Below are 55,036 nucleotides of genomic sequence, written 5' to 3' on the forward strand. Positions count from 1 at the left end.
ATATAGTATAAGCTCTGGCGGACTTGGTTCTATGGTAAGTCTTAAAGGGTTAAAAGAGATTGGGTGGCCCAAGAATACTTTAGTGCATTTTCTGGTAGGAAAATAGGGGTGGTTATATTGATTAGAAGAAATTTGGATTTTCAGGTACAGGAGGGCAGATGGTTGGTCCTGGATGCATGTCTACAGGGGCAGCAAGTGACATTGGTTAATATATATGCCCCCAATTCTCCTCAACCACAATTTTTTCACAAAGTGTGTAGCACAGTGCGGAATATTAGAGACATTGTAATTGGGGGGGGGGGGGGGGGGGGGGGGGGGATTTTAACCAGGTCAGGGATGTGTTTTGTGTGTTTTTGGATAAATCCTCTTGTCCTAGACCATGTAAGGACCCTGTAAGTGCTTCCGTGGACGTTGTGTCAGAGGAGCTGAGCCTGGTGGATATATGGAGACTTCTCCATCCTCAAGAAAGAGACTAAACTTTCTCTTCCCATCCTCACTCTACCTACTCTAGGATAGATTATTTTCTGGTCTCTCACTCTCTGATGAGTCAAATTGTCGGATGCTCTATTGGTAATATTGCAGTAACTGATCATGTTCCCATTCTTTCTAGTAATGTCAAACCTTCACCTAGGTGGTGTCTAAACAACTCACTATTAAAGAATAAGGGCCATTGTGAATATATAAGAGAAATGATGAAGGAGTTTTGGGAGTGTAATGAGGGCTCTATTGATGATGTTGGATTGACCTGGGATGCTTTTAAGGCCTACCTGAGTGGGCGCATTATTCAATACAGTTCTTTGATTAAAAAAGCTCAGAGGGACGATCTATTGAAGCTGGAACAGGACATCAAAGAGCTTGAAAAACAGCACATGCTTCGCCCGGAGAGGGAATTATGGAACAAATTAATTAAACTTAAATTTGAAATGAATTGCATATTGCAGAAAAAAGCTGAATATGCAATGTCGTGCCTAAATCAAAAGTATTTCGAAGAAGGTGAGAGACCAGAGACCAAATGCTGGCACACAGGGTTAAGCAGATAAAATCTGGCAACCTTATACCATCTATTTTTGATAATAATAATAAGTTGACCACTAGTAAAAAGGAAATTAATGATGCTTTTACTAATTCTATAAAGAGCTGTACTCCTCTAATGGACTAGTAGACAGAAAAACCAAAGAAATGTAATAGAAGGTAAGGTCACCTTAGTTGAAGTTAAACAGGCAATTAGTGGTCTTATATTGGGCAAATCTCCAGGTAATGAAGGATTTTTATAAGATGTTTGCTGACGAATTAGCTCCAAGACTACTGTCGGTGTATCAAGATGCATTTCAGAGGGGGAGATTACCACCTGGTATGCGATCAGCAGCGATCACATTATTACACAAAAAATGGAAAGACCCACAGTATCGTGAAGACTACCGCCCAATTTCATTAATTAACGTGGATGAAAATATTATCTCAAAGATACTTGCTCTGAGGCTCGAGAAGGTACTTCCTTTCTTGGTGCACAGGGATCAGGTTGGTTTTGTGAAAAGTAGATAATTTACGTAGGATATTGCTTATATTCTGGAAGACCAGTGTGAGTACAAGAAAACATAATTAGCCTCTGGGTGGTCTTGGGTCGATTTGCGGCTGTTTTCATTTTTCGTTTACACGCCATTTGCACTGTGTTGAATGGAATATAGCGAAAGTCTGCAAAAAAAAGTTTGGTCCCATTTACTGTTAAAATTTCAGTATGACTTCCAGAAATTAGCTTCAGTGGCTAAGCTAGCGAAAAACTCACACTATTGGGCTTAGTGGTCGATTTGTGCCCCATTGAAACCCATTATAAACGCTATTTTTCACGGCAAAAAAATTACGGTCAAATCGATCGTGATCGGTAATGCTTCCGCTTCCGCTTGCAGTACTGGCCTTAGAGTTGTAATTTTTTTATTTGTCCACCGGGTGGCGCCCTTGCTCCACATTTGACCCGGGGCTGGAAAACAGCGGGCTGCTTAAAGAGACCTGCGGGGAATGAAGCGTCATTTCCAGCGTGCTGCAGCGGTTTCGCCCGCTGATCGTGCGGGACCATTTTTTGGTCCCTAGGACCATGAGAGGGTGCTTTTTTTTTTTTAGTCAACAGGAAATGACGTATTTGTTGTCACGTGGTATTGGACGTGTGGGCTGGAAAAAGCAGTCCCCGGTGATCGTGCCCCGGTGATCGTCGCGACTTACCCCGGCAACATGCACTTATTTCGGCCTAGAGGAGGAGCATTTGCCGCCTGGAGACCATTTTCTGGTCCTGAAAAAAAAAAAAAAAGGTGATCGAAATGACTGTTTGTGCCAATCTTTAGTCCATCTAAAGGCCTAATTATAATAACAATCAAATATTACTTCAAATGTTTTTTTGGGAAAATATTTAGTTTTTTAGTTTTTTTTTTAGTTTTTTTGTAATTTAAAGGGTTAAAACAACGAAAATATAATTAAAACTTTATATGAATATTTCAGGGAGAAGTAGTTTTAAAAGACTGACCAATTTAAAGTGAAAAAAAAAATTAATATTTAATATTTTTATTGCACTTTTTGGGCGTGGTCGATAGTGTGCATTTTATGAAATGCGCTCCTGGAAAAAAAATAAAAGGCGATCGAAATGACTCTTGGTGCCAATCTTTAGTCCATCCAAAGGCCTAATTATAATAACAATTGAATATTACCTCAAATGTTTTTTTTGGAAAATATTCAAGTTTTTTGTTTTTTGGGGCAAAAAAAGCAGTGCGCTCATGTGACGAAACCGGGATATAAAGGGTTAAAATCCGCGAAATGTAATTAAAACTTGACATGAATATTTCAAGGAGAAGTAGGTCTAAAAGATTGGCTAATTTAAAGTGGAAAAAAATATTAATATATAAATTTTTTATAGCACTTTTTTGGGCGTGGTCGATTTGTGGCTCTAAGACCAATAGTGTATGCATTTTTCTAGGACCCCCCAGAGGTTAGAATACAATGTGCTTAAGTTTGCTTAGATGAGAGGGTTCAGCTGTAGATCAGAGGAATATGAAAGGATTTGTGAATGTCTGTGTGTTTTAGTTTTATTTAGCTATAGGCCTGAGAGTGTGTGCAATTGTGTAGAGAGGAATTTATTGACACTGGGGGTCTGCCTGTCATAAAAGGATGCAGGAAGCTACAGTTGGGGGATGCTAGGACTGTATGGAACAGATAGGAAAGAGAGGAGAAGTCTGTCACCCATTGTCCCTGAATGTAATTCAATTCAATTCAATTCAGTTTTATTTATATAGCGCCAAATCAAAACACAAGTCGCCTCAAGGCGCTTCATAGATACAGAGAAAAACCCAACAATCATATGACCCCCTATGAGCAAGCACTTTGGCAACAGTGGGAAGTGAAAACTCCCTTTTAACAGGAAGAAACCTCCGGCAGAACCAGGCTCAGGGAGGGGCGGCCATCTGCTGCGACCGGTTGGGGTGAGAGAAGGAAGACAGGATAAAAGACATGCTGTGGAAGAGAGACAGAGGTTAATAACAGATATGATTCAATGCAGAGAGGTCTATTAATACATAGTGAGTGAGAAAGGTGACTGGAAAGGAAAAACTCAATGCATCATGGGAATCCCCCGGCAGCCTATGTTATTGCAGCATAACTAAGGGAGGATTCAGGGTCACCTGGTCCAGCTCTAACTATATGCTTTAGCAAAAAGGAAAGTTTTAAGCCTAATCTTAAAAGTAGAGATAGTGTCTGTCTCCCGAATCCAAACTGGAAGCTGGTTCCATAGAAGAGGGGCCTGAAAACTGAAGGCTCTCCCTCCCATTCTACTTTTAAATACTCTAGGAACAACAAGTAGGCCTGCAGAGCGAGAGCGAAGTGCTCTAATAGGGTGATATGGTACTACAAGGTCATTAAGATAAGATGGGGCCTGATTATTTAAGACCTTGTATGTGAGGAGCAGGATTTTGAATTCAATTCTGGATTTAACAGGAAGCCAATGAAGGGAAGCCAAAACAGGAGAAATATGCTCTCTCTTTCTAGTCCCTGTCAGGACTCTTGCTGCAGCATTTTGGATTAGCTGAAGGCTTTTCAGTGAGTTTTTTGGACATCCTGATAATAATGAATTACAGTAGTCCAGCCTGGAAGTAATAAATGCATGAACTAGTTTTTCAGCGTCACTCTGAGACAGGATATTTCTAATTTTAGAGATGTTGTGCAAATGGAAGAACGCAGTCTTACATATTTGTTTAATATGTGCGGTGAAGGACATATCCTGGTCAAAAATGACTCCAAGGTTCCTCACCGCGTTACTGGAGGCCAAGGTAATGCCATCCAGAGTAAGAATCTGGTTAGATACCATATTTCTAAGATTTTCAGGGCCGAGTACAATAACCTCAGTTTTCTCTGAATTAAGAAGCAGAAAGTTAGCGGCCATCCAGGTCTTTATGTCTTTAAGACATTCCTGCAGTTTAACTAATTGGTGTGTGTTATCTGGCTTCATGGACAGATAGAGCTGGGTGTCATCTGCATAGCAGTGAAAATGTATGCTATGTCTTCTAATGATGCTACCTAGGGGAAGCATGTATAATGTAAACAGAATTGGTACTAGCACTGAACCCTGTGGAACTCCATAATTGACCTCAGTGTGTGAAGAGGACTCTCCATTTACATGCACAAACTGGAGTCTATTAGATAGATATGATGCAAACCACTGCAGTGCAGTACCTGTAATACCTACGGCATGTTCTAATCGCTCTAATAGGATATTATGGTCTACAGTATCGAATGCTGCACTAAGGTCTAGCAGGACAAGCACAGAGACGAGTCCACTGTCAGAGGCCATAAGAAGATCATTTGTAACCTTCACTAAAGCTGTTTCTGTGCTGTGCTGAGCTCTGAAACCTGACTGAAACTTTTCAAATAAACCATTCCTCTGCAGATGATCTGTTAGCTGTTTGACAACTACTCTTTCAAGGATTTTTGATATGAAAGGAAGGTTGGAGATTGGCCTATAATTAGCTAAGACTGCTGGGTCTAGAGATGGCTTTTTGAGTAAAGGTTTAACTACAGCTAGCTTGAAGGCCTGTGGTACATAGCCGATCATTAGATTTTAGGTTGATCATATTTAAGATCGAAGAATTAATTAATGGCAGAACTTCTTTGAGCAGTTTTGTAGGAATGGGGTCTAAAAGACACGTTGATGGCTTGGAGGAAGTAATTATTGAAGTTAACTCAGAAAGATCAATTAGAGAAAAATAGTCTAACTTAACATCAATGGTACTAAGAGTAGCTGTAGATAATATTACATCTGCGGGATGATTGTTGGTAATTTTTTCTCTAATGATAAAAATTTTATTTGTGAAGAAGTTCATGAAGTCATTACTAGTTAACGTTAAAGGGATTGTTGGCTCAAAAGAGCTCTGACTTTTTGTCAGCCTGGCTACAGTGCTGAAGAGAAACCTGGGGTTGTTCTTATTTTCTTCAATCAGTGACGAATAGTAAGATGTTCTGGCTTTGCGGAGGGCTTTCTTATAAAGCAGCAAACTATTTCTCCAGGCTAAATGATGATCCTCTAAATTTGTGACACGCCATTTCCTCTCCAGATTACGAGTCATCTGCTTTAGGGTACGTGTTTGAGAATTATACCACGGAGTCAGGTACTTCTGATTAGAGACCTTAGTTTTCACTGGAGCTACAGTATCCAGAGTCGTACGTAGTGAGGAGGTGAAATTATTAACAAGATGATCGACCTCTGTTGGAGTAGCATTCAGATAGCTGCTCTGCTCTATGTTGGTACAGGGCATTGAAGATGATAGCAGTGGGTAGATTATATTCTTAAACTTAGTTACAGCGCTTTCAGAAAGACATCTACTTTGATAAAGTCTACTCTCCACCGCTGTGTAATCAATTATTGTAAATGTAAATGTTATCAGGAAATGATCAGACAGGAGAGGGTTTTCAGGAAACACTGTTAAATGTTCAGGTTCGATGCCATATGTTAAAACAAGATCTAGAGTGTGATTAAAGTGGTGGGTGGGTTCTTTTACATTTTGAGAGAAACCAATTGAGTCTAATAACAGATTAAATGCCATGTTGAGGCTGTCATTTTTAGCATCTACATGGATGTTAAAATCACCCACAATAATTATTTTATCTGAGCTCAGAACTAAATTAGATATAAAGTCTGAGAAATCAGACAGAAACTCTGTGTAAGGCCCAGGTGGACGATAGATGATAACAAGTAAGACTGGTTTCTGAGTTTCACAGCTGGGGTGGACAATGTTAAGCATCAGGCTTTCAAATGAATTAAAAGTCTGTCTTGGTCTTTCATTAATTAATTGGCTGGTGTGAAAAATTGCTGAAACACCGCCCCCTCGGCCTGTGCTTCGAGAATTCTGGTAGTTAGAATGACTCGGGGGTGTTGATTCATTTAAACTAATCATCCTGCTGCAACCAGGTTTCTGTAAGGCAGAGTAAATCAATTTGTTGATCAATTATTAAGTCATGTACTAACAGAGACTTGGAGGAGAGAGAGACCTAATATTTAATAATCCACATTTCACTGTTTTACTCTTTGGTTCAGATGTGGATACTGTATTGTTCTTTCTTTGTAATTGTTTATGTTTAAGTTGTTTGTTGCTGGTTTTTAGTTTGTTTTTTGTCTGTTTGGGAGCTGACACAGTCTCTATGGAGATGGGTTTTTGGGGGAGTAGCAGGAGGAGAGAAGCTGCAGAGAGGCGTGTAAGACTTCAACTCTGCTTCCTGGTCCCAACTCTGGATAGTCATATTTTGGGGGGTTTAATAAATTTGTCCATATTTCTAGAAATGAGAGCTGCTCCATCCAAAGTGGGATGGATGCCGTCTCTCCTAACAAGACCAGGTTTCCTCCAGAAGGTTTGCCAATTATCTATGAAGCCCACATCGTTTCTGGGACACCACTCAGACAGCCAGCAATTTAAGGAGAACATGCGGCTAAACATGTCACTCCTGGTCTGATTGGGGAGGGGACCAGAGAAAACTACAGAGTCCGACATTGTTTTGGCAAAGTTGCACACCGATTCAATATTGATTTTAGTGACCTCCGATTGGGATAACCGGGTGTCATTACTGCCGATGTGAATTATGATCTTACTGAATTTACGTTTACCCTTAGCCAGCAGTTTTAAATTTCCTTCAATGTCGCCTGCTCTGGCCTCTGGAAGATAATTGACTATGGTTGCCGGTGTCTCTAGCTTCACATGTCTGAGAACAGAATCACCAATTACCAGAGTTTGACCCCCGGCGGGTGTGTCGCCGAGTGGGGAAAAACGGTTAGACACATGAACGGGTTGGTGGTGTACCTGGGGCTTCTGTTTAGGACTATGCTTCCTCCTCACCGTCACCCAGCCGCCCTCTTTCACCAGCTGCTTGGGGTCTGCCGGGGAACAGCTAGCGGGGCCTACGCTATCTTCGGCTGCACCAGCTACAGGGGCCTGGCTAGCTATGGGTGAATGAAGGGTGCGAAACAGAGTCTCCAATTCAGTAATCCTGGCTTCCAGAGCTGCAAATATGCTACATTTGTTACAGATATCATTATTGTTAAAGGAGGCCGAGGAGTAACTAAACATCTGACACAATGAGCAAGAAAGTGCAGGAGGGACAGGTGAAGTAGCCATGGTGCTAACGAGTCGGCTACGAGCTAAGCTAAGCTAGCGAAACAGTACAGAGACAGTGAGTGAATACTTTGGCTATAAATTAGGTAGTGAGTACACAGAAAGTGTGCATGGGGTGAAGCACGTGAAGATTATACTATGAAAAAGAATGTATTTAAAAGTTGTTAATTAAATTGCTAAGCAAATAAGCTACTCAGAAACACCACTGTGTTTGAGCAGGAACAGGAAGTGATACTCTACCGCAGAGCGAGCGAACACCAAGTGACAGCGCCACTAACTGCTGCATCTGTAACAAAACACACTGAAACCGCACACAGCACCTGAGAGATTAACCCTCTCAGGCACAAATTAAGTTTTTTGTTGCTAATGGACAACCAAGTCCTGCAGTGGTACTTCTGAGTAAAAAAAACCTCATAAAATATGGGGTAATCAGGTTGTTAGGTCTTAACTGTTGCAAATCTGCAACGTCTGCCTGGAGAGGGTTAAACAAAAGTAGATACACAAATGAGCATTACAATTGCATTGTGTGTGTGTGTGTGTGTTACTTGAAAATAAGGATGAGATACTGCAACACTGTTGTGAGACGTAATGATTAAAATGTAATCAAAAGGGGGGGGGGGGCACCCTACATGTGTGACTGATGTGTTGTCAGAGGAAGTGAGGGGAGGAGGAGGCTTAAAGTGATGTTTTAAATGCAGCCTGTTGACAGGCTGTGTTCTGGACATTTCATTTTGAAATATCTTCACAGACTGAGGTTCAGTCATTTAATGTGAAGCAACATTTTGCAATATACGGTCCCTCAAATTCAGAGTCTGAGTATGGACATATTATCCACCGAAAATCATCTAAATCACTTAGTTGATCAACCCGAAGGGATCATAGGCTCTGTAACCAATCAGCAAACTGTGTCTGAGTCACTTACATTGCAAGACGCATCCAAAACTGATCACATTTTAGATCTCAGAGTCAGATTGAGCAAGTTTATGATCTGTAATTTCTTATTTAAAATGTATTGTTCATTCAAAACTATCCAAAATCTGTGAAAACTGAGACATTTGCAACATGCTTGCCGTTTATAATAAAACTTTACGTTGATTAAGAGCAAATTTTTCCAATCCTCTAGGTTGTGGCAGTAACTTTTAAGCATCCAGCAGGTTGACAGTGACCTAGTTAGGTTTATGTACCCATTTATATAGAATTTTCAGTCAAATGGAAACCCTATGACAGATTGAGTTGAAGGGAAAAATATTCTATTTTTTCAAACTAATGTTCAGCATGTTGTTAGAGTGAATATTTAAATGTTGTCATTTTTATGCTTGCCAACTCTGATGAAAGGAACTCCACTTTCCTTCCCCCCCGATTCTCGAGGTTCTGGGAGGGGGGGGGGCTGTAATGGAAGATCTGCTTCTTTTGATGTAAGCTTCCTGCGTTTACGACCCTTTGGTCAGCAGGAGGTAACACACACACATTCTCACATAACACACACACTCACACACACACACACATTCTTACAGAAGTTCACACATATACATACAATGCCCTTGTCTTAGAACCAAGGGGGCTTTGTTCTGACGTGTTTTGTGTGAACTGTGTCTCAATAAAAGGGCAGCAAGGGAGGTCGTCGTCGAGGTAATTTTCGTGGTGGACACAGGCCTCCCTTGCGCGAGTGATTGATCGATCGACTGTCTTGTTTTCTTCATGATGAAAAAGTCTCTAGAATTAGCGGGGCTTGTGGAAACACAGACCCACATGTGCCTAAAATGCAGCCTAAGTAGTGACCTGGTGAATGTGAAACTAGAAATATATAAAGCAGCTACTCTGCTGTGAGACTCACTTTTACCAGTAGATGGCAGAAGACTGTAAATATGATTCATGCTCATTTCAAGCTGAGCAGTTAAACAGGAGCCACTGTGCTTTTTCGGGAGATATAATACAGATGAAAGTACATTCTGAGTCACTTTTTCATGAGTTTGTGGTTTATCGCTAACAGTTCAGCTTTGTGTTTTCATCTGAAACCATTGAGTGTGAGAGTATGAATGTTTTCCACGGCAAGGAGCAGTAAAAACAATATGTTAAAAATTAGCTGTAAAATAATGAGAGAACAAGGTTTACTCTAATCTTTTAATAATTAATTTAATTTAGAGCAACTTAAAATTTCACATATTGTGAAATGTCTTTGATTATTCAGTCAAGTTTAATTTTAAATTCGTATAAATTTATAGATAGACATTTAAAGGATTAATAGAAGCTTCCTCTTTTAATTTTTTTTTTCCAATAGCAAGGGATGCAGTTTTGAGGTTGGGTTCATTATAACAAATGAGAAAAGTCCAACTTTAACATATCAGTGTTCTCTTTCTGTCAACTCTGGTCTGAGATGCTGGGGGGGACCAGAAGGACCTGCAGTGGTTGGACTGGTGGACAACATCTGGCTCTGTTTGAAAACAAACACACACATTTAGTTCAAACAACAGGAAAGATTATAAGCTTTGTAGTTCAATCAACACTTTCAATATCAACAGATCAGACACAAATCAGAGTGCTGACATCTGGAGCCCTTAGACCTGAAGAGTTTAGCTTAGTTTTATGTAATTACATTTAAAAGTCAAAGATTTGCTGTTCCTAGCTTCTCTCTCTCTTCTGTCCTCCCTGACAGAAGGTTTTTCAGACAGGCTGAGCAATCAGACTTAAAAAGAGGAACAATGATCACTTTTAGGTTTTAAACACAATCTCATAATTAATATGGGGCTGGGGTGGTAGAGTGCAGTGGTTAGCATGGTTGTCTTACTGCAACAAGGTTCTGGGTAGCAATCTGCCAGATAGGGTGTTTTTGTGTGAGATTCCTCTGAGCACTCTGGCTTCCCCCAAAAGTCCAAAAACATGCATGTTTGATTAATTGGTGATTCCTAATTGAATTTTTTGGTATGTTAACTCTATGACAGCTTTGATGGAGACTAAATTGAATAACCAGTGCTCTGGAGAAAAGAGGAAAGAGGTCAGTAGAAGCAAGACAGAATATATGTGTATATGAGAGAGAGGTGGACAGGTGAACATGTATGGAGTAAAAAATTTAAATATCAGGGGGCTAACAGGAAGAGAGAAGCTGCAGAGAGGAGTGTAAGACTGCAACTCTGCTTCCTGGTCCCAACTCTGGATTGTCATATTTTGGGGGGTTTAACAAATTTGGCCAGATTTCTAGAAATGAGGGCTGCTCCATCCAAGTTAGATGTATGGCATTTAGTAACTGTTAAAATAATGTATGTTTCCTGAGCAGAATATTTATACTAAATCTCAAGACAACATACCTGTGGTAACTCCTCAAATAGTACCCCTAATCTGTTTATTCCAGGCTCAATATATTTAGCTTTAAAATCCGCTTTTTGCATTTCAAAATAATCCTTCTTTATTTTACCCTGGGCCTTGGTGGTGACCCTTAATTCAAACAACCTTCTTCTAATTGGTTTCCGATGGCCAACAGAAGGTTTGAACAAAAACCTTGGTGGGGCATGAGACGTGAAATGTCTTAGAATAAAGAGTGGAAGAAAAAGTAAATATTGCATGGTGAGCAGCTAGCTAGATTCTTTCCAAAGTTATAACTAAAGAGCAGCTGTACCTCTGGTCCTCTTTGCTCTGATGGTTATCTGTCCGGAAATGATGTCTTCTGTTCTCACTGCTGAGTATGTTGTAACTTTATTGCAGTTTATTGTTTGATAAAAGCATTTTGGTTATTTTGTAAGTGATTTAAATGTTAGTCACATGTTTAGTGAGAGCTGTTATTTATAGATTTAATTTTCATTTAACAGGTATTTTTATTAGAAAACTGCATTTCCCAGAATCCTTTGTGGTAGACGAAAGTTACTCTGGGGTTTTTTTCAGCTAGCAAAGAAAGTTTCGGGAAGCCATTATGTGTTGCTCTGATGTCAAGAAGTTTATTTGTTGTACATTCCCCTTTTTTGAAGCCTCATATAAAGACTATCGTTTCTACAACTGATGTCCGATCCATTTTTTGATGGATTCGCCATAACAGAGTAGACTGCAGCTGGATCACTCCCTATAAAATGAATTCAAATTACTGCAGATATACTGCAGATATAACAAACATTACAGCACTCTTATATTTAAAAAGAAAATACACGAGCACTGCTGGTACAGTTCTCTTGGATGTTTTATGCCATGTTTGATCGCTATGAAAAGACTGACCATATGGAACTGTTTGTGTGCAAAATGAAGGTAGAAAACCACAGAGCTGCCAGAAGCTATTAATATAGACTGACACACCTCACCACAGAGCACAAAGCAAACTGTTGCTTTGCAACATGAATGCTATTATTAACCAAATGAAAAATTCTCATTAGCTTCAGAACACAAAAACAGGATGCTGCGTCTGTGGTTACAAACCGAACGTTGGCTGTACCTGAAAGCATGCAGTTAGTCATCTTTGTTCTGTTTAATCTGTCTCTTTATACATCTTGCTAACAGCTTGTGTGTGAACAAAACCCAAATAGCAGAGACATGGGCACCTCTTCTGAGCTGCTTTGGGCAATTGTTGCTCAATTGCAAAACTGCTGAATGGTCTGTTGCCCAAAAGTTGACAGAAAGTCACAACAACATTATACTGTATATTAATTATTACCAATAACAGATCAACAGTCTAGATTAACTGCAATCAGTCCCATTGGGCTCATGACTGACCTAAAATAATAACAGAATACCTCAAAACAAGATAATTAGCTTTTTCATAATGTCCAGGATTCTGGTGAGCTACTTAAAAGTAACCAATCCTGCGAAACTCAGAATACGCCTGGTAGCCTGGTGTTACTTACCAGATGTCACTAGTTACTAAGATGGAGATCATTATAAAAATTAAACAATTTAATGTATTGTTAGGATTTTAATGTTAACATTTAGATTAAAACAAAGCATCAGTTCTTGAGTGTAGAAGTGAACCAGGAGACAAAGAAGAACAGATGTACCTCTCATCTTTGATTTATTTTTCTTGTCTCTTATGATGATTTCTCCGTAAGTGACTGCTGAGTAGACTGTGGCTGGATCACCCTCTGCACAATAAACAATAATTATAAACACACAATAATACACACACAGAGGACATTACTGCAGATCATGCAGAGTTGCTGATATTGATATTGATATTGATACTGCTCCTGCAGAAAGATTTTTGAATCTTTTCATTTACTATTCATATTGTTATATCGGTCTAAAATAAATTAACATAAACGCTCCTTTACAGATAAATCCAGGATCAGGATGAGGCCCCTTTTTCAGGTTCATGGCCCACTTTTTTTTGTGATGCACGATATAGGCTGTCTGTCTTGATAGACTAAAATAAATTATTCTACCTACCATCATGCAGACAAAAACTAATTTAAACATTTTCACATCTATTCTCTGCATGTTATTTTATTGTTATATTTATATTTACACATACATAGTTTAAATAACTTAACTCTGTTAAAACTATTCCCCTCAGTGATGGCGGCTTCATGGTTATAGGCGTCAGCAGCATCAGATGGGCTTATCTGCTGCTTCAATGCTACAAAAACATTCGTTTCAAGAATTATTTAATATTACACAGATCATCCTGGAACCTATAAATTGTGTTCATTTTCATCTTAAAACTAAGGATTGTCGTGAATTATCCTCCACTTATTGGGTTCTAATAAGCTAATGACCAGTGTTGGTAAAGTTACTTGAAAAAAGTAATTGGTTTACAGTAACGCGTTACTGCCCATCTCTGCTAATGACCTTGGTCATATTAATTTGTTTTATAACAGAGGTTGTGCTGACCTTACTGGCCATGCTGAAAATACAGAATTTGATCTGTACCTGCGCCTGTGGTCTGTAAACAGGTTAGTTAACACAGCATATTTTTCAGTATCTTCCTCCAACGTCTTTCTTTTTTTGAGCTTAGCCTTTTCAATTCCTCGTGGCCTCGTGCTGCCCTCTATAATCACAGACTGATGCTTAACAGTGTTCCTGTCACATGCTTCACCAAGTTTGATCTCATACCCTCTGGCAGATAGAAGCTCAGAGATATACAGATATATGGAGGGAGATGTTGCAACAGTTTTGAAAATACAACATGCAAAACATTGCAAAACGTTCCATGGTCCATGGTCGGAATTCACATTTGTGTCTGTGTGTGCCTGTTTGTCTGTGTCTATATGTCAGGTCGAGTATCAGACTCCACCTCTCTGGGAACATCTCAGGCCTTCCCAAGTATGGAGGCCTATCTCCCCCCACCACACTCCCTGCCGGTGGCTGATGCCCTCAGCAATCGGTGCATTGGTGGTTCTTGGTGTCTGGGGCTGGGAGCTCAGGTATGTACCGGCTCACTCCCGGTGGCTGCTTGGCGGGGCCTGGTGCCCGTTGCTCGGCTGGGTCCTCTTCCGGGGGGTAGGAGCCGTCAGGCCTCTGGGCCTGGCGCTCAGTTCACAAAGCAAAAGCTTGGCAGGGACTCTCAACCATTTTTTTTCTACTGAACCTTTTCTTCTGTTCTTCTTCTTTTTGTTCCAACAAAATAAAAACAAAAGAAGAAGCCTACAAACTTTTTTTCGCTCATGATGAACAGGAAAGTGGACGACAGCGGAGCTGTTTTTTTTTATTTTTTGTTAACCACAAAGAGTAAATCCAGTGCGCAAACAACACTCAGCAGTGAGATTTTAAAGATGAGTACATTTGAAAAAAGCTTCAATACAAACAATGGGAAAATGAAAACTTTGTACCAATATTGATTTAAAGTGTAAAAATATGGACTGTAATTTAAAGTTATAAGTCTAGCATTAAATCAATAAAATACATATTTTTATTTAAAAACGACACTTATTTTCACAATTCTAATAATCTCAACATAGAAAAGGTTCTTTTTGTAGTTTGTTTTCCTATTTTTTATTCTTCTTTACTCTATAATAAAACCAGATCTTAATTATTTATGAATTTGAAGATCAGAGAAAAAGTCCTTCTGGATAAAACTATGATCATAATGCACATGTGGACATTTTTACTATTTTAAGTTTAAATGTAATTTTGAAAAAAAAACCTAAAAAAATGAGTGACATCCTTTTAAATTGTTGCATTTTATTTTCTGTTTTTATTTTATTTTATCTTTTCTTTATTAGTGAATAGTAGTGTTCTCCCTGCTGAACAGAGTGCAGCTGGATCACTCTCTGCACAATATAAAACACATGCAGAGGACAGAGTTGGTGCCTTTTTAAATGTATGTGTCTGAAAAATACTATGGCTGACTGTGCAGGTAATAGTACTATTTAAATGTTTTTAGTGCAAATTAACAGGTGTCTGTGTGATGCATTAGTGCAATGGATGTAGCTTGTAAACAATTCAGTACCGTATTTTCACGACCATAAGGCGCACTTAAAAGTCTTAGATTTTCTTCAAAAAGTACGGCGCGCCCTATAGCGCAGTTTGTGTTGTAAGGAGGACGTAGTAGAGAACACCATGAGAACGCTAAAGGGTGAAGTGTGTGCGTTGACTTTATCGCACATACCTGTATAAAAGAACAGGTATGTGCGTTATGCAGGACATCGTTGTTTTAACAACCCTGAAAATGGCAAAGAGACACGCTTACGAAGCACAGTTTAAACTGAAGGCCATCAGCTACGCGGAGGAACATGGAAATCGAGCAGCGGCGAGAGAATTTAAGATTAATGAATCGATGGTTCGCAAGTGGAGGAAGCTGGAAAACAAGCTCCGACAGGTCAAGAATATGCAGCTGAGTTTCCGCGGACATAAGGCGATCATCGAGCAAAGAACGAGCGGGAGAAGCGTTTCGACGGTCACCATTCGGCTAAAAGCAGTTTCACTTTCACTTTTTATGAAACGGTGCCATTTTTCCATCCGGACCAGGACTACGGTAGCGCAGCAACTTCCAGCGGATTATAAGGAAAAGCTGGCCATCTTCCGCTCCTACTGCAGCAAAGACATCAGCGACAAACACATCCAGCGATGGATGACCGATGGAGACCACAGTTTCACCAAGAGTGGAAGGCAGCGCCGGGCGAGTTACGCCACAATTTGCCAATGGATTGTAGATGCTTGGGCTAACATGGCTGCTGGCACTGTTGTTCGAGCTTTCGCAAAAGCCGGCATCATTTCCGAGGAGCCGCACGGCACGGAAAGTGACTCTGACAGTGAAGAAAGTGAACCTGGCATGTTTGATGGAGATTTAGCGCAGCTGTTCAATTCAGACACAGAGGATGAGGACTTCGATGGGTTTGATTGATGATAAAAATGTGAGTACCAAACTTTGTTTTGCTCCTGCTTTATTTTTAAATACGCACACTTGTATGCTTGTGTGTTGTTGATGATGACGATTACTGGTAATAAAAATGTGAGTAAGGTACCGAACTCAGGTTTGCTCCCGCTTTATTTTTAAATACGCATACGGTACTTGTATGCGCCCTATAATCAGGTGCGCCTTATGTGTGTGTTAAATACAGTAATGGCACACATAACTGAGACTGCGCCTTTCAGCACAGTGCGTCTTATGGTCGTGAAAATACGGTACATTATTGTCTCATCCAAATATAGTTACTTCTAGCTAAAAAGAAAAAAAAGACAATATGGTATGCTTGCATCCCATAATCTTTGGTCCTAACTCTCTACAAACCCTGAAACATAAAAATGCCCAGTGTTCTCAACACTTTATAAATACCACAAACGTGCAACCCCACCCCCCAACCCAGCAAAATACAATATTACCTCTTTGTCTGGCTGGCTGTAGTTGGTGAGTTGATATTTTGATGTCACTGTACATGATGTCATTTGTGATCATAATGAGTGTATACTTTACTTTGTTCTCAAAGGAGCTTGCAAAGAAAAGCGTCTGGACTTCTTTAAGTTGCTTGAAGACGAGAGAGTTGGTGTCGAAAACCCCCGCCTCTGTTCAAAGATGGTCGCTCACAGTGGACATAGATGGCTTCTTTCACTCCTCTTTCAAACCATCTGTCCTCTCTGTCCAAAATGTGAACATTGGCATCCTCGAAAGAGTGTCCTTTATCCTTAAGATGCAGATGGACTGCTGAGTCTTGTCCTGTGGAGGTGGCTCTTCTATGTTGTGCCATGCGCTTGTGAAATGGCTGTTTGGTCTCTCCAATGTAGAGGTCTGAGCATTCCTCGCTGCACTGTACAGCATACACCACATTGTTAAGTCTGTGTTTTGGCGTTTTGTCTTTCGGGTGAACCAGTTTCTGTCTGAGTGTGTTGCTGGGTCTGAAATACACTGGGATGTCATGCTTGGAGAAAACTCTCCTGAGTTTGGGCCATCTGACCTCAGGAATTCGCATGACAAGGTGGGGCCAGGTTTCACAATGAACACACCCGAAACTCTGGCTGATTGGGTCCCACACCCAATTTCACACCTTGGCTCAGGTGATTAGAGGATCATCAGGGGGTCCTTTTGTCCCTCTGTGGGGGTCACTCCCACTAGGTTTATATCTGGGACTCTCCACCATTTGACCTTAGAACTGAAGAAGCTTCTCGGATGAGAGGTGAAATGTCTTCAAGTAACTTAAAGAAGTCCAGACGCTTTTCTTTGCAAGCTCCTTTGACTACGATGACCTGGATGACTGAGAACCTTCACAGACATTTTACTTTGTTCTACAAAACAAACCTGGACACGCATAGTCTACAAGTCTGAGTCTCACCTTCAGGTTTCCTGTGAACAAGTCGTCTAATCAGCAGAACCACAACACAGACTGATGCAGCAATCAACACAGGGAGGATGATATGGACATGTGACACATGTTTATTATCAGGAGGAGGTGTGGATGTAGGTGGAGGTGTGGTGGTGTTTCTCTCTAAAATAAAGCAAACACAGTCATTAAGTTGTCGTCACATTGTGAATGTTGAAACCTGCAGAAACACAGAGTGTGTCACCTGTGACAGTGATCCAGCTGGATGGAGACTCTCCATGACCGCTGATGTCACACTTGTAGAGGCCTTCATCAGACCTGAAAACATGCTGGATGGTCATGTGACCTGTAGGCTCCTCCCTGATGAGGGAGCCATCTTTATAGAAAGCAGCTGGGAGGTTGGAGGGAGTGGTCTTTGTTTTACAGAGCAGAGTGATGTCATCTCCCTCCATCACAGGGAGGACAGGACTCTGCAGGATCACTGATCCACCTCAACACAGAGACAAACTACAGCATTTCATCCATTTACACACAGCTTCATCAACACTCCTTGCCTTGAGGCGACTTTTGTTGTGATTTGGCGCTATATAAATAAAAATATATAAATAAAATTGAATTGAATTGAATTGAATTGAACACTAACTCCACACACTCAGCTTACCAGTGACTGTCAGCTTAACCATGTTACTGATGGGACCCTCTCTGGACTCACACCAGTAAACTCCACTGTCCAGTGTGTCAATATAACTGATGTTACAGGAAGAACCAGCTGGTTTTCCAAATCCATCTCCACACTTTGCTCTGGTGTCTGTTGTTGTGTTTCTCCTCAGAGTCCATCCAGCAGAGCTGTCGTCCTCCTCACAGCTCAGAGACACAAAGTCATCCTTAAACAACTGAGAGCTGCTGGGACTCACAGTCAGACGAGCTGTGAGGGTTACAATGAAAAACTGATGATCTTTTTACTTTACACTCTGAAACATGAACCCAATCAGGTCATATCACTGAGCATTTATCAGGTTTAAACCTGGACAGAAGAAGGTTACTGACCTTGGTTTGTTGTGCAGCTCAGCAGTGAGATCAGAACTAAAGAGAAATGACAGTCAGGTTGGTTTGAGCTGAACATAAAGAACAACTCCACACAAACAGCTAACAAATCTATTTCTCTGCTTTTATTCAATCTGATGTCAGCAACACCTTTCAATAACATTTGGGCAACAAACACAGTAATCAGTAATCATACTACCAAATATACAAATATCCAGACAATTTGGATTCTTCAATCCCCTCTGTCTCAGTTTTGATCTGGGAAACAGCTCTTGAGGTTATCGTTGTGATTGTATTTATATAATCATAAATCATAAATACACTGTGAGAAAATACAAAATATCCACTACTTTGAAATAACACAATAGACTAATGTGTCCACTGTGTTGATATAATGAGTGAATGATTTGATCTTTTCACTGCCTGCTGTGTTTCCTTGACTCCTGAGCAAAGATAAAGAGTCAGTTCAGACCTGCAGTTGGTCCTTGTGGTGTTTTGAACTTGAATTCAGCCTGATTTGTTTTTCATGTCTTCTCCTCCATCATCAGTTATCAGGAGAGCAGACAGTCAAAGTACAAGAATTCAAACAAACACAGAGATTCTACTTACAGAGCACACACAGCACAGATGTTTCCTTCATCGTCCTTCTCACTCATTTGAGCTTTTTTTCATTTCTGTCACTGACACCAAGGAAAGCCCGCCCTCTTCCTCTGAGCACCAGCTTTCTATTGGTTCAAACATAGAATTGGGGAACTCAGTTTTTTTTTTTTGAGTAAAATGATAAAACTATTTTTAAAAAATATAACTAGAAAAACATTATAAGATCTTTTGTCTTAAAAAGTTGAAGCTGTAATGCCCACAGACATTTGTCTGTTCACTGAAAAGACATTTGAAAAACTCACTATCTTTTGATGCTAGTGATCTGTAGTTTGGTTGATGAACAAATCCATGTCCATGTAGTGGACGTCCCCCTCAGTGAGAGAGGCAGATATGAGCTGAAACACAGGAATCAAACCAGGGACGCTGCTGTTATGGAGCTGAACTGGAACCATTCAGACACTGAGGCCCTCTGAACACATTTTAATTACAGCTGTGCAGAGACACACTGATGACTGACTGGAACACTATGATTCACATTTTACATTAACACCATCCTCACACATGGTTCATATATGACCACTAGAGGGAGACATTGCACTTTACATACTAACATGGATGCCAGCTAATTAGCAATGCTGTCTCCCCCTTTATTATGCAGACTTACACAGAGCATCATGTATCCCAATTTCTTGAGTGGAGAATAATATTAGTCACATCAATATAGTGGCAGTCATCCTGTTCAGCCATGCTTATAGTGATATGAATCCTGTGAAATGCTGCCATTCATATCAATGTGCTCTGCTCCTCCATTCTTCCATCTTTCTGTCCTCTCTTTCCATCCTCCTCATTCAACTACAAACTAATGACAGAAATATAGTCTTACAATAATTATTATTAAGATCAAGTGATCATAATTGATAACAGGACAGCTCACTGCTTAGCTATGTGAAATCCTCATCAATTAGTGTGAGTAAAACAGAAGCAACAGCTTTATAATCTTGATGAATTTGATTACATGACCTCTCTTTCTCTTTGCTATCTATATCCTCCACTCTACCTCTCTCAGTCTTTGTGCCGTCACCCAAAAGTTAAATGTTGCAGTGAATAAAAGACCATACCACTGATCCATATCAGTTTACAACAATATTCAGACTGAATACAGGCTGCTGCTGAACATTGACAGGTAATGTCACCTTGACTTGCTGTCACTGAGATCTGGAGCTGTACTGTAAACAAACACTGAAGCCCAATTCGACCAGAAAAGGAATTGAAATTTTTAATGAACTAAAATAATAAAGTACACCAGCTGACAGGTCATCAGATCAGAAGGTTAAAATTAGTTAATTAATTAATTATTTAAAAAATTAATTAATTAAAATTTATTATTTTCTCATCAAAACTTTATTGAAACATGTTGCTGATGACAAATTGAGGTGAAAGAAAACACCCAAAACAAGTTAAGTCTGTTTACTGATCTGAAACATGTAAGTGTGACAAAAACCTAAGAAATTAGGAAGGGACCCACGAGTTCAGATATCTGAAGTTGTCCCAAATGAAGACTAAACAGATTACAAAATAGATTCCTCATATTTTAAAAACAGATAGTCAGCCACAAGTGTTTGGACTTCAGTCCCAATAGCATAAGAAACATTTTGGGCTTTTTAAGTTAAGCTTTCCTGCACATCAAGGCAAAGTCAGATCGTCCATATTTTCAACCAAAGTTCAGTGTAGCTTCTGTCTGTTGAGAAAACAACAGTATGTGAAACATGAGTGGGTCAATGTATCCAAGAGTAACTTGGATACAGTTACTCTTCAGTAACTGTATCCAAGACATTTTCTCTCTGCAGATCCCTGTCTGAGCAACGTGGCCGTTTGTTTCTTATCATTAATAGAGAGCTTGGCAAAGACATAATGAAACACAATCAGAGATGGTGCTTAATCGCACATAGCAAAACTGGCCCACTCAATGTGCTTACACATGGCCCACATACCACAAAGAATGACGGCCCTTTGGTGGCCCAGATCTGGGCCAGCACCAGGCCAGTTGCAGACACACTTCTTTTGATCAGTAGCTGACTTGCTGTACCCCTGAGCTACAGCCACGCAGTGGTAAACATGAGTAAACCGTCACTAGGATTTGGATGATGTGTACATTTAAAAACGTTGGCTACCATAGCAGTATAGTATTGCAACATGGCATTTGGGTTTTCTAACTAAAATAGGAAAATAGGAACATAAATAGTGTCATCATTGCCAGACCTGGCAACAATCTGGTTGATATACACCGAGCCATGACACCAGTCAGTCAGACGTGCCAGCTTGATGCCGGATCCAGGCCAGACAGTTTTCTATGAGCCTGGGCCACATAAACCAAATCATAATCGGTCCAGATGTGGCATGCCATCACATAAACGTGCCATTTACATCAGGTCTGGCCCACATCTGAATGACAGACCACTGATCACGCCAGAAGTCAGCCATCCCAGGCTGCCTCCTGGCTGCATGCCAAATATCCTTGGGCAAGATGCTAACCCCATGTTTGCCCCGGCTCAGACAGTGTCGGTCGTTGTGTCCTTGGGCAAGACACTTCACCCGTTGCCTACTGGCGGTGGTCAGAGGGCCCGGTGGCGCCAGTGTCCGGCAGCCTCGCCTCTGTCAGTACGCCCCAGGGTGGCTGTGGCTACAATGTAGCTTGCTATCGCCTGTGGGTGAATGACTGAATGTAGTGTAAAGCGCTTTGGGGTCCGTAAGGACTAGAAAAGCGCTATACAAATGCAGGCCATTTACCATATACCCATCAGGTAAAACATCGGCGATGTTTGCTTTACCTTGTTGCCCATATTAGATTCTTGATGAATGTGTGTTGTTGTTATTCAGCCTGGTTCAATGTGCCCCTTTTTAACTTTGAGCACCCGCCCCTTTAAATCTCTCTGGACGGCCCTGACATTGAGTTGTTGTAGTAGTAGTAGTTCATGTCTGTTGCTGTAACAGTAGTTCATGTTTAGAATAGAAAATCTCAGTTCACTGATTTGATCGGGGCAATAGTGCCTAAACTGTTGCATAATTTTGCTGAGAGATCTTTTACTTTGTGGTCATCTTAGATGAGTAGTTTTATGGACAAAAACCACCAGATTATCCCTTAGCCAATGTGTCAGGGATGTTGGTGTACTGTAACTGAAGTAATGTTGTTAAGTCTGTGAGTGCAAGAAAACAATTATTAGAATATAAAATGTTAAATTTGCTTAGATGAGAGCGTCCAGCAGTAGATCAGATGAATAGGAAAGGATTTGTCTGTGTGTTTCAGTTTGGTTTAGCTGTAGGCTTGAGTGTGTGTAATTGTTGAGAGAGATGGACACTGGGGGTCTGCTGTCATAAAAGGAGACAGGAAGCTACAATTGGGGGTTGCTGATGCTTGTACCTTTTAATAAAACTCATAATTGTTATAAACTTAGAAGTAGGTTTATAGGAGACTCTCCGCCTTATCTGTAAATGTAAGACAACAAGAGGCCAATGGCCCAGTGGATGCAGAGTGGGAGTCTCAGTGTTTGTAATACGTTAACTGTGTTTTCTATGTTGTGTAGAGGAATTTGGTGTAGCTTGGGTGAGATTACTTTTATATCCAGCAGGTCCCCAGTTAGAACTGGTAAGAAAATAAATATGTTGCAGAATGTGATAACTTGTTGAATAAAATTTGGGTGTGAAGGTGTAGAAATGTGTAGTTTGATATTTACACAAATATACTGAGAAGAGCAAACTTCTCTCTATCTATCTTTTACTGCTTACAACCACAGCTCTGTATGAAAGAGTATTAGGGCCACATTAAAAAAATATGTTACTGATCATTTTGAGAATAAAGTCGAAATTTCAGGCTTAAAGTAAAAGTAAAAAAAATATATTTTGGGAAGAAAAAGTCAAAATACTTTTTTTTTTTTTTTTGAGAAAAAGCTCTTAATGTTATTTTGAGAATTAAGCCCAAATGTGGAAATTACAGTTGTTTCCAGACAAACAGCTTCCACAGCTGTTATACCCTCTACAAAATGCCAAAATTTAAGAGTTGGTGAAATCGTACTTCAGAATCCGAGTTAACTTATTACTTCCTCCAAACCATCAACGTGTCTTTTAGACCTCATTCTTACAAACTGCTCAAAAATCCTTGAAAGAGTAGTTGTCCAACAGCTGACACATCATTTGCAGAAGAATAGTTTATATAAAGAGTTTCAGTCAGGTTTCAGAGCTTATCACAGCACAGAAACAGCTTTAGTGAAGGTTACAAATGATCTTCTTATGGCCTCTGACAGTGGACTCATCTCTGTGCTTGTCCTCAGTGCAGCGTTCGATACTGTTGACCATAATATTCTATTAGCACGATTAGAGCACGCTGTAGGTATTAAGGGTCCCGTGGCACAGTGGTTTGAATCATATCTATCTAATGGATATGATTAAACACAAAAGGACTAAATCATATACAAAAAAATTCTGTCCATAGTCATGGTACATGAAGCGGTGAGAAAACACAGTTTCTACGCAGCACCTTCACTGTCTGCAATGACAAGTAGTGATTAAACCACTGAATTGCTATCAATACATTAATTGTTGCTTTCTGATACAATAAAATAACACAAAACAAAATGAACAAAATAACTATAACAGCAAACTCTATATTCCTAATTTGAATTTTTGCATTTTCATGATTTTTTTTTTAATCTATTTTTTCTCAGTTGTGAATAAAAAAAAAACGAGTGGTTAATATTGTTTTCTTTCTGGAAATCCCTTTTTAAATTTAAAAATATTTTTTTCGGGTTAATAATTCATTTTGATTTATTATACTTCTTTTGTCATTATCCATTAACTTATCAAATTACTAACTTAATTGTGGTCTAGAAAAGAATAAATTAATGAGTGGATAATTTTGATAGTACATATTTTTATTGTAAAATTAATAAATTCGTGGAAACATGCTTTTATTTTGATGGAGACGTGTTTCCGGGTTTTCCATACGCTGGTTCATGTAAACCACGTGACTTCTTCTTTTACATATCAGTCATAATTCGTCCTTTACGAAAAGCGAAACTACATGACAAAACTTTCTTAGATAAAGCTGCTACTTTAAAACAAGCTCTGATGTTTGACCAAGAAACTGCCAACAAGTGAATCTTAGTAGAAAAGAAAGTGACAGATGTTAAAATCAGCGTTATTTGTGTTTCTCTTCTCCAGTTTTCTGGGACGTCTGGACTGTGCAGGTAAGCCTTTTGTACCTGTGGGAATAAATCTGTCTGATCATCGAGATGAGGGGCATAGAAATGCTCAAAGGAAGTGATTTTGCGGGTTTATGAAATGAATTTACTTATAACTCAGATTTCGCGTTAAGTTATCTGTTTGTTTTTCTAGTTGTTTGAGTCAGTGTATCAATGCAGAGTAAATGTACGTGAGCAGGTAATGACGGGAGAGGAACTTACAATTAAAAAAAATGTATGTTAGTTCGCTATAAGAAGAGTCACGATCAAAGTTTAGTTTCATTTTAACTTCGTGTAATGACGGAGTCGATGAGGAAGTTTCACCTGATTCTCTGTAAGATCAGTTGCGCCGCTGGTGTGCGCGAGTAAAATTTAAGATTAAGCTTTAACAAACTCAAGCCTCAAGACCAGCACAGACGTGTTTATAAAACAATTAAGTTTCATATGTAACGGATGTGGGAGGCTGATTTTATTTCCATAGTATTTTTTTTTTTTGATTAAAGGAAGGAAACCTTCCTCCAAACGGACAGAGCAGTGGAGCCGCCAAGGGAAAGCACACGATTAAAAAACTGTATGATTAAAATATAATTTATTATATTTAAATAGTTAAAAATGTAAAATAAATTAAAACAACCTTGGCCAAGGGGTAACACAATAAAAATCAATAAAACACAACATTAAAAGTCCAGTGGCCTGCGCCACGACCTAAAAGTCCCAGGGAGTTAAGAAATCCAGCGAAGTAAAAGGGAAACCCAGCGGAGTCCTCGCCTTCCTCCCCGCATTCCGCGTCCCGGTGTTGTGCCAAAAAGTGATTGTCTGCCAGAAACTGATTGCCGTCCGCGGGAGCGCGCGCAGCTGCTTAAAGCTGCAGCGCCCGGATTACTTGCGTTGCCAGCTACTTCCGTGCAACTGATATAACGTGGGGGGGGGAAACCCAAACACATTTATGCCTTTGTTATTAGGCAAAGGTATGCATTCATGGAGCTTTAACGTTTCTTGTAACCGAATTATGACGCTTATCAGAAGGTTGCTTTCAGTGTGTAGCGCAGTCACGAATGACTACACGCATCACGATGGAATAATTAATGCCCACAGGTTTAGTATGTCTACTCTCGTTGTTCATATTTGTTATAAGACTGTCGATTAACATAGTTAAAACAATAAAGACCTATTGTGCCAGTATCACCATGACTCTTTCTTGTTTGTTCAGAATAACGACTGAGAACATGGCATTTTAGCGCTACCAAAAAGTGATTGTGGCCTATAACTTGTCACTGAAACAATATTTCGGCTTCAAACTTGTTGGATATATTCCAGAAGGGTTACATGTGATATATTATATCCCAAAAACTCTCCAAGAACTGCTGAATAACTTGTACAGGAACAATAACACTGACAATATGCCATTTTCAAGCTGCCAAAAAGTGATTGTGGCCTATAACTTGTCACTGAAACAATATTTCTGCTTCAAACTTGGCAGATGTCATTTAGAAGGGTCATATGTAAAATATTACATCTCAAACAGTCCCTTAGAACTGCTGGATAACCTGTAAAGGAACATTAACATTGATAATATGCCATTTTCAGCCTGCCAAAAAGTGATTGTGGCCTATATCTTGTCACTGAAACAATATTTCTGCTTCAAACTTGGCGGATGTCATTTAGAAGGGTCATATGTCAAATATTACATCTCAAACAGTCCCTTAGAACTGCTGGATAACCTGTAAAGGAACATTAACATTGATAATATGCCATTTTCAGCCTGCCAAAAAGTGATTGTGGCCTATAACTTGTCACTGAAACAATATTTCTGCTTTAAAATTGGTGGATGTCATTCAGAAGGGTCCTATGTGACATATTATATCTCAAACACTCTCCAAGAACTGCTGAAAAACTTTTAAAATAACATTAATACCGATAATATGTCATTTTCAACCTGCCAAAAAGTGATTGTGGCCTATATCTTGTTAATGAAATACTATTTCTGCTTCAAACTTGCTGCATGTCATTCTGAAGGGTCCTATGTGACACGTTATATCTCAAACAGTCCCTTAGAACTGCTGAATAACCATTAAGGGAACGATAAAACTGATAATATGCAATTTCCAACCTGCCAAAAAGTGATTGCCGCCTATATCTTTTCACTGAAACAATATTTCTGCTTCAAAATTGTTGGATATCCTCCAGAAGGGTTACATGTGATATATTATATCCCAAACACTCTCCAAGAACTGCTGAATAACTTTTAAAAGAACATTAATACTGATAAGATGCCATTTTCGACCTGCCAAAAAGTGATTGTGGACTATATCTTGTCTCTGAAACAATATTTCTGCTTCAAACGTGTTGGGTATCATCCAAAAGGATGATATGTGGCTCATCATATCCCAAACAGTCTCTAAGAAATGCTGAATAACTTTTAAAGGATCATTAATACCCATAATATGCCATTTTAAGCCTGCCAAAAAGTGATTGCCACCTAAATCTTGTCACTGAAACAATGTTTCTGCTTCAAAATTTTTGGATATCATCCAGAAGGGTTACATGTGACATATTATATCCCAAACACTCTCCAAGAGCTGCTGAATAACTTTTAAAAGAACATTAATACCAATAATATGTCATTTTCAACCTGTGCATAAAACGTCAAATTTCAAAAATGTTGTAATTCAAAAATAATACAAAAAAAGGATAATGGCCCAGTGGAAACAGGTGGAAGGAGATCTGCTTAAACACATTAGGAACACCAAGTAATAGGAAAGACAAAACAAACGGTAATAAAAATGTCATTCCAATACAGCACTTATTAATTGAAACGAAAACCAAAAACAAATAACAGAGGGTCGCTGTCAATTTTTCAATGTTTTTGAAATGTTTCTTGCTTTGTATCGTCGTCTCCTATAATATTTATTGGTTGTTTATTTGTTTATTAATTCATTAATTTATGTTCGTGTTGCTGTGTGTTTCTGTGTTGTTCACAACATTAGAGTTCAGCTTTGATTGCAATTTGTTTGTGGGATGATTCAATTATTTTGTGTTTCCTAACATGTTACCATAGTTACTGTATGCAAAGAATTAATATAAATGTTGTTCCATGGTTTACTGGTGTTGAGCTTCCGCTATACACCCTGTTTCTGGTCTATTTGTTAGTTTATTTTAACTGGTGGTTTCTTCTTTAATTGGATGTAATTGTTATTTGTTTTTGGTAATCACTTTTTGGCAGGCTTAAAATGGCATATTATGGGTATTAATGATCCTTTAAAAGTTATTCAGCATTTCTTAGAGACTGTTTGGGATATGATGAGCCACATATTTTAGCCACAGCTTTTAGATACATCCTTGTTCCCACACACCTGAATCAAATGAATGGCTTGTTATCAGGCCTTTGCCAAACATGATGGCATGCTGAAGAGATCAAACCATTTGATTCAGCTGTGTTGGAGTAGGGATGCATCTAAAAGCTGCAGGATAGTAGCTCTCGAGGACCGGGATTGGGCACCCCTGCTCTAGCCTTTGAGCGCAACCCCTCAAAGCAAAGCTTTTTCCTCTCGTCTGCCATGCCCTCTTATTGGCCTCTCTGGGATCTCTCGCAGGTGTGATCAGTTTATTATCAGGTAGGGGCGGAGTCTTTCCAGGTTCAATTAAATAAGATAAAACATGCAATAGAACTCATACAAACAAACCCAATATACAATATTAAAATATTAAACAGATAAAACATCGCAAAATATGCACAGTAAAAAACTCTAAATAACTTGTCCCGTTTCACCCCGTGACACATACATTAGCACATTTTTTACTCCCTGGTTCCAAAGTCAATAATCAACAGATTTTCACGGGATTATCACTTCACACTGACGATACACTATTTCTGTGTGGAAAGCTGGAGGAGGCTGTCAGTACATTTAAAAGAATATACTTCATATGCTGTATAAGACAGGAAACGCAAAAGAGTATGTTGTAATGTGGTGCAATTTTGTTGGCATTGACCCACAAATTGAAAACAATACCGTGCATGTCAAAATAATGGGCAGGCCAGTGTTTAAGGTTTGAAAGATGATAAAGATGGAGTGTCTGGACTGACACTTGGAGATGACTTCAGGTTTTGAACTTGCATGTTTCCACCTGTATTGGCTTTGAATGCTGGGAACATTTCAGTCATTTGATGATCATTATATGTTTTTATCTGGGAACAGATTCCGATTGACCATGTGTGAAGTGACATCATAATTATCATGTAGAAATAAAATATGTATATCTTATCCATGTAAGATTCCAAACAGGCAGGTGTTTGAGCACCATCTGGGGTCTGTCTGTGCATCCATGCTATAAAGGTGATGTGTATCTCTGTTCATGCTCCAGCATAAATTTGTATACATTTTAGTGAAAATCAGGATCACATCATTTTACTGCTTTATATAAATCAGCTAATTAGAACTTTAACTATCAAAATAAGCAAATTCATGGAAAAAAAAATTAACAAGCAAAGAGAATAGAGAGAAATAAAAACAGCTTTAATTACTGAACTTCCAAATATTCAGACTGTCACGATTTGCGTCTGCATTATTTTAGTAATCCTTCCAGAAACAAAGGGAAGTTTGTGATTTTTGTGTAGTATAATTTATTATTATTAAAAAAAAATCCTAATTTGTGGAACTTTAACAAACACAGAACTGAAGTGACCAAAGGGTTGATTCCTTACATCTTGTTATGGATGCTTCATTGTATCATAACTTGCACACAGTCAGAGTTAACAATGGGATGTGTGTAATGATAATAATAATGGTAAATTTAAACAGAAAATGTAAAAAAGGAAGTTAGAAGAATTAGAATTGATACAGTTTTAAAATGATCTTTAATAAATAGTATCTGCGCAAAATGTGTGCAAATGCTTAACATAGGAAATGATTACAAGACTTATTTTATTCAGTCAGACTTAAAACATGCATAATATTATTAGCCTATAGAGTTATGTGCCATCTGAGCACAGTATTATGCAAATGGTCTTACTTTGTGTATTTGAACAAACAGTATCTTTCATAAAACATTTCTGGCAGTGTTTCTCTGACATCCACTTTCACTTCAAGGTGGGAATTGTGACACTGTGGCCATCTCTCCCAAGATGAATCCCTGAGTAGTGACAGAGCATATCATTTTTTAACATGGCTCTCTCTTCCTTGTAGGCTGCTGCGCTTTTTAAAAAAAATTGAAATTGCACAACATGCGCATGTATCCTCTGGTATGTCACGTGCTTTTCCATATTGTAATGATAATCCTGGTGGACTGCCATAAACCAAAATGCCAGGGTCATTTTTTGAGACACGCTGACAGTAACAGTAGAAAATGAACAAGAACGTTTGGTAACAAAATGAATGCCAAATCAGAAAGTGCTTTATTTTAAAGCATGTGTCTCCTCTGGTCTCCTGTGGGGTTTTTCCACAAAGCATATGAAGAAATTGTAACCAGTTCAGCTCTATTTACAAAACACATCATCACTTATACAGACATAAAAAGATCTATAAACAGGGTTTAGTATGTTGAAGTTCATAGTTTAACATACAGTACTAGATGTGTTTAAAAAAATAATGTGAATATATCATCAGGATCCTTTTTTTTTCTCTCAGCATCAGCTCATCTGTCATGTGTTCTGAGTTTACAGTGAACATGCTGTTTGAGTTGAAGGTAGAAATGAAGGTATTTTCAAAAAACTATAACACTATATCGATCTTTAGTTTCATTTTCCTGTCTTTTTTTTTTCTTCATCTCATCCAGATGTTCCAGTCAAACGAGGAGAAGATATTATTATGGAGTGTTATGGTCCCAAAAATGCTACCACCAGACTATTAAGGTGGGAAGAATCTGACGTGAAGTCAGGCTTTTATGTTTTCTACTTCAGAGATGGCAAGTCTTATGAAAACTATCAGGATCCACATTTTAAAGATCGAGTGAAGCTGAAAGATCCAGAGATGAAGAATGGAGACTTTTCTGTGATTCTCAAAAAGGTCACCATGAACGACACTGGAAGATATGAATGTTATGCTGGATACAACGATGATGTGAAGCTCTTGAGCACAGTAAACCTGACAGTTGTTGTTCCTCCAGGTGAGTGAGTAGAGTTGAGTGTGTGTGTGATCAGAGGTGAAGCTGCTTCCTGGTTGTTGATGTTTGTTTGTAAAGATGTTGTTGATGAGACTTTGTAGAAAGCAGCTGGTCTGAGTGATGTGATCAGAGTGCAGTAGATAATGTCTGACAGCAGTTTGAAGAGGAAATGGATTCTGTTCTGTTCTTCACTCATCACCTACCTGACAGCTGACACCTCACACCTGTTTCTCACCTGCAGATCAACCAGGAGGACAAAGTGGAGATGGAGGGAAGGAGGATGGATCTGTTGGACTGATAGTTGGTCTGTCAGTTCTTGCTGTGCTTGTTGTTGTTGTTGGTGTTGTTGGTGTTTTTATCTACAGAACATATAGACGTAGACAAAATCCAGATTACCGTCCCCCTGTGGATCAGGGGCTTTGAAATTCCATCAGTGGCTTCTGTTGAAAACACGCAGTTCTTTGAATCTTTGGGCTGAAGGAAGGACAATACTCGGCGTATCAATGCTCAATCAACAATCATTTATTTCCATACAATTCAACAATAAGAGCATTACAACGTCCGGACGGGAGAGATGCTACCAGAGGGTCAGGCACATGTCTCAAAATGGTGACGGGTTGCTCAGCTTTTTATAGTCTCTAGTGGCCCCCAGCTAGTCGTAAAAGCCAAAACATCACATTTTTCTCTGTTACAGCGCCTAAGTTATGACCTCGGCAGTTGTTTCTCTGCTTTCTGTAAGGTGGGGGTGTGGAATGTGGTCTGTCTATCTCCCCTGTCTTTAGACACAGAGTCTCCTGCTTACAACCTTCTCTTCATGATTCAACAATTAAGCATGTCAAGAAAACAGTGTAACACATTCCCAGCAGATCAAGGATACAGAGTGATGCACATTTATCTAATGAACTAATATGTGAATATGTTCTGTTAACTCAAAAGTATAATGAGAACTAAACTACATACAGCTCACACACTCTATATTAAAGGGTATAATGTGATCTACAGCAGTATTCTAATTCAACTACTTTGATTACATATATAAGGTAACATATAATAACAGAATAATTTAATAATTCCCCCTTTTGATCTCTGAAAGAGATCACTTACAACATGCACTCCAGGGTCGCAAGGTCCAAGTTTTCTTGATCCTGAGGCCCTCTGTCCCCCTTTAACGGGTGGACCATATGTGGGATGACCTCTGTGTTCACGCAGTTCAGATGCAAGCAAAGTTAGATTTACAACCATAACAGCAGTTACAGATGACTCTCCCATCACTCCCCAATTCTCCCACAGCTTTATTTTGGTGCTCCAGTTTTCCACTCCCATTTTAATGCCCCCTTATACCTTTCAAATGTACTTAGACTAGAACCTCTGTCTAAGGAGCTTTTAACCTTTATTTTTATTGCTGCAGCTACCAGTGTCTTCCAGTTGGGTGATTCTCAGCTTCTTTCTTCGACCTCCGGGGTTAGACCACCCTTTAGTCATTGCACAGTTCTGGGGATTATTCTGCCCCGATTTCAAACAAGGATCTGTGTGTTTTGGGTTCATCGGCGTGTCCCCCTTTTTGCCAAGAGCCTCTCGAACCTCGTTGGTCTGGTGTTCCTGGTTTTCGCCAACCCCTTCATGGTTATTGCTGTGTTTGTGGGATCCATCTTCTCCAGGAGCCCAAACGTCATGACACTTGACCCCAGTTGCTGTCTCGGCAGTCCCTACATCTGTCTCTGCTGTGAAGGGTCCTCACATCTCCGGGTCCCCGTCTGGTGTCTGTTCCTTTCTCTGCAAGAGACAGAAAACCAAAACACCTCTCTCCCTAGCCTTGATAATCTAATATTGTTATCCATTGTTCTTCTAATGATTCAAATTTGGTTTAAAATATTATGTTCAGGACTTATTCTAATCATAATCTATGTGTGTGTAAAAGAAATAAAAAATTAGTGAACCCTTTCTAAGTCTAACACATTATAAGCTTAAGTTTTACCATCGCTAATTTATTAAACACACAAATAAAGTCATAAAATGTTCATAACACCATTGTTTGATGTTCGGACTCAACTCCCCCTTTTTGACACACTCCCATGTGTCAATTCATTGGAGCTAGACACTTAAAAGAGAAGGTTAGTGACATCATATCTGGTAACTGGTCCATCCAGAGCTGTAACATTTTGAAATGTACATACAACAAGCCAAACCACACCTTGGTCACACCAACCCTTTTCTGCCCCGAAGATGTCCAATGCCACCCTAGTATGGACTGTCAAAAGTGGCTTTAACGCTGACTATCCTGACAATCCATTTTATAACGTTTCCTGGTCAGATTTGCCAATCTCTGCACCAGGGTTTTAAACTTTTCGCCATTTCCATTAGTTGTTATTTTTATTTAGTTTCGACTCCAGATTTTCAATTTTTATTCTTTTTGCAAGTACCCCTCCTCGGTGGCGAGAAACTGTTGGTGTGGTCAAGTGGGTGCTCTGGAAACAAACGCTCAGGACAGAACAGTTATCAGTCATGTACTTCCTACAAATTTTGCATATGTTTTATTCCATATTGATCCTCTGAGTGTAATGGTACATTTTAATTTGAATTTATCCAAACTAAACACAATATTTTCTTTATTTACTTTGCTCTTGTTCTTTTGCAGTACCACATCCTATCAAATGTCCCTGTCGATTATATTCTACATTTAATAACTTACTATTTCAAGTGAGAACCTAAATCATGTGGACCAATGTTTATTATTGCATATCTCTATTCTGAATGTGGCCAGTCATTCATAGGTATTGTTCAATTTTGGCGATTTTCCTCTATAAAATTTAATTGACTTTTTACAGTGGCCTGCTATGGTTAATAATAACATATTCCAGTCATGAGTGATATCAATAGTTATCTCCACTGTAGCATTTGGCATTCCCAATAATATAACATGATACCTTAATCAAAACACAGCTAATATAGCACAGTTTTCTTAATGCAAACATCAGTAACTCAAAATCAGCAACCACAGTGTTAAGTCTGCAGTTCATACTTATGTGAAGCTAGAGTCTCCTCCTCCAGTCTCTCTTATCCTCCTGCTCCTGAAAAAACAAAACAAAACAAAGCGAAGCATCCACCCTTCTCTTGTCGGCTGGGTGAATTGTTTATTGGCATTTACTAATCCTAAAGTGGGTGCAGTCATTGTCTCAGTATCAAGTCAGTCAAAGCTTTTAGTCGTCAGTCCATCACAGTCCATTCACATGCATACCTCCATACACATTCATACCAGATGTTGCTGATAATGGAGTCTCACGCGCAACCTATTCGAGCCTCCATCACCAGCAAGATGACGTCATCATTTTAAAGGAAAACAATTCCTTGTTGTTTTTTGGGCCGGATTGACTCGGTGCAATCCTTTTAGACTCAGAACTTCTCAGTGTTCCCTATAAGTGAATTTCTCCCAAGCCAATTACAATCATGGAGAAGCACACTTTGCAACTATTTACAGTAATAATATTTTATAGCGCTTTAAATTTCAATCTTTCAGGCCTGGTTTAAAGAGCTGATTGTTAAATCATAAACTCACAAAATATCAACATATCACCACCGGTGGATCACACCTCTCAGATGTTTTTTCTCCAGTGCACTGTAACAAACACGAAAACAGACATAACCAACAAAATACTACTAAAATAACACAAACTAGGGCCCGTTGCAGACATGTCCAAGCATAAAACTATCCCTCTCTCGCTTACGAGAAAGAACACAAGCCAAAGCTCACTGATAAAATCAAGCTAGCGCTAAACAAAACCAAACAATCAACCAGAAATTCACAGGAACATTTTGCTTCCTGCCGGGACAATATTGTGTGGGAATGAGAACCTCAGGTGCCGTAACACCTTTTGTTCCTCCTTGAATTAAAACTCAATCACAGAAAATGCCGTACTCCAACCTAAACTTACACTATTAATTCATCATTTTCACTCTGTGCCACTGTTCCTCATCAGGGCTGTGTGAAGCACAGCAAAGAATTCATTCAAGGCCTTGAGCCATAAACAGACATCACGCACAGACATTGTTTTCATAACCAAACTTTTTTAGACCTTATTCCTAAAATCTACATAAATGCCCTCTGGGTGACATATAACACATTCTAAGTATTTAATGGTAATCAATGGAAATCAATGGCTCCTCATAAAAATTATGCATTGGGATGTTTGTGTGCAGCATTTTGCATATCAGCATAAGCAAAGCATTCTTCATTGCATCAGCGTGTATGTGTGTGTGCGTGTGGATCACTCTTCATTGCACAAGCGTGTGCATGTGTATGTGTGCATCACTTCTCAGTGAATCAGCATTCCAATGTGTGTGTGTGTGTGTGTGTATGTGTGTGTGTCATTTCTCACTCAACGAGTGCACGTGTTCATGTGTGTATTTCACTTCATTCTGAATCTGTGTGTTTGGAGACGTGTGTGTGTGTGTGTGTGTGTGTGTGTGTGTGTGTGTGTGTGTGTGTGTGTGTGTGTGTTTGTTCATCACTTTCCTGTTCTGGTGTTCTGGGTAAACCACTGCCTGAAGCATGGCCTGGGGTCCTGCCCCCCTCCTTTTCAGTTTGTTTGCGACCATTGCTGCTGCTGCTGCTGCTCAAAATTCAGTCCGTCCTGGTTCTGACCCCAATTGGGGGAGTCCTTTCTCCAGTGTCGATGTTCACCGCAGGTGAAACCTGCATCTTCTTCTGTGTTTTTGTCCATTCTGAGGTGCCTTCTGTCCTCAGTTACTCCTCTTGTCTCGGTCACGCCCTTTTTCGCCACCCGATCATCCGTGTTGGTCCATCACTGTCCTGCACAGTGTGAATGCAAAGTTATCAAGGTCAGCATTCTTTCGCTCGGCCTTACTTTTCATTCGGGCTTGGCGGGCGTCTCTTTACAGCTCTGTCAGCTGACGCAGTCTGGGAATTTTCCCCCGTGTAGTGAAACGGGCCTTAGGTTTAGTGCTCTCCGTCTCGGCTGCATGAGATCACATTCCTGCAGGTCTGTTGACATTCTCAGGTCGTTGTTGTGGGTCCAGCTGTTGCAGCATTTGGTCAGTGTCACGTATGGGGGAGAGCAGGAGTCCAGTCAGCCTCGGCTTTCAGGGCCGGCAAAGCAGCCTGTAATTAAATATGTATAGAAAAAACAAAAACAAAACAAAACAAAAACAAACGAACAGGAAAATGATGTTGTGTTGGCTGTGTTATTCAGAGGGGAGGCAATGGGGCCAGGCCCTGTGTCAGCCTTCTCTCCCCCTTTTTTTTTGTTTTTTCTCTCCCGATATAATCAACTCCTAACCCACCAAGTTGACAGGACAACACAAGTACATATTAAAATTCTTAAGATCATGTTTAAAAACCCAAAAAAGGAATTTTCTTTCATTCAGTAATCACTTTTATTAATCAATCAACAGAAAACATGTCACAATTTGACTCTTTTTACCACTAAATTTGTTGCGTCTTGCCTGGTTGGTTAGACCAGTGTTCCTTTTTTTTTTTTTTTTTTGTTAAATTGTTGTCCTGCAACCCAGAGGGTTTCTTTGTCAGTAATGTATAGACTTCATCATTTAAGTATGTTAATTTTTCTTTAACCTTGCTGGAAAATCTTCACGTGTTCATGAGTGTAAGCTGTTTCTTCATTGCGTGTATGTGCATTTGTATAAAAGCAGGTTAATTTTATCTTTTCTCCAACTAGGCGTTACCTTAAAAGGAGCCTTTCTCTCAGATTTCTCTGCTTGTGTGTGTTTTTGTTTCACCTTTTTGTTGTGATGCTCCGGACGCCTTCCCAACCTCCACAAGTCCGTTGGCCCCAATTTTATGTGTTAAAACTTCTCTTAATTTCTCCTCTAATTCTCTCCTCGCTGCTGTCTTTTTCACAGCTGCTGATTCGTGCTGGGTGTGGTTCCCATTACCTATAATTTTGCTTCGGCCGCTGTGCTTGTGGGGGCAGTTTGTCCAGGTCCGCAGCTTCCTGTATTAACACACTAAGAGATTTATTTAATTTCATTTTCATCACTTTTAAACAGATAAGCAGGCAACACGCCTACCTTGACAGCGTAAACTGTACGCCAGTCTCCCAACACATACCTCTCTGTACTCCTCCATAATTCTCCACTGCACACCTCTTACTATCTCTCCTTTTTATTTTTATTACACCACAGAGTAATACACCCAATTATGCCCGTCTATCTCTATGTGGCTCCAAATTCCCTCTTTATTTTAATTTCACACTCGTCAGGGGACAGGCACACAACAATTTCAACCACTGAAACGAGGAATTCAACCTTTTTATATTTCTTTACTAATCTAGACTCAACGTTTGTTCGCAAAATGTGTCTTGTTCTAGTCCGGAATAAATGTGAACCCGTGATTACACGGCCGTTCCAGTGTTATTTCCGTACCTATGCGGGGGCCCTCACCTCCCCAAGTCACCACCTCGGCACCCGGACGACGCCGGTCCTGGCCACGCGTCCACGGACAGGAGGGTCGCCACTCCTAGGGCAAATGTTCCACAGGTACACTAGGCATCAACCTTTGATCCTAAAATGTGTATTTGCTCTAATGTCCTCCTAATCAAACACATCAACCGTCACTGTCACTGTGTTCACGCTTCACACTCCACACAAAAAACACACTCAGAGCGCGCCTCACTCACACTCTCACTCAGTGCGCGCTTTACCCACAAGACAGCACCCAGAGCGCGCTTCGCAGCTTCACACTCTCTCTCACCCAGAGCGCGCTTCACACTCACACACAACACTTTTCCTCAGCGGGAATTTTACACAGAAACCTCTGAGCTCAACTATTAGATCTTCTTAAAGCACACTGCACCATAGACCAAAATACCCCTTTCTCTGCGCTTATGACCGCCACCACGGGGCAAAGTCGCATCATAAAAGTGATGCTTGCATCCCCGAAGTTATACCTGACATCATAAACCAGGTGTTGCTATGTACTTAAATTTTACTTTGTATTATGACCGCAGCCCTTAAAGCTCGACTGACGCCACAAACCACCGTCAAAACCTCTATCCAATGTACTAAAACTAGCACCAACCACTACTGCACTTCACGGCCGCACCACCGGAACACGCCGTATCATAAACCAAACCTACGGACGTGTTTCGCTCTCGCGTTGCCAGCGTTCAACTGCACCGTGAAGCCAGCATCTGCTTTTCCTTAAATCAACTTCTATTTCATAGCCGGCAAAAGCCAGGACGTCACTGACACCATAAACAAAATAAACAAACCTCGACTTCAATGTACTGGACTAATGGCCGCGTCTTCAGAATAAATTCTAATGTATTATTGCTACAGAAGCCAGTATTAGACAAAATTAAATGTGGAAGGTAAAGTGGCTGCAACTAGTCCAACGTAGTATGTTATTAGTATCTCGGTAGAAGCAGTTTATTTAACACACTGGAATTCAGCCTCAACTTATGTTGTTAGTATCTTGCGCCAAAAACCAGACACCGACAAATTTACTGTGAAAATACATGTGACTCAGCGAACAGATTAATTTGGAAAGCCCAATATGCACATTTGGTATTTATAATACAACAGGCTGTGCTTACCTTTCTGTTTTAGGCCGGCCTTCTGTTCACTTTGCCCCACGATCTCACCAAAGGCCAAATCTACACCTCCTCAGCACACCAAAGATCCGGGTCACACGGCACCAAGTTGTTGAAATCTCCCAATTCTTTGAATCTTTGGGCTGAAGGAGGGACAATACTCGGTGTATCAATGCTCAATCAACAATCATTTATTTCCATACAATTCAACAGTCAGAGCATTACAACGTCCGGACGGGAGAGATGCTACCAGAGGGTCAGGCACATGTCTCAAAATGGTGACGGGTTGCTCAGCTTTTTATAGTCTCTAGTGGCCCCCAGCTAGTCGTAAAAGCCAAAACATCACATTTTTTTCTCTGTTACAGCGCCTAAGTTATGACCTCGGCAGTTGTTTCTCTGCTTTCTGTAAGGTGGGGGTGTGGAATGTGGTCTATCTATCTCCCCTGTCTTTAGACACAGAGTCTCCTGCTTACAACCTTCTCTTCATGATTCAACAATTAAGCATGTCAAGAAAACAGTGTAACACATTCCCAGCAGATCAAGGATACAGAGTGATGCACATTTATCTAATGAACTAATATGTGAATATGTTCTGTTAACTCAAAAGTATAATGAGAACTACACTACATACAGCTCACACACTCTATATTAAAGGGTATAATGTGATCTACAGCAGTATTCTAATTCAACTACTTTGATTACATATATAAGGTAACATATAATAACAGAATAATCTAATAGTAACAATAACTGTTCAGACAGATCCATTTATGCCTTAATAATTTTCAAAATTGAAAGTCTGTCACTTAATTTAAATTTGCATTGAAGCACTGCAAGATATATTTGTAGTCTCCATGTATCATGTGACAGCTCCAATTCTGAAGCCCTGCTGATGTGACTTTGGCTCCGAGAAAGAAGAGCGATGGGCCAAACCAGCAGAAACATTTCAGATTCTAATAAACTACTAAACTACTAAACATCTTTATATAGTTTACTTAGAATTTGTGAACATTGAAGACACAGATAATCCAAATGTTGGTGTTAAAAAGTGAAGGAAAAACGGCACTGGAAGTTCTTATTTCAAATCGTAATTTAAAAAAAAATCTGAATATTTGCTAACTTTTATTAACAATTTTGAATTCATGACAGTGTGCACAGTTTATCAATAAGTTATAGATATTCCTTTTTAGAAAAAAACAAATACAAAATAAAAACAAAAAGAAGAAGCCTACAAACTTTTTTTCGCTAATGATAAACAGGAAAGTGGACGACAACGGAGCTGTTTTTTTATTTTTTGTTAACCACAAAGAGTAAATCCAGTGCGCAAACAACACTCAACAGTGAGATTTTAAAGATGAGTACATTTGAAAAAAACTTCAATAGAAACAATGGGAAAATGAAAACTTTGTACCGATATTGGTTTGAAGTGTAAAAATATGGACTGTAATTTAAGATTATAAGTCAAGCATGAAATCAATAAAATACTTTTTTTTAATTTAAAAACAACACTTATTTTCACAATTCGAATAATCTCAACATAGAAAAGGTTCTTTTTGTAGTTTGTTTTCCTAATTTTTATTCTTCTTTACTCTATTATAAAACCAGATCTTAATTATTTATGAAGATCAGAGAAAAAGTCCTCCTGGATAAAACTATGATCATAATACACATGTGGACATTTTTACTATTTTAAGTTTAAATGTAATTTTGAAAAAAACTAAAAAAATGAGTGACATCCTTTTAAATTGTTGCATTTTATTTTCTGTTTTTATTTTATTTTATCTTTTCTTTATTAGTGAATAGTAGTATTCTCCCTGCTGAACAGAGTGCAGCTGGATCACTCTCTGCACAATATAAAACACATGCAGAGGACAGAGTTGGTGCCCTTTTAAATGTATGTGTCCTTTCGAAGGACACCAGGAAAAGTATTGTAGACCTGCACCAGATTGGGAAGAGTGAATCTACAATAGGCAAGCAGCTTGGTGTGAAAAAATCAACTGTGGGAGCAATCATCAGAAAATGGAAGACATACAAGACCACTGATGATCTCTCACGATCTGGGGCTCCACGCAAGATCTCATCCCGTGGGGTCAAAATGATCATGAGAACAGTGAGCAAAGATCCCAGAACCACACGGGGGGACCTGGTGAATGACCTGCAGAGAGCTGGGACCAAAGTAATAAAGGTCACCATCAGTAACACACTACAACGGCAGGGAATCAAATCCCGCAGTGCCAGACGTGTTCCGCTGCTGAAGCCAGTGCATGTCCAGGCCCGTCTGAAGTTTGCCAGAGAGCACATGGATGATACAGCAGAGGATTGGGAGAATGTCATGTGGTCAGATGAAACCAAAGTAGAACTTTTTGGTATAAACTCAACTCGTCGTGTTTGGAGGAAGAAGAATACTGAGTTGCATCCCAAGAACACCATACCTACTGTGAAGCATGGGGGTGGAAACATCATGCTATGGGGCTGTTTTTCTGCCAAGGGGACAGGACGACTGATCCGTGTTAAGGACAGAATGAATGGGGCCATGTATCGTGAGATTTTGAGCCAAAACCTCCTTCCATCAGTGAGAACTTTGAAGATGAAACGAGGCTGGGTCTTCCAACATGACAATGATCCAAAACACACCGCCCGGGCAACAAAGGAGTGGCTCCGTAAGAAGCATTTGAAAGTCCTGGAGTGGCCTAGCCAGTCTCCAGACCTCAACCCCATAGAAAATCTGTGGCGGGAGTTGAAAGTCCGTGTTGCTCGGCGACAGCCCCAAAACATCACTGCTCTCGAGAAGATCTGCATGGAGGAATGGGCCAAAATACCAGCTACTGTGTGTGCAAACCTGGTAAAGACTAGAGATGGACCGATCCGATATTACGTATCGGTATCGGTCCGATACTGACCTAAATTACTGGATCGGATATTGGCGAGAAATAAAAAATGTAATCCGATCCATTAAATATCAAAAAAGCACCTCACAAAACTTGCGACATGGCGTAACTCGTCTCATAACCGTAGCACGTCGGAGCAGTGTGGTCACGTGATACAGCGGCTGTGTGTATTTGTAGTCTCGCTACCAAACCAGCATTTCATCTCCGAGGAAGTTATCCCAGAGAGAAGTAAAGCAAGTGTGTAAGTTCCTCTCTGAATGTTTGTAAAGCATTCCCACGTTAAGCTTAACAACTGATATATGGAGCAAGTGCCTCTCTCTCTCTCTCTCTCTCTCTCTCTCTCTCTGCCGCTGCTTCATGAAACTGCTTAATGATCAGCTGATCGGCTTTTCTGTCGCGACTCCGTCTCTCTTGTTTGTTTTTGGCCCACTTTGCACCAGAAAGAGGAAACCAGCGGCTGAACAACAGCAGCACGTTTAAGCTTGATAAGCTGTTGTTAGAATTCATTTAATATTACTTTCTACACCAGGATCTTTTTCTAGCAGCTGACGGCTGGTAACTGTGCAGGGGCGGATCTAGCAAAGTTTAGCCAAGGGGGCCGATAGGGCATTAACAGGGAAAAGGGGGCACAAAGACATACTTTTCTTTCTTATTCTCATTTAAAATGTCTAGCTTTTAATAAATAATTATCTGAATCTTACACCCAAAGTTTTAATCTGATGTAAAATGTATAGTTTTGTAGAGTTTTTGTTCTTCTGGTGGCCGTGGAACTGTTACTTTTATCATGGAACGGGACCGCGGCACATCTCCTACACGCACGGACTGTTTACTCCAGAGATCAGCTGATCGCCCTGATGCCGGCTGGCTCGCTGGCCAGGCCCGCAGAAGTGCCCGCAGAAGTACCAGCTGAAATTTGGAGGAAAACACATCGGGGATGCAGAGGTCAAGGACAGAAGAGAAGAAAAAAGGTGACGGTGAGACAGCGGAGGCTCGAAGCGAGGAGGAGGTTTAAACCGTGTCTGCCGTCTATCGTGATGGGAAATGTGCGATCGTTGGCAAGTAAAATCGACGAGCTCTCAGCACTGGTACGGAGTCAGAGGGAATACCGAGAGTGTAGCCTGATGTGTTTCACCGAATCATGGCTGCACCAGGTCATTCCCGATGAGAATGCTTCCGTGGAAGGCTTCCACACTGTTCGGGCGGACAGGGACAGCATCGCTAGCGGTAAGCGTAAAGGAGGTGGGCTTGCTGTTTTAGTTAACAACCGGTGGTGTAACCCTGCCAACATAACAATCAAAGAAAGGATTTGTTGCCCGGACACTGAACTGTGTGCTGTTGGACTCAGGCCGTATTATTTACCCAGGGAATTCTCTCACGTCATCTTGGTGGCTGTTTATGTTCCCCCCTCTGCTAACCCCACAGCTGCATGTGACACTATCCACTCTGCCATAGCTCGGCTACAGACTCAGCACCCGAGTGCCTTTATTGTGATCTCGGGTGACTTCAACCATGTATCACTGGACAATACACTACCAACATTCAAACAATATGTGGACTGTCCCACCAGGGGAGAGAAAACTTTAGACTTACTGTATGCTAACGTCAAGGATGCATACAGCTCCTCCTCCCTCCCCCCACTTGGTAGGTCAGATCATAACCTGATTCACCTCACCCCCCGCTATGTGCCAATTGTGAGGAGGGAACCTGTGACCACCAGGACTGTTAGGAGGTGGTCAGAGGAGGCAATAGCGGAACTACAGGGCTGTTTCGAGGTGACCGACTGGGAAACACTCTGTGAGCCTCACGCCGAGGACATCAATGGGCTTACTGAGTGTATCACAGACTACATAACTTTCTGCACCGACTCCATTGTTCCAGCTCAGACTGTTCATTGTTACCCAAATAACAAGCCGTGGGTGACTAAGGACATCAAAGCCCTCCTCAACAACAAGAAGAGGGCTTTCAGAGGGGGCAACAAAGAGGAGGTGAGGAAGGTCCAGGTGTTACTAAAGGACAAGATCAGAGAGGCTAAGGACAATTACAGGAGGAAGCTGGAGTGGAAACTCCAGCAGAACAGCATGAGAGAGGTGTGGAGGGGCATGAAGACCATCACTGGATTCAGGCCAACCAACAGCAGGGGAGCTGAGGGAGGTGAGAATAGAGCCAATGAGTTGAATCTGTTTTTCAATAGATTCGACACCACAGTGTCTGCTCCCACCCCCACAACCTCACCTGCAGTCAGCCTGGAATCCAGAGCCACACCACTGTGCCAGCCTCTCTCTTCACATGTTGCCTCCTGTGAGATTCCTGACACCCCTCCCCCACCCATCACCTTCACTCAATACCAGGTTGAGATGCAAATGAGGAGACTTCACTCAGGCAAGTCTGCTGGACCAGACGGAGTGAGTCCCCTTGTCCTCAAGGCCTGTGCCCCCCAGCTGTGTGGAGTCTTTCATAAACTGTTTATGCTGAGTCTGAGTCTGCAGAGGGTCCCGGTGATGTGGAAGACATCATGCCTCGTCCCTGTACCAAAGACGCCTCGTCCCAGTGGCCCCCAGGATTACAGGCCCGTGGCACTGACCTCCCACATCATGAAGACCCTGGAAAGGCTCATCCTGGACCAGCTGCGACCCATAGTAAGACCACATCTGGATCCCCTTCAGTTCGCTTATCAGCCTCGTCTCGGAACAGAGGACGCCATCATCTACCTGCTCAATCGTGTCTACACCCATCTGGACCAGCCGGCGAGCACTGTGAGGGTCATGTTTTTTGACTTTTCCAGTGCTTTCAACACCATCAGGCCGACCCTCCTGGGTGATAAGTTAGCAGCGATGCAGGTGGATGCTTCTCTGGTGTCCTGGATTGTTGATTACCTGACAGGAAGACCACAATATGTACGTCTCCCACAGTGTGTGTCTGACAAGGTGATCAGCAACACAGGGGCACCACAGGGGACTGTCCTCTCCCCCTTCCTCTTCACCCTCTACACCACAGACTTCAGCCACTGCACAGAGACCTGCCATCTTCAGAAGTTTTCTGATGACTCTGCGGTGGTTGGATGCATCAGCAGGGATGATGAGACAGAGTACCGGGCTGTGGTCGACTCCTTTGTCACGTGGTGTGAGCAGAATCATCTGCAGCTCAACGTGGCAAAGACCAAGGAACTGATCGTGGACTTCAGGAAGACCAGGAAACACTTGACCCCTGTTTCAATCCAGGGGGTCAGTGTTGACATTGTGGAGGACTATAAATACCTTGGAGTACACATTGACAATAAACTGGACTGGGCTAAAAACACCACAGCACTTTACAGGAAGGGCCAGAGTCGTCTCTATTTTTTGAGGCGACTGAGGTCCTTCAACATCTGCCAGAAAATGCTCAGGATTTTCTATGAGTCTGTTGTGGCCAGTGCGATCCTCTATGCTGTTGCATGCTGGGGGAGCAGGCTGAGGGTCGCAGATGCCAACAGACTTAATAAACTGATCCGTAAGGCCAGCAATGTTGTGGGGATGGAGCTGGACTCCCTCAAGGTGGTGTCGGAGAGGCGGATGCTGTCCAAGATAAAGACAATGTTGGATAACACCTCCCACCCACTCCATGACATGTTGGTCAGTCACAGGAGCTCGTTCAGTGAGAGACTGAGATTACCGAAAAGCACCACTGAACGACACAGGAAATCATTCCTGCCTGTGGCCATCTCCCTGTACAACGCATCCACTTAACACACTGTTTGCTGCTACAACTACACATGTTTCTTTTCCAACTATTTATTTATAAGTGACTTATGTATGTATGTATGTATGTATGTATATATATGTATATATTGTACTATTCTTAGTTAGCATATTGTCTGTCTTGTCTTAATGTTGGTTTAAAATGGAGCACTGTAACAAAAAATAATTTCCCCCAGGGATCAATAAAGTATTCTGATTCTGATTCTGATTCTGATTCTGTATAGAAGTCCATTACTGTATATAGTAACTGTTAAGTCTAATATACCCTAGTAAGCTATAGTACTTTTTCCTTTGGGAAAGTACCATCTGTGCAGTCTGCAATTCTGTTGAAGAAAGATGTTGAATCTATTTAATTATTCTTGAAAAAATAATTTATTTCTGTGCATTTTTTTTTTCATACTGCATCAAATTAAAGTTGATTACATCGATTAAGCATCACAAAGTGGAGGGTGGAGGGTGGTTCCCTATTTTTTATTTTTTTTTGCTGGTAGTTTGCAACCCTATTAGTTAGGTTGCTTAATATTTCTGCTAAGTACTCTTTAAAATACCAGAATAGGAAGGATGGAGCAGGTTTAAGTTTATTAGATTGATCAGTGTTGCTGAACTATGAAATATTTTGGGCGCAGTGTACTTTTTACACACAGGTATAACAGAATAGCTTTAGTGCTGTTGTTTATTTAAACTTGACTATGAACTTATACAAAATGCAGCAAGATATTAAAAAACAGTTTTATTGATTAAAAAACACACTATATCGGATTCATATCGGTATCGGCAGATATCCAAATTCATGATATCGGTATCGGTATCGGACATAAAAAAGTGGTATCGTGCCATCTCTAGTAAAGACCTATGGTAAACGTTTGACCTCTGTTATTGCCAACAAAGGTTATGTTACAAAGTATTGAGTTGTATTTTTGTTATTGACCAAATACTTATTTTCCACCCTGATTTACGAATAAATTCTTTACAAATCCTACCATGTGGATTCATGGATTTTTTTTTTTTCACATTCTGTCTCTCACAGTTGAAGTGTACCTCTGGTGCAAATTACTGACCTCTGTCATCATTTTAAGTGGGGGAACTTGCACAATCGGTGGCTGACTAAATAGAAAATAGTACTGTGTATTACTACTGTGTGTATTTTTAGTAGTGTGTCACACAAATAGCAAATATTGTCAAAAAAGTAAGTAATCTTTGTGGGTGCTTTGATTCATTTTGGGGGCACCCCCAAAGATGGGCTAAAATCCCCCCTGCACAGTACTAATTACTTTTTGCATTGGTACTGAATATTATCATGTTGACTGTTCGAGGAAAAAAGTGCCAGTTTATGTGGATAGCAAATCTTTATTAACATTCGGAGCCTCCTGGCTGCATGCCAAATATCCTTGGGAAAGACACTTCACCTGTTGCCTACTGGTGGTGGTCAGAGGGCCCGGTGGCGCCAGTGTCCGGCAGCCTCGCCTCTGTCAGTGCGCCCCAGGGCAGCTTTCGCTACAATGTAGCTTGCCATCACCAGTGTGTGAATGTGTGTGTGAATGGGTGGATGACTGAATGTAGTGTAAAGCGCTTTGGGGTCCTTAGGGACTAGAAAAGCGCTATACAAATGCAGGCCATTTACCATTTACCATACGGAGGGCTTGAGATCAAATAGCAACACATGAATAAAGCTGAGCTCATACTATTGGTTAGGAGGCCTACATCACTCTCTCCCTTAGTCTGCTGGTTTTGGTAGAATGCAGTTATTAGAGAAGTGAATTTAGTGGGACTTTATATAGAGATTATAAACACTGTAAGTAGATGACCCTGTAAATCACAATAATTTGCCCCACTAACTAAATCACATCTTATTTTTTGATATGTTACTGTGGGGCAAGAAGTGAAAAAAAGAAAGAAAAAAATGTAGGAATGTTGATTAATTAAAATTAGGCCTCTTTACAATTTTAGGTATCGATCCAGTGTAACTCAATCCCCTTTGCTCAAGATTTCCATGGCCAGAGTAAAATTCTTCCCTTACCTTAACCCACCTGATATGAGGGAATAAAAAAATACATTTATTATTCGTTCCATAATACAGCCCCAGAAAGTACAGGGTACTTACAGTGTCGATATTTCATTGTTTCCTGAAAAACCTGACTTCTTGCCTGTGAATTGCTTGTAAGTACCCTGTACTTACAAGCAATACAGGGTTCCCTGTTCGCAGGTCATGTTATTGTCATGATGGGCTGTCTGGCAGGCAGACAGGAGAAAGGACCCTAGATGCAAGAATCTTAAAGACCAGACTGGAACTCAAAACGCAGATTTAACCCTCTCGAGGCAGGCGTTGCCGATTTGCAACAGTTAAAAACTAACAACCTGATTACCCCTCATACATATTTTATGTTTTTTTTCTCAGAAGTACCACTTCAGGATTTTTTTTGTGCATTAGCAACAAAAACTTAATTTGAGCCTAAGTGTCATGATCCTGGGTCTGTTGACCCAGCGTTTTGAGTTTTAGTTTATGTAAGCCCGTCAGGTTTCCTAAGTTCATTTGTTATCATGCCTAGGTGTTTCTAGTTCTTATTATTTCCCCCTCGTGTTTCCAACTATGTTAAATCTCCCCTGCTCTTCATGCGTTTCATGTCTGTGTCTTACGTTGTCAAGTTCGGGTTGTCATGTCTATGTCTCTTTATGTTTCCTGTTTTATTGTGAAGAGGTCTGGTGTTTCTGTGTTCAGTTTTACTCTCCCACGGTGACGTCATTATGTTCATGTGTGCCAGCTGTTTCCCCATGTGTTCCCACTTCCCTCATCATCCTCCTGTGTGTATTTAGTCCGTGTGCTTTCAGTCATTTGTTGTCAGGTCGTCTGCTCATCCATGTCTCATCTCCAGGTATCCATGTCAGTTCACTATGGTTAAGGTTTTTCATGTTTTGTTATTAGTTCACCCAGTTTAGGTTATTGTTTAGTTTTCACCGATGCCCGATTATTTTTACCCTCGTTGCTAGCCTCAATAAACGGCTTGTTTTGTTTATCCACACTACGTTTTGGTCTGCGCTTGAGTCCTCCTCTGCAACACATACGGTCTGCCCCAGCCAGACCGTGACAGTACGACCTGACCAGTATGGACTCAGCAGACCGCGAGCTCTATGAGCGTCGGGAGGCAGCCTTCGCCCAACTGGAGGAAGAGCTCCGTTGGAAGCCGTGGCGTACCCCCGACTACGAGCGCATTTTCCACGGGACTCGGCTAGCTCTCGGAGGTCCCAAGAGCTGCCGAAAGTCCCCGCCTGTTGCGCTGCCCTCATCAAAGCCTCGCTCGCTCCAGGTGGGAGTCCTCCGTGTGGCTTCAGGCGCTCACGCTCCAGCCTCGGTGTCACCGTTCTGTGCACCAGGGGCTCAGTCGCTCGCTCCGCCAGCTTCCTCTGCTCGAAGGAAGCGGCGCACCCGCCGCCATAAACCGGACAATGCTGAGCAACTCACGGTGGTGAGTGACAATGACTCTTATTCTCACGTCCCGTCTGACTGTAAACATGCGGTTAAAGGAAAAACTGTGAACACTTCTACCAGGTCTACAACACTCAGTTCAGGTTTTGTTAAGTCTGGTTCAGTCATCTCCAAGTCAGCTCACTCTAAGACCGTTAACCCAAGGATTCCGAAAACTATTAAAACAAGGACTGCTAATACTAAGACTGCAAAACATGAAGTGGACGGCGGGTTCATTTTTGATAAATCTGTTTTTGTCGACCCCGTATATGTTGACCCTGAGCCTGCCGTTTCTCGGACTGTTTTTTCTGAGCCTGCTCCTTTTCCTGCTCGTGTTTCTCCTCCCAGGGCAGCTCGGGCCCAGCGTACCTCTGCACCCGTACCAGTTCCTCGGGTGGGGGAGGCTGAGGCCCAGTTGGTCCCCGCTCTGGTTTCCAGGCCGGCTGAGGCTCTGACCCTTTCTGCACCCGTACCTGCTCCTCGGGTGGGAAGGGCAGTTGCCCAGCCGTTGCCGGTACCTGTTCCGGTCCCCAGGGTGAGGGCAGCCAGGATACAGCCCGTCTCCGCACCCGTACCTACTCCTCGGGTGGGAGTGGCTAGTGTCTGGCATGCTCCTGCACCCGTCCCTGTCTCTACTGAGGGCTCAGGAGAATTCGGTCTGCAATCCACACCGCCATCGCTACTGCATGCCTTTCAGTCATTAGCTCAGTCATTAGCTCTGTTAGCAGCCCGGTCCGTAGCTTACATTCCTGTGCTTCCGTTAGCCCAGCCCTTAACCCACTGTGCAGCTCAGTCATTTGCTCCATCACCTGCTCAGCCTTCTGTTCAGCCGGTGGTCTCTGCACCTACTGGTCATGCCACGTCAGCTGGAGGGCCCGAGGAGCCCGTCCAGCCTCATGCCACGTCAGCTGAAGGGCCCGAGGAGCCCGTCCAGCCTCATGCCACGTCAGCTGGAGGGCCCGAGGAGCCCGTCCAGCCACCCGTCTCCGCTGGAGGGTCTGAGGGGCCCGTTCAGCCACCCGTCTCCACTGGAGGGTCCGAGGGGCCCGTTCAGCCACCAGCTGCTCCACCGGCAGCCTCGTCCACGTCTGCTGCAGCTCCAGCCTGTGCTTCGTCTGCTGCAGCTCCAGCCTGTGATTCGTCTGCTGCAGCTCCAGCCTGTGCTTCGTCTGCTGCAGCTCCAGCCTGTGCTTCATCTGCTGCAGCCTCCGTGTCTTCAGCCTCGTCTGCTGCAGCCTCCGTGTCTTAAGCCTCGTCTGCTGCAGCCTCCGTGTCTTCAGCCTCGTCTGGTCCAGCCTCCGTGTCTTCAGCCTCGTCTGGTCCAGCCTCCGTGTCTTCAGCCTCGCCTGGTCCAGCCTCCGTGTCTTCATCTTCGCCTGGTCCGGCTTCGTCAGAGTCTTCCTCTTCGCCTGGTCCGGCTTCGTCAGAGTCTTCATCTTCGCCTGGTCCGGCTTCGGCCTCTGCTACGCCTGGTCCAGCTTCGGCCTCTGCTACGCCTGGTCCGGCTTCGGCCTCTGCTACGCCTGGTCTGGCTTCGGCCTCTGCTACGCCTGGTCTGGCTTCTGCTTCAGCGTCGCCTGGTCCTGTGCCCTCCAAGCCTCGGCCAGTACGCCTGACACTTGGGAGCTGCCGCTGCCTTCCGCGCGGCCGGCCCCCTGAACTGCTCCGTCTCCTTCGCCGCCGCCGCTGCCTTCCGCGCGGTCGTCCCCCGGATCGCCGTCGCATGAATCGCCAGCCGCTTTCTGGGCCACCAGCTGGACGTCACCGCCGTCGAGGTCGGCCCCCTGAACGGTTTCCATGTCGTTACCGTCCGCACGGTCGGCTCCCTGAGCAGTTTCCACGTCGCCGCCGTTGCCGTCCGCACGGTCGGCCCCCGGAACTATTTGACCATGAACTCCTGTGCCGTCGGCCTCCGGACCGGCCCCCTGATCAAATGAACTATGGACTTCTGGACCGTCACCCTCCAGGTCGGCCCCCTGAGGCGTTATGAACTGTTCCCTGCGCTCCTGTGTTTTTGATGGACATTTTGTTTTTGTGGCCTTGTTTCTGGCCCTCCGTCCTGGACCCCCGCCGCCCGCCCTGGGTTGTTTTCTGTTTGGTTTTGTTTTTCTGGGTTTGGGCTGTCTGGAGCCAGCCCTTGAGGGGGGGGGGGGGGGGGGGGAGGGTACTGTCATGATCCTGGGTCTGTTGACCCAGCGTTTTGAGTTTTAGTTTATGTAAGCCCGTCAGGTTTCCTAAGTTCATTTGTTATCATGCCTAGGTGTTTCTAGTTCTTATTATTTCCCCCTCGTGTTTCCAACTATGTTAAATCTCCCCTGCTCTTCATGCGTTTCATGTCTGTGTCTTACGTTGTCAAGTTCGGGTTGTCATGTCTATGTCTCTTTATGTTTCCTGTTTTATTGTGAAGAGGTCTGGTGTTTCTGTGTTCAGTTTTACTCTCCCACGGTGACGTCATTATGTTCATGTGTGCCAGCTGTTTCCCCATGTGTTCCCACTTCCCTCATCATCCTCCTGTGTGTATTTAGTCCGTGTGCTTTCAGTCATTTGTTGTCAGGTCGTCTGCTCATCCATGTCTCATCTCCAGGTACCCATGTCAGTTCACTATGGTTAAGGTTTTTCATGTTTTGTTATTAGTTCACCCAGTTTAGGTTATTGTTTAGTTTTCACCGATGCCCGATTATTTTTACCCTCGTTGCTAGCCTCAATAAACGGCTTGTTTTGTTTATCCACACTACGTTTTGGTCTGCGTTTGAGTCCTCCTCTGCAACACATACGGTCTGCCCCAGCCAGACCGTGACACTAAGAGGGTTAATGATGAAAAAATCCCCTTAAAAATAACTCTCACAAAAAAACAAAAAAACAAAACTCGGAACAGAGGAACGGAAACACTTGAACACAACAAACTAGTGATGTGACGTTCTGTATCGAGGCTTCAAAGCTTGTGTCGAGTAATTGAGGGGGCGTTTCCGCGAGGCTTGCTTCATTTATGGGAGGAGCTGAAAATGATGACGTCCGAAGCCTCGCAGCCCGGCTGTACCACGTGACTGGTTCATGAAGTGGTTCGAACTTTGCCGCGAGCTATGACAGCGCTATAAACCCCTCAGACTTCAATCAAAATGTAGGTGTTTGATGGAGAGGCCACACTCTTCAAATTCATGCCAACTAATATTTTTACGTCCAGTAGGTGTCCTACTAGAGCAAATGAAGTTTCTAGACGCTTTGCACTGGGATGAAGCAATTGGATGAAAAGCTTCAGTGCTTCATGAAGCTTTTATTTATTTATTTATTTATTTATTTATTTTTGGGTCCCAGCAGAAAGCAAAGGAAAACACAGGGCTTATATACCCAGGGGAGTAATCAGGAAATGGGAAACAAGAGGGAGACACAGCTGGGAGAAATTAGGGCTAATAAGACAGGAGGAAGTAAAACTGAATAGACTGACATAGGACTGGGACTATCAAAATAAAACACGAAGCAAATCACAAAGACACAAACTTGACGCTGAACTAAACCTAGAATAATAATCAAAATAGCACAACTTAAAGAACGAGAGCATAAATCCTAATATAGAAAAACACCAAAATATAAGAAACAGAAAATGCTGGGTCAAAATGACCCAGAACCATGACAGTTATAAAGACTCCGATTTTCTTCCACTAGTCGTTGTGTTTATCTATGTGTTTAACTGGCTGCTGATAAAAATTCAAACCACTTTAGTAAGTTATGGCATAAAATTTGAAAATGTTCACGCTCACATGATAGGCTGCATGTTTTATTATTTTAATGAACAGTCAGGATGGTCTGTTGAAATGAATTATGGGTCATGACTATCTCCTCTCCTTTGATAAAGGATGGTCCAGTCTGTCCTCTGTTGCACTCTTTTGATGTACTCTACAAAAAAAACTAAAAGCGGTTCAGTAAAATGATCACTAGATCTCGCACTGTGTCAGACAGCTAATCTGTCGCTTTAATGTGTGAATAAAAGAAGAGAAATGTGGAAATGGTGATGACAACAGCAGCTGTTAATGTAGTGACTAACCTATAGAAGGTTTCATGGAAATTGACACCTGTTGTGCAGTGAATGTGTTCGGACTTCTTATCCAAGCCAAATATGTCTGAATCATATGTCTCCATCAGCGGGAAAGAAAAGAAAAATAAACTGACACAGATGGAAATTCAACAAAATTGAAAAAATTGTCTTTGCTTTGATAGAGGGCAGAAACAGAAGAGATAATGACCTGACAAGTAACCGCTGCTCTGACATGGTAACAAATATGACAGGGCCTGATGTTGGTGGTAACTGTAACATTTAATATTTTAACATTATACTAAGAAGCCTCCGAAACAAGATACTAAACGACTCAGAAAATCAAATTACAAAATAGTGATCAAATAATAATCATAATCAATAATAATAACTTCATCATGAATTCAAATAAAACGAAATGAAGTGGTTGGTGAATGAATACTAGTGCATGTTTTTACTATACAGTTTATTATTAATGTTATTTTAATGGACACGTCTTTCCCGGTCCTCTTTACAGAGCAGGTTTCATAACCCAAACCAAATGACACTTTCTAAAGAGAGAGTTGAATTTGAAGGTAGAATCCTGCTTTAGAGTTCATTAGATTATAAATTATGGCATTTAGTAAGCTGTAACTGGACACACAGAAACTTGCTATAGATTATATGTGTGCAGACTATCTGTTAGAAGTGAAACCAAACTCACAGGTAGAAATAATGTATTCGCTTCTTCCTATAAATCACGTGACCACTCCCGTCTCTCTCTGTCAGTATCGGCGTCTGAAGGGAGCGATAAACTACATCGTCAAACTTTCCCACCGGCTTTAAACAACACCTGATGTTGTTTAAAAAAAATTACCAACAACTGAGTTTCAGCAGAAAAGAAAGTGAACGATGTTAAAATCAACGATATTTGTGTTTTTCTTCTCCTTTTTTCTGGGACGTCTGGACTGTGCAGGTAAGCCGTTTGTACCTGTGAAAATAAACCATTTTGATCGTGGATAAGTGGATCACTCTGTGTGACTCTATGTGTATGAACAAAAGTCATCTACAGTTTCACTTTCTTATTGCAAAAGTGAGTGAATCGATGAAGAGCAAATGTAAATAAGCAGGTAATCAATTAAAAATACATATTAAATCACTTCGAGACTTTTGAGTCATGACCAAAGTTTAGTTTCATTTTCACTTTGTGTAATGGCGGAGTCCGAGAACGAGTCCCAACGCGAGTAAAATCCAAGTTTAGGCTTTAACAAACTTCTATATTTATAAGTACAATAGATTAGATTGATAGTGAGAATGACAAACTAATGTTTGAAAACAGGACCTGGCTGTAAACCGAGTCACTCTGACATTCACAGTTTGGTCCAAATCGAAAATAAATTAGAGATATAGTTAAAGGGATATAAATTATTTATTACTACAAGTGTCTATCTCAGTAAAACTGGGATATCTCAAAATTTAGGGGAACAATATATTTCAGTTATTACAGTCGTGAAATGCTAAATTATTTATTTATGTAAAATAATTACAATTATTTGAGGATTGGTCTAATCTTTTTTTTTTCTGCAGTATGGTGATGGTAGGTGAGCTAAGTGAGGATGTTTATCACACGTTTTCATACAGTAACAAAACAATGCTGTGAACTGTGTAATGGCCACTTGTGCCTAACTAAATATAAAGTAGAGCTTTGGACACCAAAAACCAATGGCCAATGGCCACTTGTGCCTAACTAAATATAAAGTAGAGCTTTGGACACCAAAAACCTCAGTTATTCAGAAGAGTCTCAAACTGTGATCCCGTTTGATCTGCTTGTAGGTGTCAGTGCAGTATTTGGTAGTTTTAAGGATAGCCGACATTTGTGGGCAGGTGTTCAAGCCAAAAGATTGCACATAAATATTTTTAAACAATTCTCACAACAAGTTTCACACATTAGCAACCTTTTACTTACCTACTGGTTTACTGACTTTTAACACATACACAACATACAGATGGATTTCCAACAGATTCCTACAGAGTTATGACTTCACACAAAGAACATGCATTCTTTTACCTTCACTATTTCTGTGCAGCAAGCTGGATATTTAAGCATATTCAGCATATTTAAGGAAGTAAAATAAAGGAAACACAAAACAGTTTGTTTTAACGTGGTCCACTTTTCTTGGCATTGTGCTACAAGGGATAAATTATAAATCAGTTTTGTAGTTGCTAATTAATGATTACTCTGTAACAAAATAATGCACAGGCTAATGTTTAAGGTTTAAAAATGATATTACTAAGTGACTGAGACTTGGAGCTGACTTCAAGTGTGTGGTCAGATTTTGAACTTGCATTTTTCCACTTCTATTGTCTCTGTGAATGCTCAATGTATTTTAGTCAGGTGGCCTGTAAACTATCCAAACTAGTTCGGACATCTCACGCAGACTGTCACCAAGATCAGGCGGTCAGAGTTGTGACGTTGCTCCTCATGGTGCTCTGAAGGCACATGTAGCTAGCTGTGATTACAAGGAAAGTGAAAGGAAGGGTTAGTCATGAGAAATACAGAACAGCTTTTATTACTGAACTTTCAACTATTCAGCCTGTCAGGAATTTGCATCTGTGTTGTTTTGGCAATCGTTCATGGAGCAAATGGAGGTTTGAGATATTTGTGTATTATAATTTTATTACAGTAACATTTACTATGTTTTTGTTTATCTTAATTTGTTATAGATTAACAAACACAGAACTGAAGTGACCAAAGGGTTGATTCCTTACATCTTGTTCTGGATGCTTCATTGTATTATAACTTGCACTGGTTTATACCACAAACATCAGATGATGACACACTCTCTCTGCTAACTCATCACAAATCTGTCATATTTGTCAATGTGTCAACTGCATGTTAGTACAAGTGGAATGGAAGCACAACAGTTTCTTATTTTTTTCTCTCTGCATTGTCCCATTATCTGTTCTGTGGTAAACTCAGTTTAAAGTGAAAATACTGTTTGAATTATTGAATTCAAATTATTTTGTTATTTTTTTTTTCTCTTTTTAAGACAATAAACAGACCAACGTGAAACATGGAGACAACGTTACTCTGACGTGCTACATTC

General features: G+C 41.1%; 2 protein-coding genes and 2 long non-coding RNA genes across 6 annotated transcripts in view; 2 read left to right on the top strand and 2 right to left on the bottom strand.

Moving 5' to 3' along the window:
* Positions 1-9,611: 9,611 nt before the first annotated feature.
* On the bottom strand, positions 9,612-19,265 carry LOC145425608 (Fc receptor-like B). Its single transcript, XM_080298811.1, has 7 exons — positions 18,953-19,265; positions 18,347-18,382; positions 17,961-18,224; positions 17,544-17,789; positions 17,312-17,464; positions 12,605-12,688; positions 9,612-10,065 (listed from the first exon to the last, which is right to left on the bottom strand). Exons 1-7 carry the CDS (start codon positions 18,981-18,983, stop codon positions 9,968-9,970), a joined length of 912 nt encoding a protein of 303 aa, XP_080154937.1. The 5' UTR covers positions 18,984-19,265; the 3' UTR covers positions 9,612-9,967.
* Positions 19,266-23,965: 4,700 nt separating this feature from the next.
* Positions 23,966-31,137, top strand: LOC145425628 (uncharacterized). Its single transcript, XR_013906339.1, has 3 exons — positions 23,966-24,183; positions 29,950-30,279; positions 30,518-31,137. It is a non-coding gene; the product is annotated as an uncharacterized LOC145425628 (long non-coding RNA).
* Positions 30,780-33,856, bottom strand: LOC145425632 (uncharacterized). The gene is made up of 2 exons (XR_013906345.1): positions 33,296-33,856; positions 30,780-32,367 (listed from the first exon to the last, which is right to left on the bottom strand). It is a non-coding gene; the product is annotated as an uncharacterized LOC145425632 (long non-coding RNA).
* Positions 33,857-52,676: 18,820 nt separating this feature from the next.
* The window catches only part of LOC113018152 (polymeric immunoglobulin receptor-like), a 5,134-nt gene continuing 2,774 nt past the window's right edge, over positions 52,677-55,036 (top strand). The window contains exons 1-2 of one of the 3 annotated variants that reach the window (XM_080294032.1): positions 52,677-52,905; positions 54,980-55,036. The exon at positions 54,980-55,036 is cut by the window's right edge and continues 276 nt beyond it. In XM_080294032.1, the coding sequence (XP_080150158.1) occupies positions 52,842-52,905; positions 54,980-55,036 (121 nt within the window). In that variant the 5' untranslated portion in view covers positions 52,677-52,841. The remainder of the gene's footprint in view (positions 52,906-54,979) is intronic. The other 2 variants (XM_080294030.1, XM_080294029.1) reach the window with 2 other exon arrangements.

Source organism: Astatotilapia calliptera, chromosome 3 (assembly GCF_964374335.1).
Source record: "Astatotilapia calliptera chromosome 3, fAstCal68.1, whole genome shotgun sequence".
NCBI classification, from domain to species: domain Eukaryota; kingdom Metazoa; phylum Chordata; class Actinopteri; order Cichliformes; family Cichlidae; genus Astatotilapia; species Astatotilapia calliptera.

Bases quoted from the DNA above. Each gene is read 5' to 3' on its own strand.
- LOC145425608 (XM_080298811.1), bottom strand. From the start codon at position 18,983: ATGAAGGAAACATCTGTGCTGTGTGTGCTCT. The intron at 18,383-18,952 runs GTAAGTAGAATC...ATTTCTCTTTAG, and splicing joins ATCTGTGCTGTGTGTGCTCT to TTCTGATCTCACTGCTGAGC. The intron at 18,225-18,346 runs GTCAGTAACCTT...TAACCCTCACAG, and splicing joins GAGCTGCACAACAAACCAAG to CTCGTCTGACTGTGAGTCCC.